Source organism: Hypanus sabinus, unplaced genomic scaffold, assembly GCF_030144855.1.
Source record: "Hypanus sabinus isolate sHypSab1 unplaced genomic scaffold, sHypSab1.hap1 scaffold_609, whole genome shotgun sequence".
Taxonomy (NCBI): Eukaryota; Metazoa; Chordata; class Chondrichthyes; order Myliobatiformes; family Dasyatidae; genus Hypanus; species Hypanus sabinus.
In genome coordinates, this window is record NW_026781465.1 from 97,202 (window position 1) to 158,149 (window position 60,948).

The 60,948-nt window shown below is 44.4% G+C and overlaps 1 protein-coding gene and 1 long non-coding RNA gene across 2 annotated transcripts; one reads left to right on the forward strand and one right to left on the reverse strand.

Annotated features, from left to right (window-relative positions):
- Nucleotides 1-26,491: 26,491 nt before the first annotated feature.
- LOC132389595 (uncharacterized) lies at nucleotides 26,492-34,058 on the reverse strand. The gene is made up of 2 exons (XR_009510617.1): nucleotides 31,784-34,058; nucleotides 26,492-31,067 (listed from the first exon to the last, which is right to left on the reverse strand). It is a non-coding gene; the product is annotated as an uncharacterized LOC132389595 (long non-coding RNA).
- Nucleotides 34,059-34,216: 158 nt separating this feature from the next.
- On the forward strand, nucleotides 34,217-51,692 carry LOC132389592 (E3 ubiquitin-protein ligase TRIM39-like). The gene is made up of 5 exons (XM_059962077.1): nucleotides 34,217-34,303; nucleotides 34,714-34,947; nucleotides 36,759-36,781; nucleotides 36,868-36,986; nucleotides 46,796-51,692. Exons 2-5 carry the CDS (start codon nucleotides 34,840-34,842, stop codon nucleotides 47,365-47,367), a joined length of 822 nt encoding a protein of 273 aa, XP_059818060.1. The 5' UTR covers nucleotides 34,217-34,303; nucleotides 34,714-34,839; the 3' UTR covers nucleotides 47,368-51,692.
- The last annotated feature ends 9,256 nt before the right edge of the window (nucleotides 51,693-60,948 follow it).

The following is a 60,948-nucleotide window of genomic DNA, read 5'->3' on the forward strand; positions in this document are numbered from 1 at the left end:
TGTAGCTGTGAGGGTCAGGTGTTGTGACGGTGTGTGGGCCAGGGTTTCTGTGGCTGGGAGGGTCAGGTGTTGTGACGGTGTGCGGGCCAGGGTTTCTGTGACTGTGAGGGTCAGGTGTTGTGACGGTGTGTGGGCCAGGGTTTCTGTGACTCTGAGGGTCAGGTGTTGTGACGGTGTGTGGACCAGGGTTTCTGTGACTGTGAGGGACAGGTGTTGTGACGGTGTGTGGGCCAGGGTTTCTGTGGCTGTGAGGGTCAGGTGTTGTGACGGTGTGTGGGCCAGGGTTTCTGTGGCTGTGAGTGTCAGGTTTTGTGACGGTGTGTGGGCCAGGATTTCTGTGGCTGTGAGGGCCAGGTGTTGTGACTGTGTGTGGGCCAGGGGTTTCTGTGGCTGCGAGGGTCAGGTGTTGTGGCGGTGCCTGGGTCAGGGTTTCTGTGACTGCGAAAGTCAGGCGTGGTGACGGTGTGTGGGCCAGTGTTTCTGCGACTGTGAGGGTCAGGTGTTGTGATGGTGTGTGAACCAGGGTTTCTGTGACTAAGAGGGTCAGTTGTTGTGACGGTGTGTGGACCAGTGTTTCTGCGACTGTGAGGGTCAGGTGTTGTGATGGTGTGTGGACCAGGGTTTCTGTGACTAAGAGGGTCAGGTGTTGTGACGGTGTGTGGACCAGGGTTTCTGTGACTGTGAGGGTCAGGTGTCGTGACGGTGTGTGGACCAGGGTTTCTGTGGCTGTGAGGGTCAGGTGTTGTGACTGTGTGGACCAGGGATTCTGTGACTGTGAGGGTCAGGTGTTGTGACGGAGTGCGGACAAGGGTTTCCGTGGCTGTGTGGGTCAGGTGTTGTGACGGTGTGTGGACCAGGGTTTCTGTGACTGTGAGGGTCAGGTGTTGTGACGGTGTGTGGACCAGGGTTTCTGTGACTGTGAGGGTCAGGAGTTGTGACGGTGTGTGGGCCAAAGTTTCGGTGACTGTGTGGGTCAGGTGTTGTGACGGTGTGTCGGCCAGGGTTTCTGTGACTGTGAGGGTCAGGTGTTGTGACGGTGTGTGAACCAGGGTTTCTGTGACTGTGAGGGTCAGGTGTTGTGACGCTGTGTGGGCCAGGGTTTCTGTGACTGTGAGTGTCAGGTGTTGTGACGGTGTGTGGACCAGGGTTTCTGTGGCTGTGAGGGTCAGGTGTTTTGACGGAGTGTGAATCAGGGTTTCTGTGGCTGTGAGGGTCAGGAGTTGTGACGGTGTGTGTGCCGGGTTTTCTGTGGCTGTGAGTGTCCGGTGTTGTGCCGGTGTGTGGACCAGGGTTTCTGTGGCTGTGAAGGTCAGGTGTTGCGACGGTGTGTGGTCAAGGGTTACTGTAGTTGTGAGGGTCAGGTGTTGTGACGGTGTGTGGGCCAGTGTGTCTGTGGCTGGGAGGGTCAGGTGTTGTGGCGGTGCCTGGGCCAGGGTTTCTGTGACAGTGAGGGTCAGGTGTTGTGACGGTGTGTGGGCCAGGGTTTCTGTGGCTGTGAGTGTCAGGTTTTGTGACGGTGTGTGGGCCAGGATTTCTGTGGCTGTGAGGGCCAGGTGTTGTGACTGTGTGTGGGCCAGGGGTTTCTGTGGCTGCGAGGGTCAGGTGTTGTGGCGGTTCCTGGGTCAGGGTTTCTGTGACTGCGAGGGTCAGGCGTGGTGACGGTGTGTGGGCCAGTGTTTCTGCGACTGTGAGGGTCAGGTGTTGTGATGGTGTGTGAATCAGGGTTTCTGTGACTAAGAGGGTCAGTTGTTGTGACGGTGTGTGGACCAGTGTTTCTGCGACTGTGAGGGTCAGGTGTTGTGATGGTGTGTGGACCAGGGTTTCTGTGACTAAGAGGGTCAGGTGTTGTGACGGTGTGTGGACCAGGGTTTCTGTGACTGTGAGGGTCAGGTGTTGTGACGGTGTGTGGACCAGGGTTTCTGTGGCTGTGAGGGTCAGGTGTTGTGACTGTGTGGACCAGGGATTCTGTGACTGTGAGGGTCAGGTGTTGTGACGGAGTGCGGACAAGGGTTTCCGTGGCTGTGTGGGTCAGGTGTTGTGACGGTGTGTGGACCAGGGTTTCTGTGACTGTGAGGGTCAGGTGTTGTGACGGTGTGTGGACCAGGGTTTCTGTGACTGTGAGGGTCAGGAGTTGTGACGGTGTGTGGGCCAAGGTTTCGGTGACTGTGTGGGTCAGGTGTTGTGACGGTGTGTCGGCCAGGGTTTCTGTGACTGTGAGGGTCAGGTGTTGTGACGGTGTGTGAACCAGGGTTTCTGTGACTGTGAGGGTCAGGTGTTGTGACGCTGTGTGGGCCAGGGTTTCTGTGACTGTGAGTGTCAGGTGTTGTGACGGTGTGTGGACCAGGGTTTCTGTGGCTGTGAGGGTCAGGTGTTTTGACGGAGTGTGAATCAGGGTTTCTGTGTCTGTGAGGGTCAGGAGTTGTGACGGTGTGTGTGCCGGGTTTTCTGTGGCTGTGAGTGTCCGGTGTTGTGCCGGTGTGTGGACCAGGGTTTCTGTGGCTGTGAAGGTCAGGTGTTGTGACGGTGTGTGGTCAAGGGTTACTGTAGTTGTGAGGGTCAGGTGTTGTGGCGGTGCCTGGGCCAGGGTTTCTGTGACAGTGAGGGTCAGGTGTTGTGACGGTGTGTGGGCCAGGGTTTCTATGACTGTGAGGGTCAGGTGTTGTGACGGTGTGTGGACCAGGGTTCCTGTGGCTGTGAGGGTCAGGTGTTGTGACGGTGTGTGGGCCAGGGTTTCTGTGGCTGTGAGGGTCAGGTGTTGTGACGGTGTGGGCCAGGGTTTCTGTGGCTGTGAGGGTCCGGTGTTGTGACGGTGTGTGGGCCAGGGTTTCAGTGGCTGTGAGGGTCAGGTGTTGTGACGGTGTGTGGGCCAGGGTTTCTGTGGCTGTGAGGGTCCGGTGTTGTGACGGTGTGTGGGCCAGGGTTTCTGTGGCTGTGAGGGTCAGGTGTTGTGACGGTGTGTGGACCAGGGTTCCTGTGGCTGTGAGGGTCAGGTGTTGTGACGGTGTGTGGGCCAGGGTTTCTGTGGCTGTGAGGGTCAGGTGTTGTGACGGTGTGTGGGCCAGGGTTTCTGTGGCTGTGAGGGTCAGGTATTGTGACGGTGTGTGGGCCAGGGTTTCTGTGACTGTGAGGGTCAGGTGTTGTGACGGTGTGTGAACCAGGGTTTCTGTGACTGTGAGGGTCAGGAGTTGTGACGGTGTGTGAACCAGGGTTTCTGTGGCTGCGAGGGTCAGATGTTGTGCCGGTGTGTGGGCCAGGGGTTCTGTGGCTGTGAGGGTCAGGTGTTGTGACGGTGTGTGGAACAGGTTTTCTGTGGCTGCGAGGGTCAGGCGTTGAGACGGTGTGTGGGCCAGTGTTTCTGCGACTGTGAGGGTCAGGTGTTGTGACGGTGTGTGAACCAGGGTTTCTGTGACTGTGAGGGTCAGGTGTTGTGACGGTGTGTGGACCAGGGTTTCTGTGACTGTGAGGGTCAGGTGTTGTGACGGTGTGTGAACCAGGGTTTCTGTGGCTGTGTGGGTCTGGTGTTGTGACGGTGTGTGGACAAGGGTTTCTGTGGCTGTGAAGGTCAGGTGTCGTGACGGTGTTTGGGCCAGGGTTTCTGTGGCTGCGAGGGTCAGGTGATGTGACGGTGTGTGGGCCAGGGTTTCTGTGGCTGTGAGGGTCAGGTGATGTGACGGTGTGTGGGCCAGGGTTTCTGTGACTGTGAGGGTCAGGTGATGTGACGGTGTGTGGGCCAGGGTTTCTGTGGCTGTGAGGGTCAGGTGATGTGACGGTGTGTGGACGAGGGTTTCTGTGGCTGTGAGGGTCAGGTGTTGTGACGGTGTGTGGACCAGGGTTTCTGTGGCTGTGAGGGTCAGGTGTTGTGACGATGTGTGAACCAGGGTTTCTGTGGCTGTGAGGGTCAGGTGTTGTGACGGAGTGTGAACCAGGGTTTCTGTGGCTGTGAGGGTCAGGTGTTGTGACGGTGTGTGGGCCAGGGTTTCTGTGGCTGGGAGGGTCCGGTGTTGTGACGGTGTGTGGACCAGGGTTTCTGTGGCTGTGAAGGTCAGGTGTTGTTACGGTGTGTGGACAAGGGTTACTGTAGCTGTGAGGGTCAGGTGTTGTGACGGTGTGTGGGCCAGGGTTTCTGTGGCTGGGAGGGTCAGGTGTTGTGACGGTGTGCGGGCCAGGGTTTCTGTGGCTGGGAGGGTCAGGTGTTGTGACGGTGTGCGGGCCAGGGTTTCTGTGGCTGTGAGGGTGAGGTGTTGTGACGGTGTTTGGGCCAGGGTTTCTGTAACTGTGAGGGTCAGGTGTTGTGACGGTGTGTGTACCAGTGTTTCTGTGACTGTGTGGGTCAGGTGTTGCGACGGTGTGTGGATCAGGGTTTCTGTGACTGTGAGGGTCAGGTGTTGTGACGGTGTGTGGGCCAGGGTTTCTGCGGCTGTGAGGGTCAGGTGCTGTGACGGTGTGTGGATCAGTGTTTCTGCGACTGTGAGGGTCAGGTGGTGTGACGGTGTGTGGGCAGGGTTTCTGTGACTGTGAGGGTCAGGTGTTGTGACGGTGTGTGGGCCAGGGTTTCAGTGGCTGTGAGGGTCAGGTGTTGTGACCGTGTGTGGTCCAGGGTTTCTGTGACTGTGAGGGTCAGGTGTTGTGACGGTGTGTGGGCCAGGTTTTCTGTGACTGTGAGGGTCAGGTGTTGTGGCGGTGTGTGGACCAGGGTTTCTGTGGCTGTGAGGGTCAGGTGTTGTGACGGTGTGTGGGCCAGGGTTTCTGTGGCTGTGAGGGTCAGGTGTTGTAACGGTGTGTGGGCCAAGGTTTCTGTGACTGTGAGTGTCCGGTGTTGTGACGGTGTGTGGACCAGGGTTTCTGTGACTGTGAGGGTCAGGTGTTGTGACGGTGTGTGGACCAGGGTTTCTGTGGCGGTGAGCGTCAGGTGTTGTGACGGTGTGTGTGCCAGGGTTTCTGTGACTCTGAGTGTCCGGTGTTGTGACGGTGTGTGGGCCAGGGTTTCTGTGGCTGTGAGGGTCAGGTGGTGTGACGGTGTGTGGGCCAGGGTTTCTGTGGCTGTGAGGGTCAGGTGTTGTGACGGTGTGTGGGCCAGGGTTTCTGTGGCTGTGAGGGTCAGGTGTTGTGACGGTGTGTGGATCAGGGTTTCTGTGGCTGTGAAGGTCAGGTGTTGTGACGGTGTGTGGGCCAGGGTTTCTGTGGCTGTGAGGGTCAGGTGTTGTGACGGTGTGTGGATCAGGGTTTCTGTGATTGTGAGGGTCAGGTGTTGTGACGGTATGTGGACCAGGGTTTCTGTGGCTGTGAGGGTCAGGTGTTGTGACGGTGTGTGGATCAGGGTTTCTGTGACTGTGAGTGTCAGGTGTTGTGACGGTGTGTGGGCCAGGGTTTCTGTGACTGTGAGGGTCAGGTGTTGTGCCGGTGTGTGGACCAGGGTTTCTGTGGCTGTGAAGGTCAGGTGTTGTGACGGTATGTGGACCAGGGTTTCTGTGGCTGTGACGGTCAGGTGTCGTGACGGTGTGTGGGCCAGGGTTTCTGTGGCTGTGAGGGTCAGGTTTTGAGACGGTGTGTGGACCAGGGTTTCTGTGACTGTGAGGGTCCGGTGTTGTGACGGTGTGTGGGCCAGGGTTTCTGTGGCTGTGAGTGTCCGGTGTTGTGACGGTGTGTGGACCAGGGTTTCTGTGGCAGTGAGGGTCAGATTTTCAGTGGTGCTGGAAAGTTTTCGCTATTTCTGCATAAATATGATCCGATCCTCATTAACGTCATAACAGCAGACAGAGAAAACAACTAAATAAACAACAAAAAAGAAACATTGTAGTTGTTCATTTATTTAATGAGGAAAAATGATGCAATAATACATAGATTATGTGGGGAAAGTGTGTGAACCTGAGGTATAATGCCAGTCATAAAAATCTATTTGGAATCACGTGTTTAATGAGATGAGATTGGAATTGCTGGTGTAGAGATGACCTGCCCTATAATTAAAAAAGGATTCAGGAAGTCAGGTTACCGATAGAGCATGTAACTGTTTATATGGACCATGCCTCCATCAAAAGAAATCTTTCCGAGAACCTTAGAAGTTCAGTAGAGCTGCATGAAAATGGAAAATGCTACAAAAGCATTTCTAAAGTCCCGAGTGTTCTTCAGTCCACAGGAATGGTAATTATCTACATACGGAGGAAATTCAGTACAGTTGTCACTCTCCCTGGGACTGGACATCCTGCAAAGATCACATCAAGAGAATCCTGAACGAGATGAAAACTAGCCCAAGGGTAACAGCAGGAAACATGCCGGACTCTCTAAAGTCTCATGTGTCCACTGTATGAAAACAGTGAGCAAGAATGGTTTTCATGGACGGACACCGCGGAGTAAACGACTGCTCTTCAAAAAACACTTTGCTGCACATCTCAACTTTAAGGAAGAGCCGCTGGATGCTCTACAAGGTTTCTGGGACAATGTTCTGAGGAAAGGAGAGATAAATGTTGAAGGTTTTGGCAGAAATTCACATTGCTGTGTCTGGAGGGAAAAGAGCACTGCCCACCAACACCAAAACCTCATCCTAACTGTGAAGCCGGATGGAAGGAGCATTATGGTTTGGGACTGCTTTGCTGAGTCAGGGCCTGGGCAGCTTGAGGGAGCGATAAAATCAAGATTGTGTTAAGGGATTGTATCCACGTCAGAAGAGTGAAGAGTTGGGAAGTTGACTGGTGAGAGATACAGGACTGGAAAAGGGGAATCTGATAGAGGACAGATGGGTATTGCCTCCATCTGGTGCTCCATCATCTTTTTCTTTCTTCCATTGTCTTCTTTCGTTCACCCCTACACCCTCCTCCGGGTTGCACATATCACCTTGTATTTCTCCCCATTATCCCCACAGCCTCTCAGCCTGACTCCTCATCGTTATTCCACCAGTCCTGTTGGTGTCTCAGCTGGAAACGTCGATTGTCCGTACTCCCTTCCATAGATGCTGCATAACCTGCTGAGTTCCTACAGGCAATTTTGTGTGTGCTACTAGTTACTCTGTCACCCCCTCTCTTCTCGTCTGCCCATTACCTTTCCCTGGTTCCACTCATTCTTCCTTTCGTCAGTGCTCCACTCTACTCCTCTATTAGATTCGTTCTTCTGCAGCTGTTTAACTTTTCCAACTCTCATCTCCAAAACTTTGAGTTCAATTACATCCCCTCCCCCAACCTTGTCCCTCATCTGCCAGCTTGTACTTCTACCACTTTCCTCACTTTATCAATCTAGCATCTTTCTGCGTCCTTTCCGGTCCTGATGAAGTGTCATTTTACAAAACGTTGACTGTCGTCTGTTAACTGTTGAGTGTTGTCCACAACGGACCGGTCATTGCGGCAGGACACCACCAGGTGGGAGTGTTGTCAACAAGGGAGCGGCCATTGCGGCAGAAACCCTCCGGGTGAGAGTGCTCCGCACAGAGGACCTGCCATTACGGTAGGACACCACTAGGTGGGAAAGTTACACACAGAAATTGCTGGAGGAACTCAGCGGGTGAGGCTGCGTCATGGGAGAAAGGGAAGGAGGAGTGGCAACAGTGGGAGGTGATATGCAGGCAAGAAGAAAATAGAACATAGAACATAGAATAGTACAGAACATTACAGGCCCTTCGGCCCACAATGTTGTGCGACCCTCAAACCCTGCCTCCCATATAACCCCCCACCTTAAACTCTTCCATAAACCTGTCTAGTAGTCTCTTAAACTTCACTAGTGTATCTGCCTCCACCACTGACTCAGGCAGTGCATTCTACGCACCAACCACTCTCTGAGTATAAAATCTTCCTCTAATATCCCCTTTGAACTTCCCTCCCCTTACCTTAAAGCCATGTCCTCTTGTACTGAGCAGGGTGTCCTGGGGAAGAAGCGATGGCTATCCACTCTATCTATTCCTCTTAATATCTTGTACACCTCTATCATGTCTCCTCTCATCCTGCTTCTCTCAAAAGAGAAAAGCCCTAGCTCCCTTAATCTCTGATCATAACCCATACTGTCTAAACCAGGCAGCATTCTGGTAAATCTCCTCTGTACCCTTTCCAGTGCTTCCACATCCTTCCTATAGTGAGGTGACCAGAAGAGGTAAGAGCCAGAGTGGGGAAAAAAAAGGTGAAGGGAGGGGGAAGGATAAAGTTGACTGGAAGGAGAAATCGATACACCTGCCATCTGGTTGGAGATTATATAAAAAAAATATAAGGTGCTGTTTTTCCAGCCGGAGGTGAGCTTCATCATGGAATAAGAGGAAGCCATGGACCGAAACGGTGGAACGGGAATGATGATATGAATAAAATTGTTCAGGGACAGGGAAGTTCTACTTTGGCAGCTGGAAAGGAAGTGTTATCAAAACGATCCCCCCCAATTAACTCCGGGTCCCACCAATATAGAGAAGGCTGCATCAGGGGCAGCGGATGCAATAGAGGAAGCGTTGCCTCACCTGGAAGAACCTCTTTGGGTGATGAATGGAGTAAGGGAGGAGATGAATGGGCAGGTGTAGTATTCCTCTCACTTTCAGGGGTCAGTGCCAGGAGGAACATCAGTGGAAAAGGGCAAATGAAGGGAGCGATTTCTGCAGAAACTGGGAAGTGGGGGGGGGGGGGGGAGGTAAATATGTGCTTAGACCACAAGACATAGGAACAGAATCAGGCCATTCGTTCCATCGAGTATGCTCCGTCATTTCATCGTGACTGACCAATTTCCCTCACGAATCCATTCTTCTGCCCTCCTACCGGAACAACCTGAGTGATCATGAACCTATCAGCCTCCGCCATATTTACACTCCATCACCTGCCAACACATCCACCTGTGGCTACGATTTCAACACATTCACCACCTACTGTTCTCAGCCAGGCAATGATAGGCCGGTGAGACTGATATCAGAAGTGCTCAATCTATTGGATGTTCTAAAGTCAAGTCTTGTGAATGGCCAAGGCCCGAAACGTCGAAAGTATTATTTTCCATAGATACTGCCAGGTCTGCTGAGTTCCTCCAGCATTCCGTGTGTTTTGCTTGGATTTCCAGCATCTGCAGATTTTCTCCTGTCTGTGACAATCAGTTGCATTCATTTTTACGGACAGGAAGCTGGTTTACCATTTTATCTGGAACTGGACACTTTAGTTTTGAACACTGTGAGGGCGATGTTGTACTGTGAACACTCTGACCACTGTGCTCTAAATGCTTTTATTCTATTTGAGTTCCTTCTGTTTGAATAACTTGTGTTGATGTTGTTGTGACCGCGGCTTTGCCATGTGTCTGTGATGCTGCGGCAAGTCTGTTTCTCAGCGCTCCTACCTTTGATGCCATTTTCCGGACACAACCGGAAAGGAAAAGACAATAATTGTTACTCCGGATCCGATGCTGCAATAAAAATAGAAACGCACAGTCATTGTGGAAAATCATTTATTTTAACACTAGGTCATTGAAATTCCACATTTGTGGAACTCTGGGTGAGAGGGAAATCAGCTTGTGTTTGGATCCAGCAGCAGACCAGTGTGTGTGTCTTTAGCAGAACAGAGGTGTGAGTTCAGAATGATCTTTCCCAACCGTCTGCACTTATCTCATCTGTACAGCTGTATTATCGCCCTACTGAGGGGTCGTGGTCAGCACAATAATCTTGGTTCCGCAGGCTTGCAACTGAACTGGATAAATACACGCTGTCAAGTCACAAAGGTTTAACAGAACACAACTCTTTTAACCCTCTTTTCCCACTCCCTCCCCTTCTCTCTCTGCCACCCTCACCTTCTCTCTACATCTCTCCCCCACCTTTCCCCCCACCCTCCCCCCACTGAGTTAGAGGGAAATCAGCTCGTGTTTGGATCCAGCAGCAGACAAGTGTGTGTGACCTTGTCAGAACCGAGGAGTCAGTTCAAAACGTTCATTCCCACCCGTCTCCACTTATCTCATCTGTACAGCTGTATTATCGCCCTACTGAGGGGATGTGGTCAGCACAATAATCTTAGTTGTGCAGGCTGGCAACTGAATTGGCAAAATACAGGATATCGGCAAAGTCACAAAGTCTTAACAGCACACAACTCTTTTAAACCTCGCTGCCCCCTCCCCCTCTCTACCCTCTGAGTTACAGGGAAATCAGCGTGTTTATATCTGCGAACAATCCACAAGGCCACAAATCTTCAACAACACACAGCTCTTCTGACTTTATATTTCAAATGATCTTCCACAGGGCCGGTGACTTTAAATGCCTTGGTGCGACCAGTTCAGAGAGCTGACACGTAAGTGCTGTTACAAAGAAGGCACGGCACTTCCACTGCTTGAGAAGTTGCACAAATTCAGCTTGTTGTCCAAAACTTGGTCAAACTTCAATAAATGCATGACAGACTGGTTGCATCACAGCCCGCGACAGAAACCAGTTCACAAGAACGGAAAGATCTACAGGAAGTGTTGGACACTCCCAGCCCAGCAAAGAGAAATTCTGCACATCTACAAGGAGCGTGGCCATAGGAAAGCAGCATCAATGATAACCATCCCCACCCACTCGGACCACGCTCTCTTCTCGCTGCTGCCCTGGGGAAGCAGGTCCCACACGTGTGGACACATTTTCCAGGCCTCTGCGACTCATCGTCTCAAAATGATGAGTTTGTCAGTCTTTGTGTGGAGTTTTTTTATTGATTCTATTGTATTTTTCTGTTCTACTGTGGATGCCAGCAAGAAAATGAATATCATGTCTGTATGTGGTTACGTATATGTACTGTCAGAATAAGTTTAATTTCAAATTTGAGCAGAGGCACAAGAACTCACAGACATCCATCCAGAGGCAGAGTAACACACACACACACACACACACACACACACACACACACACACACACACACACACACATTCTCGCGCAGTGAGGCTCACATTGGCATAAATGTGCACACAGGCCCTGAGACTCACACAAATCACAGACACACTCACACATCGAGATACACACACGTGCACGCACAGACACATATACAGTACATACACACTGACACACATTAATGGAAACAAACACGCACACAGACTCAAGTACACACACAGACACTCACAAGCGTCTAGCACGCAGAGACGACACATAGAGACATAAACACAGGCACGCACACACAGACACAGGCACATAGAGACTCAAAAGGAGATACAAGCGCATGCACCACGCAAACAACTTTCACATCTCCCTCTCCATCTGTCCACTGTGTTTTCTCTGCTTTCGATGTTTGATATGTTTCATTCTTCTGAACTCTGCAAGTCCAGGTCTGGAGCCATCATCAAGTTGGCAAAACGTTCGGATGCTGCGTCCTCTCGGGCCAAACTAAACGTGTTTTGTTTCTCTCTCTCTGCTTCATGTGTTTTATATGATCACAAGACTACAAGAACCTCGAGGACTGTTGGTCCGCTGCACAAGTGAGCTGCTTGTTCCGTCTCAAGGGACAATCTTAGATCTGGCAAATCTGTTGGGATTCTTTGAAGAAATAACAATCAGGATCGCAAAGGCGAATCGGTTGATGCTGTGTATCTGCGTTATCAGAAGGCCTTTGACGAGGAGCCACAGAAGCGGCTACTTACCCGCGGTATTACAGGAAATATACATCGATAAAGCAGTGGCTGGTTGGCAAGAGACAAACAGTGGGAATAAAGGGAAACTTTGCTGCTTGGTTGCCGTCGACTAGTGATGAACCACAGGGATTTGTGTTATGTGAATAATTTGACTGAATTGATTGTTTTGAGCAAAGTTTGCAGCCAATACGAAAATAGGTGGAAGGACAGAGAGTTTTGAGGAAATAGAGAGGCCACAGAAGTACTTAGACAGATTAAGCGAATGGGCGAAGAAGTGACAGATGCAATATAATGTCAGGAAATGTATGGTCATGACGTAGGTAGAAGACATGAACGCGTTGGTATTTTCCCCCAAATGAAGAAACAACTATTTGAGGATTAAAGGGATTTGAATTAATTATGCAGGATTCCACAAAGCCAACTTGCAGTCTGAGTCTATCGTGGGGAAGGCAAGTGCGATGTCAGCATTTAATTTTAAGAGAACTAGAATATAACAGCAAGGATGCAATTCTGAGGTTTTGTAACTCACTGGCGAGGCCTCACTTGGAGGAATGGGAGCATTTTGAGTCCTTTATCTTAGAGAGGATGTGTTGAAACTGGAGAGAGTTCAAATGAAGGTCACGAAAATGAATCCAGGATTTGAAGGCTTGGCATATGAAGGGCTTCTGACGGCTCTGGGCCGCTATTCACTGGAACTCAGAAGAACGAGAGTGACCTAATTAAAAATTATCGAATATTGGAAGGCCTGTGCAAAGGATGTGGGAGTGTCCTTTTGGAATGGCGATGAATTTCTTGAGCCAGGTATTAGTGAGTCTGTGGAATTCTTTGCTACAGCCAGCTGTGGAGGCCGTCATTATTAATATTTAAGGCAGAGGTTGAAAGATCCTTGACTGGTCAGGGCATGACGGGATACGGGGAGAAGGCAGGCGATTGGGGCTGAGAGGGATAATGAATCAGTCATGATGAAATTTCGGTGCGGATTCCATGAGCCGAACGGCTAATTAAACTCCTGTAACTTGTGGTCTTATAACAAACTCTCTTTCAATGTCAGCAAGAGCAAGGAGCTGATTATTAACCCCAGAGGGCGGAAACAGGAGGTCCATGAGCCAGTCCTCATCGGGGATCAAAGGTGGAGAGGGTCAGCAACCTCAAACTTTTGAAAACACATTCGAGGCTCTTCATCTCACGTTATGAATATGTATTATTTATTTATCTTTTTTTAATTTTGTATTTGCATAGTTTGTTGTTTTTTTGTATGCTGTTTCCTCTTTCTTTTGTCCGTCCTGTTGGGTTCAGTCTTTTACGGATTCAGTTGTGGATCTTTCATTTACTGAGTTTGCCCACAGAAAAACGAATCTCAGGATTCTACATGGTGACGTGCGTGTGCTTTGATAATACGTTTACTTTGCACATTTTAAACTGACGTGTGAATTTGTGAGTATTTATCCCAAACGCCATATTGGGTTGTCAGCTCTAAAGGTTCACCACTGGCCGGGTAAATAAATTTGTTCTGATCTGAATGGTCGTCCTGTCACTATGAGCCCTCTTTAGAGGAAGTCCAGTTACAGGAAACATTCCTCAATCGAACTAGGAAGCCTCAGATTCTCTGTCTCACTGTTACACACACACACACTCACACACACACACGTGACAATCAAAGCAGAACCCAAAAAGAACAGGGTGATCTGCCTCCATGACTATCCCCCAGTGGTACTCACATCTACTGTGATGAAGAGCTTTGAGGGGTTGGTCATGACTAGAATCAACTCCTGTCTGTCCATGGACCTGGACTCACTGCAATTTGCCGATCACCACAATATGTCTACAACAGACGCAATCTCCCTGACTCTCCACTCAGCCTTTGATCACCTGGACCAGGGGTCAGCAACCTTTACCACTGAAAGAGCCACTTGGACCCGTTTCCCACAGAAAAGAAAACACTGGGAGCCGCAAAACCCGCTTGACATTTAAAATGAAATAACACTGCATACAACGTTTTGTTTTGCCTTTATGCTATGTATAAACAAACTATAATGTGTTGCATTTATGAAATTGATGAACTCCTGCAGAGAAAATGAAATTACATTTCTGCATGCAACAAAAACATTTTGAACTCCGAAAAAAAGACGTTGGGTTGAAGGTTACTTTTAAGTAAAATACTCAACGTCTATTTGAGTCCTTCTTGTATTTATGAAAAACGCCAAACTTAAATTTGCCGCCAGCAGCAAACCAAAAATAACGTCAGCCAGCTGTCAACCTGAAAAATAAAAGGACTATTTCACTGAACAATGAAAACATATGAATATACGTAAAATAATAGGCAATTAAAATATTTATCATACTTGTTCAGGTTGACTCACACCTGACAATGCAGTCGTATTTAGTAGGGATGGATCGATGCTTAGGGGAGTGACCGGGAAGGATAATGTGTTTTTTTCCTCTCTGAACTCACAGAAGCGTTTCCCAAACGATGTTTGCATTGCGATGATTGCAGAATGTAAATACTCCGAATTTATCATGTCGTGACCTTGTTTGAACTCTCTCAAATTGGGGAAGTGAGACAATGTGCCTTTCTGTAAATCTCTGGCAAGCAACGTCAACTTGCGCTCGAATGCCAAAACATCCTCCAACATGTGCAGGGCTGTACGTCCTTACCCCGTTGAAGAGCTGTGTTCAGCGTGTTCAGGTGCGCTGTCATGTCTACCATGAAGTGTAGCTTTTCCAGCCACTCTGGCTGTTCCAGCTCAGGAAAGGTGAGCCCTTTGCTGCCCAGGAAAGTTTTCACTTCTTCCAGACACGCGACAAAGCGTTTCAGCACCTCCCCCCTGGACAACCATCAGACTTTGTTGTGCAGCAGGAGATCAGAATATGCAATTTCCAGCTCGTCCAGTAACAAACGGAATTGACGGTGATTTAAACTTTTTGCCATTATTTTATTGACAATCTGAATGACAACATCCATTACTTCTGTGCATTCCGGAGGAAATGTTTGAGGGCACAGTGCCTCTTGGTGCAAGATGCAGTGAAAAGTCAGCAGCTTTCTGTCCAGCGACTTCTGCAGTAAAGCCACAATTCCCTTGTGCGTTCCCGTCATATTCGGTGCCCCCATCAGTAGCTACTGACACCAGATTGGTCTTTATTCCTTTGGCTCTTAAACAATTCAAGACAGCCTCACAGATGTCCTCCCCCCGTGTTTGGTCTTTTAGAGGTATCAACTCAATCAGTTCTTCCTGTGGCCCGGCAGAGTTTACATACCGGCAGAACAACGCTATTTGTTCAATATCACCTTTGTCTTTAGACTCGTCACAGGCAATCGAGTAGGCCACAGCTGAATTGATGTCTTTAATTTGCTGTCTTGTGATGTCTTCTGCCATTTTTATGGTTCTGTCTTTGACAGTCTTTGCAGAGAGGGGCATATCCCTGATTTTCTGCACAATTTCACTCTTGTTTTTAAAGTCCGTGAATAGATGTTCTGAAATCTTAATGAAAGATTCTTTTATATATTCACCATCTGTAAACTGCTTCCCGTGCCTGACTATTTCCTGAGCGGCAATATAACTGGCGTATGTCGTTGATTTTCCAGACTTCATCCATTTCTGGAAATGATTTTTGCTCAGATCAACCTTCCGCATCAGTTCCGAAACGGCTTTTTTTCTCTCATCTCCATCCAGATATTTTTGAGCAAAGGCTGCGTGTTTATTCTGGAAATGCCTTGCGACATTTGACTTTTTGTTGTTTGCTAGTTTCTCATTGCATATTAAGCATACCGGTAAACCAGTCTCGTCAACAGTGAAAGCAAATGAATCTGTCCACGTATCATTAAACGTTCTGTTTTCTTCAGTCACTTTTCTTTTTTTAGAATTCTCCATAGTTGGCTTACCTTGGATCGAAAAATTAAAGAAATCGCGCACTGGCGGGTGTCAGGTATTGGCAGTGGTGACGTATATTAATAGCGATAAAAACACGTTGTAGCGGTGTGCTCACGCAGTCAGTAAACTGCAGTCGAATAACTTTATTCGAACTAAACAGCCTTGCTTTTAAGCCTCCCTCAACCCAGCCCCCATGGACGCAGATGCTGCAAAAGACGCGTACTCACAAACCCCCGTAGGCTATCTCCCTTAGCCGGAATGCTGGCTAATTGTGAGGAAATGTGTCGCCACACTTAGATTGTACAAGATCACCATAATCTTCAAATTTAGAATTACATTTCAAAAGCTAACAAACTAACATAAAATACATTTTAATTAAATACTGACCAATTATTTCCCAAAGCCACAGGGAGCCGCAGCACAGAGGTGAAAGAGCCACAAATGGCTCGGGAGCCGCAGGTTGCCGACCCCCGACCTGGACAATAGCAATACACAAGTCAGGCTGCTGATTACAGCTCAGCATTCAACACAATCAGACCCTCAATTGTAATCAACAAGCTCCAAAACCTGGGCCTCTGTACCTCCTTCTGCAACTGGATCCTCACCAGGAGACCACAGATCAGAAACAACATCTCCTCCTTGCTGACAATCAACACCGGCACACCTCAACGATGCGTGCTCAGCCCACTGCTCTACTCTCTCTACACCACGTCTGGGCTCATCTATAAACTTGCTGATGACACAACTATTGTTGCTGGAATTTCAGACGGTGATGAGGAGGAGTACAGGAGTGAGATAGATCAGCAAGTTGAGTGGTGTCGCAGCAAAAACCTTGCACTTAGCATCATGAAGACAAAGGAATTGATTGTGGATCCAGGAAGGGGAAGTCGAGGGAACACACACCAGTCCTCATCGTGGGATCAGAAGCTGAAAAGGGTGAACAGTTTCCATTTCCTGCCTGTCATCATCTCTGAGGAACCATCCTGGGCCCAACATATTGATGTAGTTACAATGAAGGCACAACATCGGCTATATTTCATTCGGAGACTGAGGGGAATCGGTCTGTCACTAAAGACACTTGCAAATTTCTACAGATGTACTGTGGAGAGCAGTCTAACTGGTTGCATCACTGCCTGGTGTGGAGAGGCCACTGCACAGGATCGGAAAACGCTGCAGAAAGTTGTAAACTCAGCCAGCTCCTTCATGGACACTGGACTCCACAGCATCCAGGACACATGCAAAAGATGATGCCACAAAAAGATGGCATCCATCATTAAGGACACCCATCATCCAGGACATCATTGCTACCAACAAGGAGGATGTACAGGACCCTGGAGACACACTCACTGGTTCAGGAACAGATTCATCCCCACCACCTGATTTCTGAATGGACAATGAGCCGATAAACACTTGCTCAGGATTTCACCACGTACACCAGTGGTATTAAACCTGATTCTGATACACAAACACACACAGCTGGGCTCAAACATACAACACTCTCACATACCTCCTTTTGTGATACCCTGCTTGCTCCGTGGGCCCCGGTATGAAGCTCAAACTGTTGCAAAACCTGTCCTTTAAATTCATGGCTGAGGCTGTGTTGTATCTGTTCACTGTTTGTGTTCGATATTAAATGAAGAGCATTGAATGGGAAGGAAGGTTTGAATAGAAGAATAAAGATCTCCTCTGAAGGTATATGGGGTCCTGGTGAGAGCGTACATGGAACACTGTGCACAGGTCTGGTCTCCCTCCCGGAGTCAGCCTGTGGAATGAAGGGAATGAAGAGAATTCCCAGATTGATTTAGGAGGTGAGGTAGTGTCCTCGGAGATTGTACTGTCAGGGCCTGTCTCAAAATTAGAGAAATAAAGGGTAGTCTGACTGAGACAGACACAGTCTCACAGGGTATTGACAGGGTGGGGCAGGAATGATGTTTCCTTTGGCTGTGGTGAGGAATGGGGGTCACAGAATCCGAGTTCACCTCAGCAGGACTGAGATGAGGAGAAATTTCCTCATCCAGAAGGCAGTGAATCTTTGGAATTTTCTCTGCATGTTTTCTAAATTCAAAGGACAAATTTTGGGGCTCTGAGATGCTGGGAACGTTGCGCGAAAGTGACGCTGAGGTCAAAGATCAGGCATGTTATGTGTGAAAGGCAGAACGGACGCAAGGGACGTCTTTTTATTTGTTTCTAAAGTACGAGGTTACCTTTGTGCCTGGTTCTCCCTGGGCCTTCAGCCTAACCTTTTGCACAGGGGAGCGCTCACAACACTGGAATTCCGTCCGCAGCCGCTGCGGGCCAGCTCCCCTATCCCAGCAGCAGGAGACAGTTCTGGGAGGAAACTCCCGAAACAGGCCCCGACCCACGGCGGGGAAAGACCGGGCACCCTCTGTGTGGCTGAAACACGGCGACCTGCTGCCAGTCTCGGGTCTCTCACTGTGTAAATTCGTTCTCGATTCCAAACTTCGGTCCGCTCAGCGCCCCGCCCACTGACACATCTCAGCCAATGGAGGCAAGATTCTCCCAGTCGTGTTCTCTGATTGGCTGTGAGTGTCTGAGGACGGGCTGCTACCGGGAGCTGGAGCTGTCAGTCACAGTTTGTTCTCAGAAACAAAGCAAGTTCCCCAAGGCTCAAAGTTCAAAGTAAATTTTATTATCAGAGTACATATAAGTCGCCACATACAACTCCTACATTTCTGGATCACTGAAAGATCAGCCAGAGTGCATCAGTCAACAAACTTCGCCAATGCAGATAAACAACGAGAACAGGAAATAACCGCAGCGGCAGCAGATAGACTCAGCGCTCCCTGTTCAATCTGACAGGACAAGAAACAGTAAGGCGCAAAGGTAAACTCGTCTTTCAGAAATTAAGAAATAGAGCTGCGGCCATTTGGCCCCTTGCGCTTCTTCTGCGCTTCACTCAGAACATGCTTGTCCTTTGACCTCAGCATCACATTCCTGCAAATTCCATCACCGCTGAGCCCCAGGATATGTCTATTCAATTTCGAAACCTTGTGGAGATAATTGCAATGATCCACTGCACTCTGGGTGAGGAAATTTCACCTCATCTCAGTCCTGCTGAGTTGTCCTCGGATTTTGAGTCTGTGAGCGCTGGTTTCACACCTTATGGGAAACATCATTCCAGCCCTTCAGCTGTAAATATCCTGTGAGATTGCATTTCTCTAATTCTGAGACAGGAATGCGATCTGTCTCTGTCAAACCACCTTTCATTTCACTTATTTTGAGACAGTCCCAGTACGATGATTTGTTGTGGGAGCATCTCTATGGACAGCAGGTGAGTGCAGTTATCCTGTGTTGTTCCCAGCCTGATGGTTGAGGTAATAACTGTTCCTGACCCTGGTGGGGCGAGATCACGGGCAGGGTCTGGAAAGAGAAACCCACTCCCTGTCCCTGCCCGAGAGGTTCCATATATAACCCTGAGGAGGGGCACAAGACCCCGGGTAGTGTCGGGAGAGTTTGGCAAGCCTGTGTGAGCCATTTATGGAACACCATTGGTTTTTCTGGCGGGTCAGAAGCATCACTAATTATACTCCATAAGTCATCGGGGTCCAGGGCTTAGGAATTGAGATTCCTCCCACCATTATTCCGGGAAACTGTCTGAAATTTCCCCGAAATATCGATCTGCTGGCTCAGATCTTATTCCCTTTGATTTTGTTATCTGTAGTGTCTGTCCCCGGCTAACAGGTGTTAATTCATGGAGCAGTTCCGTCCCGGCCCCTCCGGGTGTGGAAACAACAGCCGATGCAGAGAGAGCCTCGGCAGGTGGTTATCGAGGCCGCTGTTGGACGTCTGCAGCTACTTCAATGACCTCTGAGGGGTCTCCAATTGATCACACAGGGGAGGGGAGCAGAAGGAGCCGGCAACTGTGGCCACCAGAAATATTGGTGCATATTGGACCAATCGCATAGGTAGGAAAGGTGCGGTCCTCAATAGATATACAAACGTATTAGGGAGTGACGTAGAACACTGAAAAGAGACCTCAAGCGCAGTGATGCCTCGATTCTGCCTGAGCCACGTGCCAGTGAAGGTGAGAACAGGATGATCTGACAGATGACAGTGTGGCTGTGAAACTGGTGCGGAGGGGCAGGGCTTCTGATTCCGGGATCATTAGTGAACATAGGACCTGTACAACAGGGACTGTTTACACCTGAACTCGGTGGGGGGAGGGTCAGTGTCTGCTGATATCCATGCGGGTAGGATTGCCAGAGCTGTCCGAGAGGTTTTAAATTAATTTGGCAGCAGATCTGAACTGGAGTGATGGGCTGAGGAGAATGTTGTTAGTCTTCAAACAGCAGCAGTGTGTACTGAGACTGCCACCATTGAGAGGCTGACGATAGGGCAAAACGTCGGTGGGCGGGATGAGTTGCAATGCAAAAGGGTGAGAAAATGAAAAAGGGGATGAATACGGAACTGAAGGTTTTATATTTGAATGTGTGCAATACATGGAGTAAGGGAGATGAACTTGTGTCACAGTTACAGATTGGCATTTGGGCATCACTAAATGGTGGCTGAAGGAAGATTATAGCTGGGAGCTTCATGAGCAAGGATACAGATTGTACTGAATGGACAGGCAGGTAGGCAGAGGGGTGGGGAGGTTCTGTATGTAAAAATGAAATCAAATCTTCTAACTGGTGAAATGGGATTGCAAGGTTTAGAATACTGACATGTAGGGGGTGAATACTGATGCACTCAAATATTTTCTATTTTATACTTGTAATTACTTTTTTCACTTTTTGGTGATCTATTTTCACATTGACACAACAGAGTTTTTTATTTCTGCTGATTCGTGTGAATAAAACAAATCTAAATCCAATCTGTCTTAATGTTGTAAAACAATAAAAGATGATGATTTCCAAGATGGCCGCATACTTTTTATAAGCACTGCAAGTGCAAATACGAAGAAAGCACGGCAGTGCCTCTCCTTCCTTTGAAGTTTACAAAGCTGCAGTATCACACACACACACACACACAGCATTGATGAAGTGCTTTGAGGGGTTGGTCATGTCTAGAATCAACTCCTGTCTGTGCATGGACCCAAACCCACTGCAATTTGCCGATCGCCACAATATATCTACAGTAGATGCAATCTCACTGACTCTCCACTCAGCCTTAGATCACCTGGACAATAGCAATACACAAGTCAGGCTGCTGATTACAGCTCAGCGTTCAACACAATCAGACCCTCAATTGTAATCAACAAGCTCCAAAACCTGGGCCTCTGTACCTCCTTCTGCAACTGGATCCTCACCAGGAGACCACAGTCTGTGTGGATCAGAAACAACATCTCCTCCTTGCTGACAATCAACACTGGCACACCTCAATGATGCGTGCTCAGCCCACTGCTCTACTCTCTCAACACCACGTCTGTGTGTCTATCCTGGGCCCAGCATATTGAATGCAGTTACAATGAAGGCACAACATCGGCTATACTTAATTCGGAAATTGAGGGGGATCGGTCTGTCCCTAAAGACATTTGCTAATTTCTACAAATGTACTGTGGAGAGCATTCTAACTGGTTGCATCACTGCCTGGTGTGGAGAGGCCATTGCACAGGATCAGAAAATGCTGCAGAAAGTTGTAAACTCAGCCAGCTCCTTCATGGGCACTGGACTCCACAGCATCCAGGACACATTCAAAAGATGAGGCCACAAAAAGGTGACATCCATCATTAAGGACCCCCATCACCCAGGACATGACCTCTTCTCATTGCGACCATCAAGGAGGATGTACAGGACCCTGAAGATACTCTTACTGGTTTAGGAACAGCTTCTTCCCCACCATCAGATTTCCGAATGGACAATGAACCCATCAACACCCCCTCAGTATTTTCCCTCTCGTTTTGCACTACATTCTAAATATAATTTTACACATTCTAATTGTAATCTGTGGTTTTTATTAGTAAATATTGCAATGTACTGCAGACACAAAGGAACAAATTTCACCACAGATGCAATAAACCTGATTCTGATACACAAACACACACAGCTGGGCTCAGACATACAACACTCCCATATTCCTCTCTTTGTGACACCCTGCTTGCTCCGCGGCATGTTCTGCGTGAAAGGCAGGACAGACACAACGGGCCGAATGGCCTGTTCCAGTTTCCTTTTTCTAAAGTCCGAGTTTCCCTTTGCGCCTGGTTTTCCCAGGGCCTTCAGCCTGTCCTTTTGCACAGGGGAGCGCTCACAGCACCGGAGTTCCATCGGCAGCCGCTGCGGGCCAGCTCCCGTATCCCAGCAGCAGGAGACAGGACTGGGAGGAAACTCCGGACAACAGGCCCCGATCCATGGCGGGGAAAGACCGGGCACCCCCTGTGTGGCTGAAACTTATCACGGAATCTCCGCCCGAATCGTCACCTCCGCCATCGGAAGGGTTCAAAACACCGGCCGCTGTTGCAGCCTTTACCCGGGGAGCTGCTCCCAATCTCGGGTCTCTCACCGGGTCGACTCGTTCCTGATTCCAAACTTCGGTCAGAATATGCTTGTCCTTTGACCTCAGCACCAGATTCCTGCAACTTCCCATCACCGCTGAGCCTCAGGATTTGTCTATTCAATTTAGAAACCTTGTGGAGATAATTGCAATGATTCACTGCACTCTGGGTGAGGAAATTTCTCCTCATCTCAGTCCTGCTGAGTTGTCCTCGGATTTTGAGACTGCGACCGCTGGTTCCACACCTTGTGGGAAACATCATTCCAGCCCTTCCGCTGTAAATATCCTGTGAGATTGTATTTCTCTAATTCTGAGACAGGAATGTGATCTGTCTCAGTCAAATCACCTCATATTTCACTCATTTTGAGACAGTCCCAGTACGATGATTCGTTCGGGGAGCATCTCGATGGACAGCAAGTGAGTGCAGTTATCCTGTGTTGTTCCGCAGCCAGATGGCTGAGGAGGGGTAACTGTATCTGAACCTGGTGGGGAGAGTTCTGAGGCTCTTGTACCTTCTACCTGATTACAGCAGTTAGAAAAGAGCCTGCCTGTGTGGTGAGCCAGATCACAGACGCCTGTATCACCGTCCCCTCTGGCCTGTCCTATCCGGGACCAAAGGAATTGTGGAGAGTAAATGTGGTACTCTGTCGAGTATCACTGTCATCCAGGCTCTCATCCTGCCTCTTATTATTCTTGTCTGTGATTGCAGTGCGACAATCTCTGGCCCAATGTCCCCTCTGTCTACAAACCCCGTTTCTGTCCTTTGCCAAGTGTCCTCTTCATCTGCACGGTCCGCACGGTCCTGCCACCCGTTCTGGGTTCTTCATCGGGACCCGAACTCCATCTCCTCACTACCGTTTCTCTGTACGCACTCTCCCTTTTCCACAGTCCCTTTAAAGAGTCAATTGTGCTCCATATTCATCAGAATTTATGTCACCCGGGGCCAGGTCTGACACAGCGAATTGAGATTAGTTAACTTAAAGGAGTGGGCAGGCTTGGGTCTGAGACAGTTTAGAAAAGTCTGCACTGCCAGCTGGACACACTGATCTGTCCAGGGGTTTGCCGGCATTGGACTCTCACGTATCCTTAAAACGAGCTATAAAGTACGCAAGGGATTCTCCTTTTTTCTGTAGTTACCGGGTAAATTCTCAAAATCCGCATGCAGTCGGGCTGTCATTCAAATGGGTTCCCTTACCTCAGCGACCCACCGTGCCATGGCTTGTATTACATCAGCCCCTCTGGTGGCTCCCGGTCACCTTCGGGCATCTGCCTGGGAAAGGGGAACCCACTCCCTGTCCCTGCCCGAGAGGTTCCATATATAACCCTGAGGAGTGGCACACGTCCCCGGGCAGGGTCTGGAAAGGGGAACCCACTCCCTGTCCCTGTCTGAGAGGTTCCATATATAACCCTGAGGAGTGGCACAAGTCCCCGGCCAGGGTCTGGAAAGGGGAACCACTCCCTTTTTCAATGAATTCAGGTAAAGCCCCGGGTCCGGATGCTTATACTGCTGAAGTTTTTAAAATTCTTTTCTTCTATACTCGCTCCTTGGCTTTGTAAACTTTTTAAAGATGCGTTAACCATAGGTAAAAAAACACAATCTTTTTATGATGCCTCCATTTCTCCAATTCTTAAAAAAGATATAGTCCCCACTGAATGTGCATCCTATCGGCCAATATCCTTGCTGAATATGGATTCTAAGATTTTTACCAAAATTCTTGCCACTAGATTACAAAAAGTATTACCTCAAATTATCTCTGAAGATCAGACCGGATTTATTAAAAACTGTTATTCATCTTTTAACATTAGAAAATGTATTAATATAATTTATACTTCTTCATCTAAAATAGCAGAGTCATTTCCTTAGATGCTGAGAAAGCGTTCGATAGAGTTGAATGGCTATATTAATTTTATACGTGGCAGAATTTTAATTTTAGCTTGAAATTTATATCAGGGATTAAATTAATGTATTATAAACCTTTGGCTTCGGTTCTTACCAATAATCAAAGATCTTTTTTTCAGTTGTCCTGTGGTATGAGGCAAGGCTGCCCTTTAAGACCTCTATTATTTGACATTGCTTTGGAACCTTTAGCCGTTGCCATTCGTGAATCACCTAATATTTTTGGTATTACCCGTGGGTGAGGGACTTATAAGTTATCATTATATGCTGATGATTTGTTACTATACATATCTGACCCTGAGAGATCTATTCCTGCTATTTCATCCTTGCTTGCTCAGCTTAGTAGCTTTTCTGGCAACAAACTGAATTTTAATTAGAGTGAATTATTTCCATTAAATATGAAAGTTCCAATTTATAAAAACTTACCATTTAAAATTGTCACAGATCATTTTACTTATTTGGGTATTAAAATTACCAAGAAACATATGGGTTTATTTAAAGTTAATTTTTTACCTTTAATTGAACAAATCAAGCAACTTTTTACAGGTAGTCCCCATTATCTCTGTCATTGGTTGGTTGAATTAATACTATCAAGTTGATAGTATTACCCAAATTTTTATATTTATTCCAAACATTACCAATTTTTATTCCTAACTCTTTATTTGATATTATTGACTCCAAAATATCCTCGTATGTGTGGCAGAATAAAAAATCCTAGATTAAGTAAAAAATATTTACAGAAGCCTAAGAAGGAAGGTGGTTTTGCTTTGCCAAACCTGAGATTTTACTGTTGGCCAGTTAATATTCAATATTTAATATTTTGGACACAAGAATCGGTCATAGTACCTTGCCCACAATGGGTAAATTTGGAGTGTAAATCTGTACAAGACTTCTCATTGTTTTCTATTTTAGGATCTGCGCTTCCTTTTGCTTTATCTAAACCGAATAAACAAATAACTAATCCTACAGTTAAGCACACATTAAGAATATGGTTTCAATTTCGTAAATTCTTTGGCTTGAATAATCAAGCCCTATTATATCCAACTTCTTTTTCCAGGTACAAAAGGTACAACATGTTTTTGTGATCTATTTTTATATAACAGTTTTATGTCCTTTGAACAGCTATCCAGACTGAAACTCATTTTTTTAGATACTTGCAAGTTAGCAATTTCTTGAATGTTAGTCTTTTCTGAAATTATGTCCAATGGACATTACAGAAAAAATTCAGGCTCTGAATCCTTGCCAGAAGGGTTTAGTAGCCATCATTTATAATATGATCATGAAAATACAGCCAGGAGTATCAGAAAAAATTAAGGAATGGGTAAAAGAACTTTACTGTCTTATACCCACAGAGCAGTGGGAGAAAATTTTACAATTAGTCAATTCTTCTTCTATTTGTGCTAAACATGCCTAATACAATTTCAGGTTGTTCATAGGGCTCACATGTCCAAGGATAAACTCGCTCGATTTTATTCTTATGTTAATCCAGCCTGTCACAGATGTCATTCTGAAGTCACTTCATTGACCCACATGTTCTGGTCTTGCCCCTATTTGCAAAATTACTGGAAAGATATTTTCGGTATTATTTCAACAGTTCTGAATATCAAATTACAACCGCATCCTATTCCTGCAATTTTCGGTTCACCAATGGTGGTTAATAGTCGTTTATCCCCCCTCAGCCCGGCAGATGATTGCATTTGTTACATTAATGTCTAGAAGATCTATCCTACTGGATTGGAAAGAAAATAGTCCTCCAGCTATATTTCAGAGGTTTTCTCAAACTATTTCTTGTTCGAGTTTAGAAAAAATTACAAGTGTTGTCTTTGACCCTTCAGTTAAATATGAAGAAACTTGGAGACCATTTATTCAACATTTTCATATAAGCTAACCTGACTTTTCCTAAACCTTACTTTTATTGTCCTTAATTATTTGGATGGAGGTGCGGAGTTATTGACGCTACTGTGTATAATTGATATAATGCAATGGCCCATGTCGGTTAGGATTTTTTTCATTTTTTTGGGGGGGGGAGGGTTCCTTATTTTATCCATTTTTTATAACCACTATGAGTTTGGGAGCTTAACATTAATAAGGTATTTATACCTCAACCTATTAATTCTGTACTCTCAATCACTTTGTATTCATGTTTCATTTATGTTTGTTTAAAATAAATAAAAAGATTTAAAAAGGACTACTCTGAGGAAAAGTTGGAATAGGCGCAACGGGCCGAGTGGCCTGCTCCTGTTTCCTTTTTCTGAAGTCCGAGTTTACCTTTGCGCCTGGTTCTCCCTGGGCCTTCAGCCTGTCCTTTTGCACAGGGGAGCGCTCACACACCGGAGCTCCATCGGCAGCCGCTGCGGGCCAGCACCCGTATCCCAGCAGCAGGAGACAGGACCGGGAGGAAACTCCGGACAACAGGCCCCGATCCACGGCGGGGAAAGACCGGGCTCCCCCTGTGTGGCTGAAACATCTCACGGAATCTCCGCCCGAATCGTCACCTCCGCCATCGGAAGGGTTCAAAACTCCGGCCGCTGTTGCAGCCTTTACCCGGGGAGCTGCTCCCAATCTCGGGTCTCTCACCGGGTCCACTCGTTCCCGGTTCCAAACTTCGGTCCGCCCACTGACACTCCTCAGCCAATGGAGGCAAGAGTCTCCCAGTGGTGATCTCTGATTGGCTGTGAGTGTATCCCGGGTCGGGCTGCTGCCGGTTGCTGGAGATGTCAGTCACAGTTTGATCTCAGAAACAAAGCAAGTTCACCGAGGCTCAAAGTTCAAAGTAAATTTTATTATTATTTTTCAATATTTTAAATTTTTATTGAACACAAACAAAAACAGAAACACTAAACATATGCTAACAAAGCCAGGAAATCACACAAAAGCAACAACGAATATATAACTATTAACTTTAAATATACAAATAAACAAGGAAATCCGCTCTAAATACTGTTGGACAGAAGGGACTGTATCTTAGAGGAGTCACAAAACAAGAACATTTACAGAGATAACACAAAACATTGACAGATTTGTACAGTCTTTACAGGTTTCTGGTTACGGGAACTGTTCAGAGTATAAACGTATAGTTTGAAGTCTGAGGTAAAAATCTAAATGAAGGTTTCTTATTGCTGTGTTTGCATTTATGGATACAAAATTTGCTGTAAATTAACAAAAGATTTATGATAGAGAAATGATCCCTGTGAGATTTGGTATTACTAGTAAACCCAATAAGACATTTTCAAAACAAAAAGTAAAATCCACATTAATATATTAATCTATAAATTGACAAACATCAAACCAAAATGTTTTAACATATTCACAATCCCAAAACAGATGAAATAAATCCTCTGGATATCAACCACAAAAAGAACAGTTAGTCTCAATATCAGAATTAACCCTTGTCAAATAAACATTATTTGGTTAATATCTATGTATAATTTAAAATAAGCCCCAAATACTCCTCCACCTCAGATTCCCCAAGTGACTATTCCAAAAACTAACAGAGTACATATAAGTCGCCACAAACAACTCCTGCAAACATGCAGAGCAAAGCTACAGAATGGTAACTATATCTGGATCACTGAAAGATCAACCAGAGTGCAGAAGACAACAAACTTCGCCAATGCAAATAAACAATGAGAACATGAAATAACCGCAGCGGCTGCCGATAGATGTCCGGTGCTCTCAGCTCTCCCTGTTCAATCTGACAGGACAAGAAACAGTGAGGCACAAAGGTTACCGAGTGTTTCAGAAAACAAGAAATCGAGAAGGCGTGGCCATTCGGCCCTTGCGCTACCACTGTCCTTCAACTCAGAACATGCTTGACTTTTGACCTCAGCACCACTTTCCTGCAACTTTCCATCACCGCTGAGCCCCAGGATATGTCTATTCAATTCCGAAACCTTGTGGAGATAATTGCAATGATTCACTGCACTCTGGGTGAGGACATTTCTCCTAACCTCAGTCCTGCTCAGTTCTCCTCGTATTCTGAGTTTGTGAGTGCTGGTTCCACACCTTCTGGGAAACATCATTCCAGCACATCCACTTTAAATATCTTGTGAGATTATATTTCTCTAATTCTGAGACAGGAATACAATCTGTCTCAGTTAAACCACCTCTTGTTTCACTCATTTTGAGACAGTCCCAGTACGATCATTTGTTGTGGGAGCAACTCTATGGACATCAAGTGAGTGCAGTTATCCTGTGTTGTTCCACAGCCTGATGGTTGAGGGGTAGTAACTGTTCCTGACCCTGGTGGGGCGAGTCCTGAGGCTCTTGTACCTTCTACCTGATTACAGCAGTGAGAAAAGAGCCTGCCTGTATGGTGAGCCTGATCACAGCCGCCTGTATCACCGTCCCCTCTGGCCTGTCCTATCCGGGACCAAAGGGATTGTGGAGAGTAAATGTGGTACTCTGTCGAGTATCACTGTGATCCGTCCCCTCTGGCCTGCACTATCCGGGACCAAAGGGATTGTGGACAGTAAATGTGGTACTCTGTCGAGTATCACTGTGATCTGTCCCCTCTGGCCTGCCCTATCCGGGATCGAAGGAATTGTGGATAGTAAATGTGGTACACTATCGAGTATCACTGTCACCCAGAATCACTTCCTGCCCCTTATTATTCTTGTCTGTGATTCCAGTGCGACAGTCTCCGGCCTAATGTCCCCTCTTTCTACAAACTCCTTTTCTGTCCTTAGCCAAGTGTCCTCTTCATCTGCACCATCCGCACGATCCTGCCACCCGTTCTGGGTTCTTCGTCGGGACCCGAACTCCATCTCCTCACTACCGGTTCTCTGTGCACACTCTCGCTTTTCCACAGTCCCTTTAAAGAGTCAATTGCGCTCCCTATTCATCAGAATTTATGTCACCCGGGGCCAGGTCTGACACAGCGAATTGAGATTAGTTTACTTAATGGAGTGGGCAGGCTTGGGCCTGAGACAGTTTAAAAAAGTCTGCACTGCCAGCTGGACACACTGATCTGTCCAGGGATTTGCCGGCATTGGACTCTCATGTATCCTTAAAACGAGCTATAAAGTACGCAAGGGATTCTCCTTTTCTCTGCAGTTATCAGATAAATTCTCAAAATCCGCATGCAGTCGGGCTGTCATTCAAATGGGTTCCCTTACCTCAGTGACCCACCGTGCCAGGGCCTGTATTACATCAGCCCCTCTGGTGGCTCCCGGTCACCAACGAGCGTCTGCCTGTGAAAGGGGAACCCACTCCCTGTCCGTGTCCGAGAGGTTCCATATATAACCCTGAGGAGTGGCACAAGTCCCCGGGCAGGGTCTGGAAAGGGGAACCCACTCCCGTTTTCAATGAATTCAGGTAAAGCCCCTCGTCCAGACGGTTATACTGCTGAATATTTTTAAATCCTTTTCTTCTATACTCGCTCCTTGGCTTTGTAAAATTTTTAAAGATGCGTTAACTGTAGGTAAATAACCACAATCTTTTTATGATGCCTCCATTAATCCAATTGTTAAAAAAGATAAAGACCCCTCTGAATTTGCATCCTATTGGCCAATATCCTTGCTGAATACGGATTCTAAGATTTTTACCAAAATTTTGGCCACTACATGAGAAAATGTATTATCTCAAATTATCTCTGAAGATCAGACCGGATTTATTAAAATCTGTTATACATCTTTTAACATTAGAAAATAAATTAAAATAATTTATACTTCTTCATCTAAAATACTAGAATGTCATTTCTTTAGGTGCTGAAAAAGCGTTTGATAGATTTGAATGGCTATATTTAGTTAATACATTGCAGAATTTTAATTTTAGCTTGAAATTTATATCATGGATTAAATTAATGTATTATAAACCTTTGGCTTCACTTCTTACCAATAATCAAAGATCTCCTTTTTTTCAGTTGTCCCGTGGTACGAGGCAAGGCTGCCCTTTAAGTGCTCTATTATTTGACATTGCTTTGGAACCTTTAGCCATTGCCATTCGTGAATCACCTAATATTTTTGGTATTACTCGTGGGTAAGGGACTTATAAGATATTATTATATGCTAATCATTTGCTACTATACATGTCTGACCCTGAGAGATCTATTCCTGCTGTTTCATCCTTGCTTGCTCAGTTTAGTAGCTTTTCTGGCTACAAACTGAATTTTAATAAGTGTGAATTATTTCCATTAAATATGCAAGTTCCAATTTATAAACACTTACTGTTTTAAGTTGTCACAGATCATTTTACTTATTTGGGTATTAAAATTACCAAGAAACATAAGGGTTTATTTAAAGTTAATTTTTTACCTTTAATTGAACAAATCAAGCAACTCGTTACCAGGTGGTCCCCATTATCTCCGTAATTGGTTGGTTGAATTAATACTATCAAGATAATAGTATTACCCAAATTTTTATATTTATTCCAAGCATTAACAATTTTTATTCCTAAATCTTCTTTTGATATTATTGACTCCAAAATACCCTCGTATGTCTGGCAGAATAAAAATCCTAGATTAAGTAAAATATATTTACAGAAGCCTAAGAAGGAAGGTGGTTTTGCTTTGCCAAACCTGAGATTTTACTATTGGACAGTTAATATTCAATATTTAATATTTTGGACACGAGAATTGGTTGTAGTACCTTGCCCACAATGGGTAAATTTGGAGTGTAAATCTGTACAAGACTTCTCATTGTTTTCTATTTTAGGATCTTTGCCTCCTTTTGCTTTATCTAAACCAAATAAACAAATAACTAATCCTGTAGTTAAACATACACTAAGAATATGGTTTCAATTTCGTAAATTCTTCAGCTTGAATAAGTTTATCTTATCAACCCCTATTATATCTAACTTTTTGTCCAGCCCTCTTTTATGGACTAAGCCTTTGTGTTATGGAAAACAAAACGTATAACATGTTTTCGTGATCTATTTTTAGATAACAGTTTTATGTCCTTTGAACAGCTATCCAGCCTAAAACTCATTTTTTTTTAGATACTTGCAAGTTAGCAATTTCTTGAATGTTAGTCTTTTCTGAAATTATGTCCAATGGACATTACAGAAAAAAATTCTGGCTCTGAATCCTTGTCAGAAGGGTTTAGTAGCTATTATTTATAATATGATCATGAAAATACAGCCAGGAGTATCAGAAACAATTAAGAAGGAATGGGAAAAAGAACTTCATAGTCTTATACCCACAGGGCAGTGGGAGAACATTTTACAATTAATCAATTCTTCTTTTATTTGTGCTAAACATGCCTAATACAATTTCAGGTTGTTCATAGGGCTCACATGTCCAAGGATAAACTCGCTCGATTTTATTCTTATGTTAATCCAGCCTGTCACAGATGTCATTCTGAAGTCGCTTTATTGACCCACATGTTCTGGTCTTGCCCCTGTTTGCAAAATTATTGGAAAGATATTTTTGGTATTATTTCAACAGTTCTGAATATCAAATTTGCAACCACATCCTATTACTGCAATTTTCGGTTTACCAATGGTGGATAATAGTCGTTTATCACCTCCCCCCCAGCCCGGCAGATGATTGCATTTGTTACATTAATGGCTAGAAGTTCTATCCTATTGAATTGGAAAGAAATTAATCCTCCAACTATATTTCAGTGGTTTTCTCAAACTATTTCTTGTTCAAGTTTAGAAAAAAATTACAAGTGTTGTCTTTGACCCTTCAGTTAAATATGAAGAAACTTGGAGACCATTTATTCAACATTTTCATATAAACTAAACTGACTTTTCCTGAACCTGACTTTTATTGTCCTTAATTATTTGGGTGGAGGTGCGGAGTTATTGACGCTACTGTGTATAATCGATATAATGCAATGGCCCATGTCGGTTAGGATTCTTTTTCATTTTTTTCCTCTTTTTTTGTAACCACTATGAGTTTGGGAGGTTATTATCATCTATTTCTATTTATACCTTAACCTATTAATTACGTACTCTCAAGCTCTTTGTATTCGTGTTTCATTTATGTTTGTTTAAACTCAAAAAAAAGATTTAAAAATAAAGGACTATTCTGAGGAAAGGGTGGAATAGGCGGAACGGGCCGAATGGCCAGACATGCTCCTGTTTGTTATTTTCTAAAGCACGAGTTTACCTTTGCGCCTTGTTCTCCCTTGGTTTTCAGCCGTTCGGATTGCACAAGGGAGCGGTGAGAGCTCCGGAGATCCACCGGCAGCCGCTGCGGGGCAGCTCCCGTCTCCCAGCAGGAAGGGACGGGTCTGGGAGACAACTCCAGACAACAGGCCCCGATCCTCGGCGGGGAAAGGCCGGGCGCCCTCCGTGCAGCTGAAACATCTCACGGAATCTCCGCCGGTCGCTTCAGCTCTGCCTTCGAAAGGATTCACGACCCGCCGGTGGTGCAGCCGAAACCCGAGGCGCAGCTCCCGGTCTCCGGCCCACTCGGTCCCGGTCCAAACAGCGTCCCGCCCACTGACACCCCTCAGCCAATGGCAGCATCCCTCTCCCAGCGGTGGTCGCTGATTGGCTGTGTATGTGTGAGAACGGGCTGCTGCTGGGAGCTGGAGATGTCAGTCACAGTTTGTCCCCAGAATTAAAGGAAAATCCCCGAAACTCAAATTTCAAAGTAAATTTTATTATCAGAGTACAGATAAATCACCACATTCAACCCCGAGAAGCATTTTCCTGCGGACGTACTTAGAAAAAGTATAGAATAGTAACCATAACAGAAGCAGGCAGTGAAAGATCAGCCAGAGTGCTGAAGGTAACAAACTGTGCAAAAACAGAGAAACACCGATAAAATAACAACAGCATGAAATAACCGCAGCGGCTGCTGATGGATCTCCGGAGCTCTCACCGCTCCCCTGTGCAATCCGACAGGCGGAAGGCCAAGGGAGAACAAGGCGCAAAGGTAAATTCGTGATTTAGAAAATAAGAAACAGGAGCAGGCGTTGCCACTCGGCCCGTTGCACTGTTCTGCCCCTCACTCAGAACATGTTGAACTTTGACCTCAGCGCCACTTTCCTGAAACGTTCCCAACATCGCCGAGCTCCTAAATATGTCCGTTTACTTTAGGAAACTTGTGGAGAAAACTCCAAATATTCACTGCACTGTGTTGGGGAAATTTCTCCTCATCTCAGTCCTGCTGAGGTGGCCTCGGATTTTGAGTCTGCGATCCCTGGTTCCACTGCCCAGCCAGGAAAAACATCATTCCTGCCCCTACCCTGTAAATACCCCATGAGACTGTGTCTGTCTCAGTCGGGAAGCTTCTCCATGTGAACCTTGTGTTAATGAAATTGGTGACAGTTCTTTTAGACCAGCAGCTTTGACCACAAGAACACCAGACAGTGGTCAGCACGGAATGTCCTGCAGTTACTGCAGGAGAAGGACTGGATGGACACAGTGGAGTGGTTCCCTGAGCAGACAGTCCAGACCATCTGGCAGAATGCCTCATCACCAGATCTCTCCAACGGGCAGCACGATTACTGCTGTCCTGATGAAGGGTCTCGGCCCGAAACGTCGACAGTGCTTCTCCCTACAGATGCTGCCTGGCCTGCTGTGTTCCACCAGCATTGTGTGTGTTGTGTGATTCCCCGAGTCTGCAGCGCGCGTAGTGGACAATCCCGGTACTGCAGGGGATCAGCAGCTCCCCGAAAGTGAAAGCATTCTGAATCAGTAAGTGCTGGAGTTAACATGGCTTCGAAAGGAGAGACCGACAGTTGGACCGAGGAGGTAATTTGCCCCGTCTGCCTGGATTTCTTCACCGATCCGGTTATACTGGAGTGTGGACACAACTTCTGTCGCTCTTGTATCACACAGTATTGGGAAAGGGAGCAGAGAAACTCCTGCCCGGAATGTAGAGAGGAGTTTGCTGACCGCACCCTCAGGGTGAATCGGGCCTTAGCAAATCTGACACAAAAAGTTCGGAATCTAAGCCTGAATCCGAAAGGGAAGGAAAGTAAACGTCACTGCGAGGAACATGAGGAAGAATTGAAGCTGTTTTGTGAAACGGACAGGACACTGATCTGTGTGATCTGTAGAGACGCGCAGGAACACAGAGAGCACCGCTTCATGCCGATTAAAGAAGCTGTTAAAATCTACAAGGTAAAAACTAACGTTAACTTAACATATTTCCTTTGTCCTTTGCTACACCTGACTCCTAACCTCCTCCCTCGTCGCCATTCAGGGCCGCAAACAGCCCAGTTCCTCCCGTTTCTTCCATGGTCGATTGTCCTCTCGTATTAGATTCCTACTTCTCCAGCCCTTTACCTCTTCCACCTGTCCCCTCTCAGCATTACCCTCCCCCACGTTCCCCCTCACGCTGTCTCACCCGTCACCTGTCAGCTGGTTCTCATCCCCAACCATTTTATTCTGGCTCCTGTCACATTCCTTCCCAGTCCTAATGAAGGGTCTCATCCCGGAACACCGACTGTTTATTTCCCCTGAATAGATGCTGCCTAACTCACTGAGTTCCTCCGGCATTTTGTGTGATAATCGGGTTTGATCACCTGTTACTTTTGAAGCATCTTTGTTTCTATTTCCTTCACTCTCTGACTTCCAGGATCAGCTAAAATCTTCCTTAGACTCTCTCACAAAAAAGGAATCAGACTTCCAGGAAAAGGAGCAGCAACAGAAAGAGAAGATTTCCGGAGTTCGGGTGAGGCTTCCTGAGCGGAATTTCTGATTTTACTGTCGAGTTTTGCTCCCTTTAATGCAGAGTAGCCGAGTATCGCAGCTCCAGTGACCTGGGTTCGATCCTGACCTCTGCTGCTGTCTGTGTGGAGTTTGCATGCTCCCCCTGTGACCACGAGAGATTCCGACACATCCCAAGGACATGCCGGATGAATGGCTAATTACCGTTAACCCTGTGAAGGTGGGGAGGGTGTGTGTGAATCAGATGGGAGTTTATGGGTCAATAAGTGAGAGTAGGTTTCAGGAAAACGTGAGGGAATGGTGTTGACGGGAATGCACTCAGAAGTAGCATGGACTCCAATAGACCGAACTGAACGACAAAAGGAAACAGAGCACAGCAATGCAGTATATTAATCTTCACCTTTCATTCAACAGGAACAGTCACACAGTGTTCAGTCCCACATCACATCCCAGTTTGCTGAACTGCGCCAGATTATCACTGAGAAAGAGCAGAGCTTACTCAGGGATCTCAGGGAAGAAGAGAAGAGGATTCTCAACCCAATGGAGAAAAATCTTCTAGCACTTCAACAGAATATAAGGAGTATTCAGGAGGAAATCACTAAGTTAAAGGAACAGATGGATCAGAAAGATGGTGTGATATTTCTCAAGGTGAGGGATTATATTTCAATTTGTTTCTGTCAAAGGGCACGAAATAAACAGTGGTATATTTGAAATAAACACAGCACAGAGGCCAATTCTAACAAATCAATTGCCGCTGCTGGCGACCTCACACAAGTTGTTATACCTGCATGATGCACCCTCCCATCGCTCCAATAATGACATTTCAAAATGTCCAAGATACGCTTTCAGTCCTTCATTAGTAAAATACAATCTTGAAGCGATGAAGCTTCAGGGTAATTCATTGTAAAGTAAGCTGCAACACAGCGGTCAAGAACAGAATGACATCCGCCCATCCTCCCCTCAAAACTGTGAAGAACAAAGTATGAATACGTAACTTATTCCCTTCGCTTTTACCACGTCCCCACTCACGTGACGAGTTACCATAATAAACACGTAACACAGAATACAATGCAGACAGAAAACAGACGTGTTGCTCCTACACACAGCATTTACAAATGGCAGCAAACTGTTTCTCACCAGACAACTGATACAACTATTCAGGGTTGTTGTTGTCCCATAATAATAAGATTATTAAGGGATTGGACACGCTGGAGGCAGGAAGCATGTTCCCGCTGATGGGTGAGTCCAGAACTAGAGGCCACAGTTTAAGAATAAGGGGTAGCCCATTTAGAACAGTGATGCAGAAAAACTTTTTCACGCAGAGAGTGGTGGATACGTGGAATACTCTGCCCCAGAAGGCAGTGGAGGCCAAGTCTCTGGATGCTTTCAAGAGAGAGTTAGATAGAGCTCTTATAGATAGCGGGGTCAAGGGATATGGGGAGAGGGCAGGTACGAGGTACTGATTGTGTATGATCAACCATGATCACAGTGAATGGCCGTGCTGGCTAGAAGGGCCGAATGGCCTACTCCTGCACCTATTGTCTATTGTCCCAAAACTAGACTTCCACAACTTCTGTACATCCCAGGACAGAATGCAAATCTCTCTGAAATTATTTACTCCGATCATAACACAGAGCTGCTGACTGTTTCCTTAAATACCGCATTAAATATCCTCCAAAACTCCCATTAACACCCGGTTCCAGTCACAGGCTGTGAGTGTGCCTGTTGCAGTTGGTGTGAGGGTCTCTCTGTCAATCAGTGAGAACAAAGAATTAGACCCACACATCAGACTTATCTCCTGTATCCGGTTTCCGTCAGATTATGGAAACTTTCACTGTCTCTTTATTTTTTGGATACATTTCACATGGGATTATATCCCATTCTCTATCATAAACAGGCCATTAGGTCCATCTTCTATCAGTATCCCTGCTTCACAAGCCCCCTGCCACCTACTCACCGCACCCAGCAACAGTGCCCCGAACTCCCTGGTCCCTCACGTGTTTATCCAGCCTCCCCATTACAGTCAGTCTCTGCTGTTCCATTTCATCCACTCCTGTGACAGCGAGTTTCACATCCTCCTCACTAAATTTCTTGTGGAATTTGTTAAAATCCATCTGGAATTACATCTCCCCACGAGTCTCCCCATAAATAGAGGTACTTCCTCCACCTGCACACAATCACATACATCACTGATCTTAAATTCCTCCATCCTATCACACTGACGTCATATCCAGATGATAATGCACAGCCTGTCCTGTCCTCCCTGTAAGTTTCTTCCTCTCAGTAATGGTCTGACATTCATAAACTTTCCCTGTCATTTACCCCATGGTTCTGTATTGTCCGTGTGTCTGAGTGATTGTGGGAGTGGGAATTTTCAACACCTTGTAATGATTTGGATGAAATTCAGGATGTGGACAGTAAGTCCAAGTCTAATCAGATTTGTGTTTTATTTATTTCAGGAGGAAGCTCGTCGGAACAGAAGGTAGGACAGGCTCTTTACTGAAACCCTGAATGGATTTGAAAATAGTTCAGAATAGCAATTTATAACCAGCAGTTTAATATTTACAGGATTAATGACGATGTCCAGGAATTGTCAGTGACAGATGAGACCCTACCGGTTGAAAAATTCGATCACCTCTATTTGTTGAACACAGTGCTGAGAGAAATGCTTGATGCTATTAATCGAGGTAAAACTTACAAAGATTCATTTCTCCTTGTTTATGAAGATCAATTTACTTCCAATTTGAGGCAAAGATTGTCTATAATACTGGGGTGCAGGGGAACTGAAGTTTATTCCACATCAACCCCACTGACTGGGAGGCATCACTGTCACATGGTCAGCTGGAGATGTCAGACCCCTGGACACACCAGCACAGGGTCACAATACAACCAATACACGGGACTGGCAGATGAACCACTGTGTTCCAATCCCAGGCGAATGCACTAACACACCAGTACATAAGTTTGGATCTAACCAGAGGAACTGGGAATTTAATACTGACAATAATATTGTAGGGAATAAAAATGAGTATCAGTGTGGTGACCGGGATTGTCAGGAAAATACACAAGTCCTTCATGTGCCCTGTGAGTGCAGACCCTGACTGACACAGGTCTTCCCCCTTCCGGATCAGCAACTCTCACTGTTGTTAGAGGCCGAAGAGGGGAGTGGTCGTGATCGGGGACTGAATCACCAGGGGAACAGACAGGAGAATCTATTGATGTGAACGGGACACCCGAATGGTATGTTGCCTCCTGGGTGCCAGGGTCAGGGATGCCTCGAATCGTGTCCGCAGCATTTTAGAGAGGGAGGCCAAAGAGCCAGATATCTTGGTAAATTTATGACAATGACATTGGAAGTAAAAGCAAAGAGGTCCTGAAAATAGAATTTGGAGAGCTTGGTAGAAAGCTCAGAAGCAGTACCCCCAGTGTTGTAATTTCTGGATTGCTGCCTGTGCCACGTGCTGGTGAGGGTAGAAACAGGATAATCTGACAGAGAAACATGGCTGAGAAGATGGTGCTGGGGACAGGGATTCAGGTTCTTGGATCATCGGGATCTGTTCTGGTGGAGGAACGAACTGCTCAAAAGGGATAGGTCGCACCTCGACCCGAGGGAGAACAATATTCTCACAGAGAGGTTTGATAGAGCTGTTGGGGAGGGTCTGAACTAATTTGTTGGGGGGGAGGTCGGGAACTGGAGTGAAGGGATAGGACTGATGGTAAAATGCAAAGATAGCGTGCAGTCAGACTGTCAGATATGGCGGACAGATGCGAGGACAAAATGTCAGCCAGCAGGGTGAGTGTCAGTGCATTAGAGATGCAGATTTAAAAAGGGTAGCAGATACAGTACACAAAGTGTTATATCTCAATGCATGGAGTATGAGAAATAAGGTGGATGATCTTGTTGCACTATTACCGATTGTCAGGTGTGATATTGTGGCCATTACAGAATCATGGTTGTAGTTGGGATCTGAATGTCCAAGGTTACACAATGTATCGGTGGTGTAGGAAGGTCGGGTGAGGGGGTGGTGTGGCTCTGCTGGCAAATCAGCAGCTAGATGTGACATAGGATTGGAAGATGTTGAATCCTTGTGGGTTGAGGTAAGGAACTGCAAAAGTAAAAATGACACTGACACCAGTCATATACAGGCCTCCCAACAGTCAGTGGGTTGAGGCCCACAGATTACAACTGGAAATAGAAAAAGCTGATGAAAAGGACAATGTTATGATAATCATGGGAGATTTCAACATGCAGGTCAATTGGGGAAATCAGGTTGGTAAAGGATTTCAAGAGAGTGAGTTTGTTGAATGCAATGTGATGGCTTTCTAGAGCAGTTTGTCGTTGAGCCTACTCGGGGAACAGCTCTACTGGATTGGGTGTTATGTATTGAACCAGAGGTGAGTAGTTAAAAGAAACCTTAGGAGGCAGAGCTCACAACATGACTGAGTTCAACTTGAAATCTGATAAGGAGACAGTAAAGTCTGACTTTGTAGTATTACAGAGGAGTAAAAGAAATTACAGTGGTCTGAGAGAGGAGTTGGCCAAAGCAAATTGGAAGGAGATGCTGCCAGGGATGAGAGCAGAGCAGAAATGGTGTCAGTTTCTGGGAAAATGAGGATAGATGTACTCCAAAAATAAATAAATACTCAAATGGCGAAATAGTACAACCAAGGCTGACAAGTTAATGTAAAGGCAAAGGAGAGGGCATACAACTAAACAAAAATTATTCGGAAGAGAGAGGATTGGGAAGCTTTTAAATATCTACAGAGAGGAACTAAAAGGTGGGAAAAATAAACAAGAAATTGATTTGAATTGAACTGGCCCGGTTGAAGAAGCTGTCCCGGAGCCTGTTGCTCCCGGCTTTTATGCTGCGGTACCGTATCCCGGATGGTAGCAACTGGTACAGGTTGTGGTTGGAGTGACTCTGGTATCCAATGATCCTTCAGGCCCTTTTTACACACCTATCTTTGGAAAACAAGATAGCAAACAATATCAAATTATTTTTCAAGTATTGTAAAAAAAATAAAACAGAGATGAGAGTGGATATAGGAAAGCTAGAAAATGAGGCTGGATGCATAATAACAGAGGATAAAGAGATGGCAGATAAGCCAAATATTTTGCACCAGTATTCACCGTGGAAGACACCAGCACTGTGCCCGGTGTTGAGGGTGCGAGGGAAAGAAGTGAGTGCAGTTACATTACAAGGGAGCAAGCTACTCAAAAAGCTGAAAGCCCAAAAGATGACAAGTCACCCAGGACCAGATGAACTGCACCCCAGTGTTCTGAAAGAGGTCGCAGTAGAAATTATGGAGGCATTCCAAATGATCTTTCAAAATCACTGGACCCTGGCATGGTGCCAGAGGACTGGAAAATGGCAAATGTCACTTGACTCTTTAAGTAAGGAGGAAGGCAGCAGAAAGGAAATTATTGACCAGTTTGCCTCACCTCTGTGGTTGGGAAGAAATTGGAGTCAGTTGTTAAGTATGAGGCTATGGAATACTTGGTGACACTGGACAAGATAGGACAAGTCAGCATGGCTTCGTTAGGGAATATTCTGCCTGACAAACCTGTTGGGATTCTTTGAGGAGATTACAAGCAGGATCGATAAAGGGGATGCAGTGGATGTTGTATACTTGGAATCTCGGAAGGCCTTTGACAAAGTGCCACGCATGAAGGTGGTAACCAGGTTAAGAGGCCATGGTATTACAGAAAAGTTACAGGCATGGTCAGAACATTGGCTGATTGGTAGGAAACAGCGAATGGGAGTAAACGGAACCTTTCCTGGTTGGCTGCCAGTGACTCGTGTTCCTCAGGGACACAGGTGTTAGGACACCTTCATTTTATGCTGTATATCAAGATTTAGCTGATGGAATAGACAATAAGATATAGGAGCAGAAATAGGCCATTCGGCCCATTGAGTTTGCTCCAATATTCAGTCATGGGAAGACCCAATTCTTCCGGACATCCCCACTCCCCTGCTTTCACCCCATACCATTTGATGCCCTGGCTAAATGAGAACCGGTACATCTCTGCCTTAAATATGCCTTGGCCTCCACAGCCACATGTCGCAACAAATTCCACAGATTCTCCACACACACTGACTAAAGTAATTTCTCCGCATCTCAGTTCTAAAAGGACGTCCTTCAATCATGAAGTCATACCCTCTTGTCCTAGAGTAAATGGCTTTGTTTCCAGGCTTTGCAGATGATACGAAGATTGGCGGAGGGGCCGGTAGTGTTGAGGAAACAGTTAGGCTGGACAAGGACTTGGATGAGGAGAATGGGAAAGAAATTGGCAAATTATATACAATGTTGGAAAATACATGGTCCTGCACTTTGGTCGTAGAAATAATGTGCAGATTTTTTTTTCAAATGGGGAGAAAATCAAAAAATCTGAGCCGAAATTGGATTCAGCAGTCATTCTGCAGAACTCCCTAAAGGTTAACTTGAAGGTAGAGTCACTGGTGAGGAAGGCAAATCCAATGTTAGCATTGAATTCAATCGGTTTAAATAGCATTCATTTCAAGAGCAGGGATGTGATGCTGAGGATTTATAAGGCACTGGTGAAGACTCACCTTGAGTATTGTGAACAATTTTGGGCTCCTCGTCTAAGAAAAGATGTGCTGGCATTGCAGAAGGTTCATTTCATAAGGATGATTCCAGGAATGAAAGGGTTATCATACGAGGAACGTTTGATAGCTCTGTGTCTGCACTCGCTGGAATTTAGAAAGATGAGGGGGAATCTCATTGAAACCTTTCAAATGTTGAAATTCCTAGAAACCTTTCGAATGTTGAAAGTCTCAGACAGAGTAGATGTGGAAGGGATGTTTCCCATGGTGGTGGAGTTTAGGACAAGAGGGCACAGCCTCAAGACAGAGGGGGAATCTATTTAAAACATGCGGAGAAATTTGTGCCAGCAGCTAGTGAATTTGTGGAACCTGTTGGGTGTATTTAAGGCAGAGCTTGATAGGTTCTAGATTGGACACAGCATCAAAGGTTACGGGGAGAAGACCAGGTAGTGGGGCTGAGGAGGGAAAAAAAGGATCATCAATTATTGAATGGCGGAGCAGACTCGATAGGAAAATGGCCTAATTCTGCTCCTATGTTTTATGGTGATCAGACCACTTCATTGAAGCATTGTGAGAATCAGCTCGGACACACCAACAAGCATTGACATGAGTCAAGATTTCATCTCGGGAGAAGCACACACAGCATAACCGGCCTGGCAAAGCTCCCTCACACACATACACAGGAAGGACTGGCAGATTGTAGTCAGAGCCTCAGCAATGTACATTGTTATTTCCCTCAGTAACCTGGAAACCAGTCTCTTCAGAGACAGTAATTTATTCATTTAAACAACTCAATCACGTGTGACACATTGTCAACACACACCAGACATGTGATGACACACTGTAACATACAAATTCTTCAATGTGCACACTATCCTTCAATGTGTATACACACCACACGGATATTTACCACAATCAACACACACACACACACACACACACACACACACACACACACACACACACACACTATCAGAGTGTGACACACGGCCACAGTTATAGGCACAAATTCCCATTTAGGATTGAAATCTGCCGTCCTTACCCAGTCTGTCTGTTCTGTGGCACTGAGCTGCCCTCTGACGTGACGTCACATCAACACTTCACAGACAGACTCCAGGGTGAGATTCCTCAGGAGGATGATCTGGGAGGGTTTGATGGATGTTGAACTCACGGCCCACTTCATCAATCTGCAAGACTAAGATGTCTTCCTGAGCATGGCCCATTTGTGTGTTTGCCCCCCCCCCCATCCCTCTAACCATTCCCCATCTGTGTATTTATTTTAAAATATGTTATTTTTTACCTGTTTCTACAGCGTCTGAGGGCAAATTCCGTTCAACAACCTCCCTCTCTCTGAGAATGTTACCCGATTTCCCATCTCACTTTCCATCTGAGGCCTCTGGTTCTGTACTCCCATTTCTTGGAAAAAGAACGTTATTTAAGCTCCTTAGAATTATTTCCCTCCATAAGGGGTCATACCTGAACATCCTACACTACAGCTGAATAGCCCAAGCTTACCCACTCTCTGATTTTAACCCAAGCCCCCAGTCCTGGTAACATCCTCCTGAAGCCTCCTGTCCAGTGTAATGACATCCTCCCCATATTCGGGAACCGGAAAAGCAGACAATACTCCAAGTGTGGTCTGTCATCGACATCAAAGGCCTTGCTTAAGTTCATGTGGACAGTGTGGAATAGGCTGATGAATACAGGACTGAAGGTGTTTTTTTAGATTGGGACAAGAAGGGCGGCGTGGGAGCTAAATTCTGAAGGAAGACAGTGTAAAAAAAAAACTTTGTGTACAAGAACGGCGAGACTGCACAGGACAGCGCGGAGAGTTTAAAAAGATGACCACCCTATACAGCGGGCAGCGGAGTGGGTGGCAGCAGAGTGTAGGGCTTTGGCTCAACGGGCTTAGGCGGTAACGGGAAGAGCTGAGAGCGAGGAACCGACTCTTTTTCTCCCCTTGGCAAATCGGCCTGGACGGACGGGGGAACAGCAGGGCACATTAGTTAACCGTTTAAAAAGTCCGTGTGCTTGGTGAAGTAAGTGGGTGAGTAGACCCATCTTTCTTTGTGTCATTCCTGTAGAATTAGGTAGCATGTCTGCAGGGTCTGTGCTTTGTTCAGGGTGTCAGATGTGGGAATCCTGGGAGACCTCCAGCCTCCCTGATAGCCACATCTGCACCAGGTGAACCGAGATTCAGCTCCTCGGAGACCGTGTTAGGGATCTGGAGCTGCAGCTTGATGACCTACTGCTTATTAGAGAAAATGAAGAGGTGATAGACAGGAGCTACAGGGCGGTAGTTATCCCTAGGCTACAGGGGTCAGAAAACTGGGTGACTGTCAGGAGAGGGAAGGGAAATGCCCAGATAGTGGAGAGCACCCCTGTGGCTGCCCCCCTCAGCAACAAGTATATCGTTTTGGACGCTGTTGAGGGGGATGACCTGACAGGGGACGGCTACGGTGACCGGGTCTCTGGCACTGAGCCTGGCGCTGTTGTGCAGGAGGGAAGGAGGGAGAAGAGGAATGCGGTAGTCATAGGGGATTCCATAGTCAGTGGAACAGACAGGAGATTCTGTGCGCCTGGCAGAGATACCCACATGGTGTGCTGCCTCCCAGGTGCCAGGGTACAGGATGTCTCGGATCGGGTCCAGAATATCCTGAAGGGAGAGGGCGAGCAGCCAGCTGTCTTGGTACATGTTGGTACCAATGACATAGAGAGGAAAAGGGAGGAGGTCCTGAAGAGAGATTTCCGGGAGTTAGGAAGGAAGCAGGGAAGCAGGACCTCCAGGGTAGTAATCTCAGGATTGCTACCTGTGCCACGTGCTAGCGAGGGCAAGAATAGTAGGATCAGGCTGATGAATGTGTGGCTGAGAGACTGGTGCAGGGGGCAGGGCTTCAGATTCTTGGATCATTGGGATCTCTTCTGGGGGAAGTATTACCTGTTCAAAAAGGACGGGTTACACCTGAACCCGAAGGGGATCAATATCATCGCAGGAATGTTTAATAGAGCTGTTAGGGAGGGTTTAAACTAATTTGGCAGGAAGGTGGTAAACCGGAATGATAGAGTGGAGGAGAGGGAATCTATAAATCTAAGATAGTGAGCAGTAAAGATGTCAGGAAGGACAGGCAGGTGATGGGGCAAATTTGCAGCCACTGGGATGAGTTGCAGTGCAATCAAAGCAAAACTGACCAAATACTGGACTTAAGGTGTTATACTTAAATACACACAGCATAAGGCATGAGGTGGATGATCGTGTCGTACAGCTACAGATTGGCAGGTATAATTTTGTGGCCATCACTGAAACGTGGCTAAAGGATGCATGGCTGTGAGAGCTGAACATCCAAGGATACACGGTGTATCGGAAGGATAGGCAGGTAGGCAGAGGGGGTGGCGTGGCTTTATTGGTATGAAATGATATTAAATCATTAGAAAGAGGTGACATAGGATCGGAAGTGCAGAATCTTTCTGGGTTGAGCCAAGAAATCGCCGGGGTAAAAGGACCCTGATGGCAGTTATCTACAGGCCTCCTAACAGCTGCAGTGATGTGGATTACAAATTACAACAGAAAATAGAAAAGGCTTGCCAGAAGGGCAGTGTTATGATAATTGTGGGGATTTTAACATGCGAGTGGATTGGGAAAATCAGGTCGACACTGGATCTCAAGAGAGAGAATTTGTAGAATGTCTACGAGATGGCTTTTCAGAACAGCTTGTTGTTGAGCCCACTAGGGGATCAGAGATACTGGATTGGATATTGTGTAATGACCCAGAGGAGATTAAAGAGATTGAGGTGAAGGAACCGTTAGGAGGCAGTGATCGTAACATGATTGAGTTCACTGTGAAATTTGAGAAAGAGAAGCCGAAATCCGATGTGTCGGTATTGCAGTAGAGTAAAGGAAATTACAGTGGCACGAGAGAGGAACTGGCCAAATTTGACTTGAAAGGGACATTAGGGGGAAGGACGGCCTAGCAGCAGTGGCTGGAGTTTATGTGAGGAGTGAGGAATGTGCAAGACAGATATATTCCAAAAAAGAAGAATTTTTCAAATGGAAAAAGAGAAGTCAAAGCCAAAGTAAAAGCAAAGGAGAGGGCATTCAAAGAAGCAAAAATTAGTGGGAAGACAGAGGATTGGGAAGTTTTTAAAAGCTTACAAAAGGAAACTAAGAAGGCCATTAAGAGGGAAAAGATGAACTATGAAAGGAAGCTTGCAAATTATATCAAAGAAGATACGAAAAGCTTTGTCAAGTATATAAAGAATAAAAAACGGGTGAGAGTGGATATTAGACAGATAGAAAATGATGCTGGAGAAATTGTAATGAGCCCACAGGGCTCCATGTTGGGGCCACTTCTTTTTACATTGTATATCAACGATTTGGATTATGGAATAGATGGCTTTGTGGCTAAGTTTGCTGATGATACAAAGATAGGTAGAGGGGACGGTAGTGCTGAGGAAACAGAGAGTCTGCAGAGAGACTTGGATAGATTGGGAGAATGGTCAAAGAAGTGGCAAATGAAATACAATGTTTAAAAGTGTATGGTCATGCACGTTGGTAGAAGAAATAAACGGGCTGACTATTATTGAAATGGAGAGAGAATTCAAAATTCTGAGATGCAATTGTACTTGGAAGTGCTTGTGCAGGATACCCTTAAGGTTAACCTCCAGGTTGAGTCGGTGGTGAAGAAGGTGAATGCAATATTGGCATTCATTTCTAGAGGAATAGAAAATAAGAGCAGGGATGTGATGTTGAGGCACTATAAGGAACTGGTAAGACCTCACTTGGAATACTGAGTGCAGTTTTGGGCTCCTTATTTACGAAAGGATGTTCTGACATTGGAGAGGGTTCAGAGAAGATTCACGAGAATGATTCCTGGAATAAGAGTGTTAACATGTGAGGAATGTTTGACCGCTCTTGGACTGTGCTCTGTGGAGTTTAGAATGAGGGGGAACCTCACAGAAGCATTTCGAATGTTGAAAGGCATGGACAGAGTGGATGTGGCAAAGTTGTTTCCCATGGTGGGGGAGTCTAGTACGAGAGAGCATGACTTAAGGATTGAAGGGCGCCCATTCAGAACGGAGATGCAAAGAAATTTTTTTAGCCAGAGGGTGGTGAATCTGTGAATTTCTTGCAGCAGTGGAAGCCAAGTCATTGGGTGTATTTAAGACAGAGATTGATAGGTATGTGAGTAGACAGGTCATGGTGAGAGGGTGGGAGAGTGGGACTAAATGAGAGAATGGGAAAATGGATCAGCTCATGATAAAATAACTTCTGCTTTAAAAATCAAACACAAGAAAATCTACAGATGCTGGTAATCCAAGCTGCACAGGTCCTGATGAAGGGTCTCGCCAGATCTCTCTGACACCTGTCTGGAGAGAGTTGATGTTGGGAGGATGTGGGTGGGTCGGGAACGGTAAGCACAGCCTCCAACTATAGGGATGTCCATTTAGGACAGAAATGAGGAGGAATTCCTTTATCCACAGGATAGTGAATCTGCCACAGGCAGCTTTGGAGTCCAAATAATTGAGTATATTTAAAGTAGAGTAACACACACAAATTGTTGGGTGAACAGCAGGCCGGTAAGTTTCTATGGAAACGAGTAAACAGTCTAGGGTTCAGACTGAAATAATTCCTCAATACCTGTGTTGCTTAAGGGTTCCTGCAAATTCATCCCCTGTCCTAATGAGGGGCTGTGGGGGATGGGGTTGTGGGAAAGGGGACAAAGTCATCCTCATCTGCCATCTTTGCCCCCTCCAGCTTCTCATTACGTCTACACACACAGTTCACCCACAGGGTTTCCACCCCTCCCCCTCCTGGTCCAATCTGCCATTCATCTCTCCCCCACTGGTTCCCATTGTCACCTCCTTTAATGTCTCAAACCATCACACTGCCCCACTTCACACTCACAGATGAAATTCTCTGCTTCTCCCCCCAGTCTCTGTCACCCTGGATGTGGAAACGGCGAGTCCGTGGCTCGAGGTGTCTGAGGATCGGAAGAGTGTGAGAGGGACCGGGACCCGGAGGAATCTCCCTGACACCGGGAAGAGATTCACAAACTGGGCTTGTGTGCTGGGATCGGAGGGATTCACATCGGGGAGACATTACTGGGAGGTGGAGGTGACGGGGAATCGGGTCTGGTGGCTGGGAGTCGCCGCAGAGTCTGTGGAGAGGGAGGGATGGGTCAGTCTGAGTCCGGAGACCGGATTCTGGGTCATCGGGCGGGTTGGTGACGTGTTACAGCGGTTTGGTGACGTGTTACATCGGGATTGTGACGTCTCCGGTCGCCCCTCCCCCGAGTCCCGTCTTCCTGCCGGTCCCATCCCCGGGAGGGTGGGAGATTATCTCAGTTACGAGTCCGGGACAGTTTCATTTTACAACGAGGAGACCAAGTCCCATCTCCACACCTTCACTGGGAATAAATTCACGTGGAAACTTTATCCTCTCTTCCGGACCTGGGGTGTGAACCAGTGGCTGAGAATCTGCTCCGGTTCCGCTCCGGGTCTGTAAACGGGTCGGGTCCCGGGACCGGCGACAGGAGTAAAGTCCCTGTAAATATAAATGTGCGGAGAGTGCAGCTAAATACGTGGCTAAGGGGATGGTGCAGGAGGGAGGGCTTCATGTTTCTGGACAATTGGGCTTTGTTCCCGGGAAGGTGGGGCCTGTTCCGACGGGACGGTTTGCCCCTAAACTGGGCGGGGGGGGGGGAAATAACATTCTTGCGGGTAGATTTGCCAGTGCTGCTCCGGGGAATTTAATCCAGATTTGCAGAGGGAGGGGAACCAGAGTGTCAGAGCAGATAGTGAGGTGCAGGAGGATAAGGAACATGAGAGGACTGCATGTATAAACGGAAATGAAAAAAAAGCGGATGATATACATATTCTCAGGTACATCTATTTCAATGCACGGAGTATTGTCGGTAAAACAGATGAGTTTAGGGCTTGGGTTGACACGTGGGATAACGTCATTACTGCTATTAGTGAGGGGCAGAACTGGCAGCTTAATGTTCTGGTAAAATTGGAGAACGGCCAATTTTGTGGAAATGAAAAAGGATCCAGGAAGAGTGGATTGGGATAAGTTTTTTTTCTGGCAAGGATGTGTTCAGTAAGTTCACAGGCATAAGAAATTAAATAGAGATTGGGTTGGAAATGTTATAGCAACTTCATTTAATTCAAAATCGAGAGGAGTTGCAATTTCGGTTAATAAATCTTTACCAATTAAAATACAAAATGTAATAATTGATTCTGTGGAGAGATATGTGATTATACATTGTCAAATTTTTTCAGAATTATGGACTTTTATGAACATTTATGCACCAAATGAAAATGATGCAAAATTCATACAAGAAGATTTTTTGAACTTGGCTGACGCAAATTATAAAATATTAATAAGCAGAGATTTTAATTTTTGTTTAGATCCAGTTTTGGATAAGTCAACTAAAGTTGTTACAAAATTAAAAGTAATAAAACTAACTTTATCATTAATGGAAGATTTAAACCTGATTGATATATGGAGAAAAATTAATCCAAGAGAAAGAGATTATTCATTTTATTCAAATAGACATAAAACTTAGATGGAGATTTAATACAATTTTATTAAAACGTCAAGATTTTTGTGATTTTATGAAAAAACAGATTCAATTTTTTTTGGATACAAATTTACATTCAATTGAGGATAAAATTGTATTATAGGAAGCGATGAAAGCATATTTTAAGGGGTCAGATTGTAAGTTATACATCTAAAATTAAGAAGGAAAATTGGGAAAAGATATCATAAAGTTAGAAAAAGAATCTCAATGATATATGACAGAAGAAAAATAAAGACAACTTGTTAATAAAAAACTACAATATAATACACTCCAGACATATCGTACAGAAAAAGTAATTATGAGAACTAAACAGAAATATTATGAATTAGTTGAAAGATCACATAAAATTCTTGCTTGGCAGTTGAAAACAGAACAGGCTTTTAAAACAATAAATGCAATTAGAACAAGTGTAAATAAGGTTGCTGATAAACCTTTAGAAATTAATGAAACTTTATTTTTTTTTATACTGAACTATATCAATCAGAATCACAAAATAAGATTACTGAGATAGATAAATTTTTTATCACAAATAACCCTTCCAAAATTTAATTTGGAAGAACAGAAAGGATTAGATATGCCCTTTACATTAAAAGAGGTTGAAGAAGCTTTAGGATCACTTCAGAGTAATAAATCCCCAGAAGAAAATGGTTTTCCTCCTGAATTTTATAAAAAAATTTAAAGATATATTAATTCCTCCCTTTATGGAATTAATATACCAAGTGGAAAGAATGCATAAACTCCCACAATCTTTTTTAACAGCGATCATAACGGAATTGCCAAAAAAGAGATCCTCTAAAACCAACATCATATAGGCCTATTTCTTTGTTGAATACAGATTATAAGATAATAGCAATAATTTTATCTAATAGAATATCTAAATATTTACCAAAATTAATACATATGGATCAAACAGATTTTATTAAAAACAGACAATCAATGGATAATCTAACCTGGTTACTTAGTATAATTCATCTGGCACAAAAAAGAGAGGAAATGAGTGTGGCATTTGCTTTGGATGCAGAAAAAGCATTTGATAGATTGGAATGGGATTTTTTGTTTAAGGTATTGGAAAAATATGAGCTAGGAAGATCTTTTATACAATGGATTAAAACCTTAAATACTAATCCTCAAGCTAAAGTAGTTACAAATGCTCAGATTTCAACACCATTTTGCTTAACGAGGTCAACTGGACAAGGCTGCCCGTTATCACCTGCTTTATTCGTATTGGCAAAAGAACCATTAGCTGAATTAATTAGAACAGATTCAGATTTTGGTGGTTTTAGAGTTAATCAAGAAGAATATAAGATTAATTTATTTGCTGATGATGTTTTGATTTATTTAACAAACACATTACAATCTTTGCAAAGATTATCTTTTAAATTGGAAGAATACGGGAAAGTATCAGGGTATAAATTAAATTGGGATAAAAGTGAAATTTTACCCCTTACCAAACGAAATTATAATCAATGTCGATTAGTAACTCAATTTCGATGGTCAATAAATGGGATAAAATATTTAGGTATCAGAGTTGACAATGATGTAAAAATTTATATAAACAAAATTATTTGCCATTATTAAAAAAAATAAAAGAGGATCTTGATAAATGGATGATGTTACCAATAACATTAATAGGTAGAGTTAATGCTGTAAAAATGAATATATTCCATAGATTGCAATATTTATTCCAAACTTTACCAATACAATTACCGCAGAAGTTTTTTCAAGAACTAAATAAATATGTAAGGAAATTTCTTTGGAAAGGAAAGATGTCAAGAATATCATTGGAAAAATTGAGATGTAAATTTGATTTAGGAGGGTTACAACTTCCAAATTTTAAGAATTATGATAAAGGAAATCAACTTAGATTTATTGCATCTTTTTTTGATGAAAAAAAAAACCCGGCATGGATTAGAATAAAATTAGATAAGATAGGAGAAAACATACCAGAAGATTTTACATACAAATGGGAATCCAAATTGATACGGGAAAAAAAAGAATCTCCTATATTAAGACTCTTGATTGATTTATGGAATAAGGTAAATATGGACGATAAGATAAAGAAATCTTTATTAGCAAACTTTAATTCAAAATAGGCTTATTCCTTTTACAATGGATAATAAACTTTTACATAATTGGTTCCAAAAGGGGATTAAATATATACGTAATTGTTTTGAAGGAGGTATATTGATGTCGTTTGATCAATGAAAAAATAAATATAAAATATCAAACAACACTCTTTTCTCTTATTTTCAATTAAAGGACAATTTACGAAAAAAGCTGGGTCAAACAATGTTGATGCCAAAACTTAGTGAAACAGAAATATTAATTCAAAAAGGAAAAATTTAAAAAAATACATCTTGTATGTACAATTTGATTCAAAAACAGACTGAATCTGGAATTCATAAATCAAGACAAAAATGGGAAACTGATTTGAATTTTAAAATTGTTGGAAAAAGTTGGTCAAGATTATGTTCTGATAGTATGATAAATACAATAAATGTTCAAATTAGATTAATACAATATAATTTTTACATCAATTATATATAACACCACAGAAAATAAAGAGATTAAATTCAAATATGTCTGACCAATGCTTTCGATGTAATCAAGAAATTGGTACTTTTTTACATTCTACTTGGTCTTGTTTTAAAATTCAACCATTTTCGATATATCTGACTTTTATTGGAACAAAGTACTGGAGTTCAACTCCCAAATAGTCCAATATTATTTTTATTAGGAGATATTGAAAGGACAATACCGAAAATTAAATTGAATAAGTATCAGAAAAAATTTAAAAATATTGCATTGGAAGTAGCTAAAAAAGTTATCGCAATTACTTGGAAATCTGAGTTATATTTAACTATGGATCATTGGAATAATGAAATATATTGTTGTATTCCACTTGAAAAAATTACATATAATCTGAGAAATGAATATCATATATTTTTCAAAATTTGGCTCCCATACCTACAAAAGATGGGATTAAATATAGAGGTCCTTTGAAGATAAAATTATAATGTAATTGGGGAAAGTAAGAATACATATAAATATTATTTTGAACTCCATGGAGCATGTGGGTATCCTCCAATATCGAGGCAATCTTTTTCTTCCTTATTTCTTTCTTTAGATAAGGGTTAAGGTGGGGAGGGGGAGGAGGATTAATATTATTTTTCTTTTTCTTACTAATTTTTCATTACATTTATTCTTTGTAATTTTCTAAAAATTTAATAAATAAATAAAAAGAGCATCCCAGTAATCCAACAGCCCACTCACCTTTGCTACCCTTTATGTCATTTCCTTACGTTTAACACAATTATTACGTGCCTTTTCCAGCTCAAACTGTGAATTGATTTAAAGTCAGTCCCATAATTTAATAGCTTTTATTTGAAAACTATCTACCCTCGCAAAGATTGTACTTAAGTCTGCATTTGATTTTTCTTCAGCCTTGTACGCTTCACATTGAAGTAGTATGTGTTTCGACGGTTTCATAATGACAAAATGTACACGACACAGAATGAAGTTTTCCAATTAGTTACAAGGCGTAATTAAGCATAGTGTGGATATTTCTGTCATGTGAATATCATTCCTTCACTTGTTTTAAGCCCTTCTTCTATAAACCCAACAGGTTTATGTATTCTGAAAAGGTGTCTGTCTTTACGTCCATTATCCTACGTCTTGCCATAAGCCCCTAATTCTTAACACTACCAACCTTTTAGCTTCTAATTTGCTAAGTGGGTCTATATCCACAGCTTAACATTTAACAGCTTTTGGAGCTAAACAATCAAAATCATCATTTACCTCAACAGCGTGATGTGCAGGGCCCCATAATGTGCAGACATATAAATCAAACTTTATATATGAAATACCGTTTGACAAGTTTCCAACAGTCAATCTGACCTACTGCCAGAATGACCTGTTTAAGACTCATCAAAACCGAAATGTATTCTGAGCAAATTATAAGGACCAATTTCTTCCATCCACTGTAAGCCTAAACTGTTGGCAAAGAATTCTGCCTTCTGTGCTGATAAATGGCTATAAGTCATTTCTTTATCATTACCTGCAATTCAGGCACACAAAAACAGCCACACCAACATCCCCAATTAAATTATCTTTTGATTCATCTGTAAAAATGGTTACTGTATGATAATAACTTTCATTAATATACTGATGACCAACAGACTCTCAGGCAGAACTGAATCCGATCGTGTAAAAACTAAAATCACCTGAAGTCATTGGAAAAAACAATGTGGGGTTACAGAGAAAGCTACAGTGGGACATACTGTATCATCAAACACACCCATATTCGCAGCGTGGTAAGAACCCAGCCACCCAAAACAAAAAACACTCTTCTAGTGATGTCCCCAACCGTCCTCCAGTGCACCTTTAACAGGATGATCATTTCCTTGACCCGCAAATTAATCCAGTATGTTGACATCAACTTGAATCTTTGAGGGCAATTGTCCCATTGCAATCAGTAAAGCCAAAACAGGAGACAACATTACCGCACCAGAACACAATCTAAAAGTCTGTAATTGTATCACATACAAACACTTTTAATTTGAAGATGAAGGTGATCCACAAGCCACACAGACATAATCAAGAACAGATCAAATTAAACAAATATAATTGGTCAAAGATTTTCATGTTGCACCCAAGAATACCCACATAGATGTCTGAGGAGATTTAAAGCTCCTTTACATTTATCAATTATTTTACTGATAGTTGCTTCCCCGTCAGCTTATTATCCATCCACATAATGAGAAATCTTACCACTGACACTTCCTCAAGACATTAATCCTATAAATTAAAATCAACTGCAAGTCTATTAATGCTGTTTGTAAACCACGTAATGTGTTTTAACGACTGAAAGCTTACAATCCTCATCAATCTGCCCACTGTTTGATCCATTAATTGTAAATTGCAGTTAATACCTCAAATCCATAAAGCTAAGTCATCTGTATATTGTGGTTTTCCCATCTCAGAGAAAATATCATTAATCATAATATTAAATAATGAAGGGCTACAAATACTGCCTTGTGGGATCTCATTCTCTATCTCATAGACACAGACATGCCGACCTTTACTTGGACAGTCCATACAAAAAAAAAACTCAGAAAAATTATACAATGTCCCCCTTACTCCTAATTTAATCAAAAGTCCTTTCTTCCATATCATTTCCCTTTTCAGTCTCAAGAAATATTGCTATTACAACATCTTTATTTAATTGTGCTTTCCGAATATCATCTTCCAAACCTAAAACTGAATCTAATGTCATTTCACACTTCCAAAATCCACTCTAATAAAACACTTTATCACCACTCTTTCCAAAATATAACTCAAGCGCTTGATTACTATACATTCCATAAGTTTACATAAATGAGACTTTCACGATATAGGCCCTTAACTAGAAGGATCAAGTGGGGATCTGCCAGGTTTTCAGGCACTACTATTTCCATTTTCCATGAGGAAAGTAGATGCACAATTCAAATATTTAATATTTTACAAATGCGAATTATATACAATTACAATTTCAAATATCACTCTTTCCTGGAGACACCTGACCTGCATTATTAATAGACTTCTTAAATTCATACAAAGAAATCTCTCCATCAGTGATACTATCATTGCTGCAGCTGACTTCCAGCACATCAGGGTATTCACTGAAAAACATATCCCTATATTGTTTAACTTCTTCACTTAAATTAATCTCATCAAATGACCCAGCCAGTAACACAACCTTCCCTGTTTCAGTAACAATCATTTTGCCCTCAATAATCAACACTGGAATATTATGATCCCCACAAATCCCATTTTCTAAATCATATCCCAAACAATTCCAAGTTTGATATCCCTTCATATAACCTCCAATAAATCACCTACTTCCTCACCACGGCCTTTGCCCTTTTATTGTTAATAATGTAACTCGGAGACTGATGCACCATCACATAAAAACTCACATTTCTCCCAATTTGCTTCCTGTCCCGTTATAAATCCAAATCCAAACTCATAAAGACTGGAAGGCTGACTGACGTTCACATAAACTAATCACCTTCCGAGTTCCCATTTGAGCGACAGGCACTGCAGCCAATGACAGCAGGGGTCAGTGTTACGTCTGAGCTACGATAGGCTGGAGGAAATCGGCCCATGACCAGCCCCTCCTCTTCCGCTCCATCGCCATGGCGGAGATCAGCGAGTCGCTTCTGTCGGTGTCACCGGCCTCGGCGCCCACAAGGACGGTTGTGATTCCCCTTCGCGCCTCGGTGGGTCTGTTTCGGGGACGTCTGTGGTGGCTGACGAAACATGCTTTGACAGGGAGCGAGCGAGGACCAATGACTACAACTCCCAGAAGGCCCCACTGATGACGTTGTGGTGGTGTTTCCGGGTAAGGTATCAAAGCAAAATGGAGGAAAATGTAATGCATTAAGTTTTCTGGACTGTGTCGTGCCTTCAATAAACAATTAAACTAAAAGAGAGATTCCAGCGAGAAATAGATAGAACACAGAACTATACAGCACAGTACAGGCCCTTCGGCCCACAATGTTGTGCTGACCCTTAAACTCTGCCTCCCTTAGCTTAAATTCCTCCATACATCTGTCTAGTAGTCTTCACTAGTGTATCTGCCTCCACCACTTACTCGGGCAGTGCATTCCACGCACCAACCACTCTCTGAGTATAAAATCTTCCTCTAATATCCCCCTTGAACTTCCCTCCCCTTACCTTAAAGCCATGTCCTCTTGTATTGAGCAGTGGTGCCCTGGGGAAGAGGCGCTGCCTGTCCACTCTATCTATTCCCCTTAATATCAACTATACCTCTATCATTTCTCCTCTCATCCTCCTTCTCTCCAGAGAGTAAAGCCTTAGCTCCCTTGATCTCTGATCATAATCCATACTCTCTAAACCAAGCAGCATTCTGGTAAATCTGCTCTGTACCCTTTCCAGTGCTTCCACATTCTTCTTATAGTGAGATGACCGGAACTGGACAGAGTACTCCCTGTGGCCCAACCAGAGTTTTATAGAGCTACATCATTACATCGCGACTCTTAAACTCTGTCCCTCAAGTTATGAAAGCTGACACCGCATAAGCTTTCGTAACTACTTTGTCTACCTGTGAGGCAACTTTCAGGGATCTGTGTACATGTAGCCCCAGATCCCTCTGCTCCGCTGCACTGCGAAGTATCCTGCCATTTACTTTGTACTCTGCCTTGGAGTTTGTCCTTCCAAAGTGTACCACCTCACACTTCTTTGGGTTGAACTCCATCTGCCAATTCTCAGCCCACTCCTGCATCCTTTCAATGTCTCTCTGCAATCTTAGACAATCCTCTTCATTATCCACAACACCACCAATCTTTGTGTCTTATGCAAACTTGCCAACCCATTCTCCTACCCCCACGTCCAGGTCGTTAATAAAAATCACAAAAAGTAGGGGTCCCAGAACTGACTCTTGTGGGATACCACTAGTCACAACCCTCCAATCCAAATGTACTCCCTCCACCAGAACTCTCTGCTTTCTGCAGGCAAGCCAATTCTGAATCCACCTGGTCAAGCATCCCTGGTTCCCAAGCCTTCTGACTTTATGAATAAGCCCACCGCGTGTAACTTAATCAAATGCATTACTAAAATCCATGTAGATCACATCCACTGCACTACCCTCATCTATATGTCTGGTCACCTCTTAAAAGAACTCCATCAGGCTTTTTAGACATGATCTGTCCTTCAGAAAGCCGTGCTGACTGTCACTGATCAGACCATGATTCTTTAAATGCCAATAAATCCTATCTTTCTGAATCTTTTCCAACAGCTTTCCCACCACAGATGTAAGGCTCAATGGTCTATAATTATCGGGACTATCCCTACTACCCTTTTTGAACAAGGGGACAACATTCGCCTCCCTCCAATACTCCGGTACAATTCCCGTGGACAATGGGGACATAATGATCTTCGCCAGAGGCTCAGCAATCTATTTCCTTGCCTCGGATGCAGAACTGGGAAGCGCAGATGGAGTTCAACACAGATGAAGAGGTTCATTTCTGCAGGTCAAATTTGAACACAGAATATAATATTAATGGTAAGACTATTGGCATTGTGGACGGTCAGAGAGATCTTGGGGTCCATGTCCATTCGACACTCAAAGCTGCTGTGGAGGTTGGCAGTGTTGTTAGGAAGGTGTCTGGTGTGATGGGCTTCATCAACCGTGGGATTGAGTTCAAGAGCTGTGAGGTGATGTTGAAGCTATATTTCTCCTAACCTGTACAAAAGTAATTGTACCTCAACGCGGCAAGGCTGTGGGCTTAGTTGGACCCCACTTGGGAGTCCTGTGTTCAGTTCTGGTGTCCTCACTACAGGAAGGATGTGGATACTACAGAGAGTGTAGAGTAGATTTACAAGGATGTTGCTCTTGGATTGGAGAGCATGCCTTATGAGAATAGATTGAGTGAACTTGGCCTTTCCTTCTTGGAGCGACCGAGGATGAGAGGTGACCTGATAGAGGTGTATAAGATGGTGAGAGGCTTTGACCATGTGGATAGCCAGAGGCATTTTCCAAGGCTTGAAGTGCCTAACACGTGGGGACGTAGTTTTAGCTGCTTAGAAGTCGGTACTGAGGGAATGTCAGGGGTAAGTTTCTTACACACAGAGTGGTGGGTGCGTGGAATGCACTGCCGGCAGCGATGGTGGAGGTGGATACAACAGGATATTTTAATAGACTCTTAGATAGCGTCATGGAGGTTAGAAACACAGAGGGCTATATGATCGGGAAATCCGAGGCAGTCTCTAGAGTAGGTTACATGGTCGGTACAACATTGTGGGCTGAAGAGCCTGTAATGTGCTGTAGATTTCTGTGTTCTGTGTCAAAGACAGGCAGAGGGATTAGTTTAAATGGACAGGAGGACAGCATGAAAAGGTTGGGCCGAAAGGCCTGTGTTAGTGCCGTAAGTGACGGGTTCTGTCCCAACCATCGACTCTAATCCCCTCAACAGATGCTGCCTGACATGATAACGTTCTTGAAACGTTGCATTCAGTTCCGCTTAGCATTCTGTACAAAGGATGTTTTGTGCTGGAAGAGTGCAGAGGAGATTCATCATGATTGAGGGGGCTTCTGTTCATAAGTCCATAAGGCATAGGAACAGAATTAGGCCATTCAGCCCATTGAGTCAGCCACCTTTCCATCATGGCTGATCCCAGATCGCACTCAATTCCAGATATCTGACCTCCCGCCATATCCTTTGATGCCCTGACCGATCAGGAAACGATCAACTTCCACCTTGAATATACCCACACACTCGGCCTCCACCGCAGTCTGTGGCAGAGAATTCCACAGATCCAATACACCTTGGCTAATAAAAAAAATAAGCTGCTTACCTCTGTTTGAAAAGGTGGCCCCTCAACTTTGTGGCTGTGCCCCACCACAGGAAATACCTTCTCCACATCCACCTTATCCAGTCCTTTCAACATTCGGTAGATTTCATTGAGATTCCCCGCATTTTTCTGAGTTCCAGTGAGCACAGGGTCAAAGCTGCCAAGTGCTCCTCATATTTTAACCCCTTCATTCCCAAAATAATCCTTCTGAACCTCCTCTGGACTCTCTCCAATGACAACACATCCTGTCTGAGATGTGGGGCCCAACACTGTTGACACTTCTCCAAGTGTGGCCTGACTCATGTCTTATAAAGCCTCAGCATTATCTCGTTGCTGTTATATTCATGGGGCGAGATTGGACTGTGTCTACAGGGGGATCTTGGAATGCAAGTTCATAACTCCCAGACAGTGGTTCCATTGTCAGGCAGTTATGTTGCAGCTGTATAAATCTCTTGTTTAACCACATCTGGAGAATTGCATTCGAATGCAAGAATAATGTGGAGGTTTTGAATGGTGAGCCGAAGAGACTTTACAGGATGCTGCCTGGATAAAGTGAGACCGGACAATCTCGGGGAATTTTCTCCGGAGTGGCAGAGGCTGAGGGAGGTCTGACAGACGTTTACAGGAATGTGAGAGACACAGACAGAGTGGAGAGACGGGATTTTTTCTCTAAGGAGGAAATGTCCAATGCCAGAGGGCATGAACTTCAGGAGAAAGGGGGAACACATCCTCATTGGACCTTTTTTCACTATTGAAGTATTTTGTAATTTAGTGCATTTTGTCTCTTTTCTCTGCATAGCTGCTGTTGAAAAACAAATTGAAAAGGCAATGATGTTAAAAACCTGACTCCGAATGTTTAAAGGAGATTTGCGTTTCGAGTTTTGCTTTTCATTCTCATAGTGGTGGGTGTCTGGAGTGAATTTCGGGTGGTGGTGGAGGCAGGTGCAAACGAGGCTATTAGGTACCACGTGGATGTGAGGAGAATGGAGGGATGTGTTCCTTGTGTAGTCAGAAGGGATTGGTTTTGTAAGGCATGAAGTGACAATTGGTTCAGAACAACGCAGTGAGCAGGAGGGCCTGTTCAAGGACAAGTACAGCAAGCAGAGCAGGTAAACTGGATAAAGTGATCCCACTCAGAGAACAGACTGTGACGTCAGTGGATATATGCCGGCATCACAGTTCTCTCACCACAGATACTTCACTGCTGGATAAAATGTAGTTTGTGATGTTTATAACCAATGTGGTTAATTGTACTGATCAGGCATCCCATCCTACTGAGGAAATTAAAATTATTGTGAAAGCTGCAGAAAGGTATCTTGGTGTAACTGGTGTTTTGTGGGAAGCTGTAAATGAAGCTCTGATTTGTGGGGGTTTCTGCATCCCAGTCTACTTGTGAAGATATGTAATGGGATTGAAATATTGAAGTGAAATGCAAGAAGCCTGATTTTACATGGCCAACACTTTCAGCAGTTTATTTCTGATTTGTCAGATTCTTCCGATGTTATATCTGTTCAGGAAACCTGCACATTTTAAGTTTTATTGCTGTGCAGGATTATATTGTCGTTTGGCTTGACAGGTTAGTTGGTAGAGGGGTGATGTCAGTTTTATAAGGAAAAGGGGCAGAGTATAGTGTTGTGAATGGGAATAGACTGCATCATGAACTTGTAGAAAATCTTGATTTTAACTTTCTGAATCACATTTGGAGGTTTGGCCATCTACTTTTCTCATGGAAAATGGTTGTAGTAGTTCCCATTCTAAAACCTGGATCTCCCCGTCTGATCCTCCTTCTTGTAGGCCAATATCATTAAAGTCTCATTTATGTAAACTTGTGGAATGTATGGTAATCGAGTGTTTGAATTATATTTTCGATAAAAGAGGTAACTTCATGTTTTATCAGAGGGGAATTTGGAACGGTAGAATAAGACCATAAGACAAAGGAGCAGAAGTCGGTCATTCAGCCCATCGACTCTGTTCTGCCAATTCATCATGAGCTGATCCATTCTCCCATTTCGTCCCACTCCCCCGCCTTCTCACCATAACCTTTGATACCCTGGCTACTCAGATACCTAGCAATCTCTGCCTTAAATAACATTGGAATCAGTTTGGGTTTGGAAGATCATATTAGGAAAGTACAGTTAAATAAACATGCTGTAATAGCAATATTTTTGATATTGAAAAGGCAAATAATATTTATTGAAGGATGGACTTTTGATTAATGTTTGGAAATGCAATTGAGAGGGCTATTGTACAATTTTTATCTAATTGTTTCTATTTGTACATCTTGTAAAGGTATGGGTGGGCAAGTATGACATTGAATTCATTTTTATATTTGGAAAATGGTATTAGTAAAGCCAGTTAAATATAGATGTTGAAACAGCAGCATTTTTACTATTCAAAAGGGAAATGGTATTTATGGAATTTTTATGAAATTGTGGAAATGAGGATGGAGGGGCTATTATCTAACTTTGAGTTGTTTTAATTGAACATTTTGTGTCAGGTATGTGTGGGACAAGTTGTTTGTTTTTCAGACAGGATTAATGAACCTGCACTTGATTGGAAATGATAGGAACTGATATGGTCAAACTCCTTAAAAGTTGTCAGTGGTAAGATTTCCAGGCATGTGGACGGATAATAAGCTGACATGGAAGCACCGGATCAGAAAATAATTGATAAATGTAAAGAAACATTAAATATTCTCAGTTATCTCTGTGGGTAGTCTATGGTGTTACATGAAAGTATTTGTTGACCAATCTCATTTGTTTAATTGGATCTATTCTTGATTATGGTTGTGGTTTATAGATCAGCTTCATCTTCAACTTTATTATGTTTGTGTGTGATACAAGCACAGGCTTTGAGATTGTGTTGTGGTGCAGTCAGGTCGTCCCCTGTTTCGGCTTTACTGATTGAAATTATGGAGTTTGAATTTAATCTTAACATATTGGATTAATTTAAGGGGGAAACATGAGCATGCTGTTAAAGGTGTGCTGGAGGACTGTTGGGAACTTCACAAGAAGAGTGTTTTTAGTTTTCGTTGCCTGGGTTCTTATCACATTGGAAATATGTGTTTGTTGGGTTATGCAAATCGTCCCACAGTTGTGTTCTCGGTAACCCCACCTTGTTTCTGTCAATGCCTTTATTTGATTATAAGA

What these genes read in the sequence shown, in the direction of transcription:
- LOC132389592 (XM_059962077.1), top strand. Translation starts at nt 34,840, where the DNA reads ATGGAGAAAAATCTTCTAGCACTTCAACAGAATATAAGGAGTATTCAG. An exon ending in ATGGTGTGATATTTCTCAAG is followed by an intron (nt 34,948 to 36,758) that starts GTGAGGGATTAT and finishes TATTTATTTCAG; the next exon opens with GAGGAAGCTCGTCGGAACAG. An exon ending in GCTTGATGCTATTAATCGAG is followed by an intron (nt 36,987 to 46,795) that starts GTAAAACTTACA and finishes TTCTCCCCCCAG; the next exon opens with TCTCTGTCACCCTGGATGTG.